Below are 65,408 nucleotides of genomic sequence, written 5' to 3' on the forward strand. Positions count from 1 at the left end.
GAAGCTATACAGGGAAATTAGATTATTAGTGCACTGCATATTCTTAAAAAGCATTGTTGTACACTTCATTATACATATGCAGAAAGAGTCAAAACCGAGATGTGACTCAGAGACTTCCTATCACATATTTGTTATGTAGTTGTACTAAAATTTAGTATGGCTATTCCAATATACTGCAAAACAATTTCCTGACAATTATACTTATGCAAAATCAGATTAAGTGATCACAGACCAGAGTATTTTAATTCCACTTCTTACCAAATCCCTGCTTGTACCTACAAAAAGTGCAGTACCTCCTTCTTTAGACTCTTGCTGAGCTGTGTGTCATTGTTGTGAAAACACTTGTGCATTTGTCACGTTTCTTATTCTCTTCCTTTGGCATCAAACACTGTCCCATGCTGGAGATGAAAAAACTCCAGGCAGTTCATGGTACATAGCGTGGCTCAGTAACAACACGATCGTCGGATCAGGGGAACTTCCTCCAGTAAAAACAAGCACAGAAAGTCACACACACAGAATGACATTTTTATCTTATTAATACCTAGAAGAATGATTGTGAACATTTTTTTCCAAGCTCATCATTCTGAAAGTTTCAGGTTTAAGAAGTTTGAAATAAAGTACACAAAATGGATTTCCTCCAAGGATGAGATTCTTCAAGTTATATCTCCCTCTTTCAGTGATCTTCTTTTTTTGTCCACCTTTTGACTATCATTCTCATAAAGCTGCTACCCTTTGACTGGAATGCACCACAGATCATTTTAATACCATAACCAACTAAGTAGCTGAGGACTTTGACAAGACAGGGACCATGACATCTGGTTACCTAGATACAACGTAGGGGGATTTCTTTTGTTTTGGTGGTTTGTCCTAGGAATTTTATTAATCTCTTTATACTGGAACACTTAATGCAACTTATGCTTATAAAAATATTTCACAAGTATTAAGGGAATGAAAGAAGAAAGTATTTCAGTAGGTAAATTCCTCCAAAAGCAGTTTCTGCAGAGGCTACATAGTCATTACAAGTGTCTCATGCATTTATTGAGCTGCTGTTATACTGGATCAGCTGGAGGGAAGAAAGGTTAATACAGTCCATTTGTTGGGCACCCCTTTTGCCTTTGCTAGTACACCTGTAAGACTTCAGGAGGTTTATTTAAAGCACACAGTGTGGGTCACATTATTCCTATTGAAGCTGGTGGGAATTCCTCCCACCACCTTCAGTAGGAACAGATATGAGCCAGTGCTTGTGCAAAAAAAAAAAAAAAAGAAAAAAAAAGAAAAAAAAAGAAAAAAAAAGAAAAAAAAAGAAAAAAAAAGAAAAGAAAAAAAAAATATACCCTCCCAACAGAGCCCAGCTTTTAATTTAGGAACACACTGTAAGAGGGAAGTTATTTTGTGCATTTATGACAGCACAAACATGAATAAAATTTAATATTTATTAGAATTTCTTCCAGTAACAGCATTCAACATCTTAACAAAGCAAGTTGTGAAGTCTTAAAAAAATCTAGGATTACAAAAAAAGTTAAAATAAGTCGTTTCTTATATTTAATGGCAACAAACAGGGAACCTTCTATTTAAAAACAAACTTGTCATATAAACAGCATTATTTTAAGAAAATGTGATTAAGATGATATGTAATTTCCAGAATGGACACACAATGTACGAATACCAATCAGAATGAAACAGAGGGGTGGAACACACTATCCCCTTAAAATCTCAAAACAGGCTGTTTGAAGGAAGGGGAGGGAGGAGGATCTTTCTAGTGAAATAACTTAGAAGATACCACACAATGGACAAAAACAAGAGTACAGAAGACATTACGTGACACCCTCATTACAACACCCCCTCAACTCTGGTTATACAGTAAAGTTAGTAAAGTGCATCTTTAAAGACTTGTCTAGTGAAATAGCTTTTCCAAATATAAAACACAACACGTGCAGTAACAGTTAAATCATAGTGTAAGTTTTCAGAAACTAATTTTTAACCTTTCATTCACTCAAGAAGAAAAGTTTTAACTGCAGTAGTGTTCACATTATTCTTCGATGCATCCTCATGTGCTTTTGTTACTTGGCAAATCTTTAAATACGGAGCATGGCAAAATTATGCAGTTTAAGCAAGTGCTTCTCTCAATTCAATACAATTCTTCAACAGCAGAGTGGCCACATGCAGCACAACCATGTCAAATTTTGGGGAGCTTTGGTGCACTAATGATGGGGTTGGTCTCCTGTAAATACCTCCGTCCTGCACTCTTGTAGTCGTAGGTGCAAGTGTGAGTCTCTGCATAGCGGTGTGTTGCACAGAAGTTGTTTCCACATCTGAAGAATCAAGAATATTACAAGTTACAAGCTTTTAATGCTCTGACGTGTTGGGAGCCATTTTGCTTAATCATGTCTTAGATGACAGAACTGTTTGAATTGTTACCATCCTTGACTGATAACATTAACTGGTGAGGTACACAGAATGACATTTTTCACACAATGTTCTAGTTTTGACCCAACGGTCTCTTCAGCTGGGAAGCTAAGCAAGATCAGTACTCCAGGAATCAGCTAGTAAGGAGTCAAATACACTTATAAATTAAGAATGATGAGCTTTGTTTTACTTTCTTTCTTTTTTAAGGACCTCACACAATATTACTTGGTAGAATTCAGAAGACAAAACCATGGACAATAATTCCCTCAGGTGAAATCCATATAATGCATTTCAATTCAAAACCACAGCATCACTCAGACAATCAAAACAGTTATTTTCAGCTCAATTCTGCCTGGCATAAACTCAAATTAGCATTTAAGATTAATAAATACAGATTTAGTCAGCTGTTAAGACATCAGACAAACTACAGGGAACATAACTTCCTGGACGTCTTCAATAGGGTTCATCTACCCAGTATCAGCTGCAACTTTGATGAGTTAGGATCAGGATTTTTGCTTCAAACTTGACAGTTCTGCAGCTAAGAGTCTTACCAGGAAAGAAGCATACTTTGGATGTTGTAAATGATCTGAAAAAGTGCTTTATCTGGAGACCCATACATGTGTCCTGTTGCCTGATTATTTGATAGAGATGCTTCTTGACAGTAAAGCACTGACACCACTCAAAATCAGAATTCTGTTGAAATGGATTAAGCGTTACCCATCAAACTCACTGTTACACTATAATCCTCTATTTATTTATCTATCTGGGTTCATAATGAACTCTGCAGCTGAGGCTTTGTGTGCCTGGAAGTAAATTTGCTTTTCTTTGGTTCTTGGTCCCATAGTCACAACTTTTCTCATATGACTGTATTCTCTATTTGGTTTACCCTGCTTTCTAGTAAAAGGTCCTATGGTTGCTCCTCTTGACATCAAAACAAATGCTATTCGTGGAAATAAGCCATTACCTCCTTAATTTTTAACCTTAAGTAAGCTGCTTAATTACTTTTAGAAGAGCTTGCAGCTATTTGCTCATCAGGAAAGTGAGCAGTGTCCAAAACTGTTTCAAAATCAGAGACTGAAGAGTCAGTAAGGAGACAATTCCTCACCCTGAAATTCTCTATAGGATTCCCCAGTGGCAGAAGTTCTTTTTCATTTTGCTACTGTTAGCATGAACCAAGATCAGCTCCAAATGCAGCCCTCACAGTGCAGCAGTTCCCAACACTGACTAGCCCATAGGAAACAATACTAAGAAAAAAAAATCTTGTAGGGGAAAAATACTCTTGGGGAAAACTAAGACTAACAGAGGGAGCTGGTTTTTTTCCTGTGGGTTTTGTTGTCGTTGTTGGGGTTTTTCGTCTGTCTGGAGGTTAGTTTTGTTCATCTGGGGATTTTTGGTCTAGAAGTAATGATTTGGGGGACCAGCATTCTGGTGTTCTGTGTTTGAGATGCTCTAAATGCTCAATTGAATACAAATTTGTATAAATTCACAAACTGTGAAGATGTGCTGCAATAGGGAGAAATCAGAGGGACATTTCTGAGAAACTACACCAAATCTGCTTTTTCCTCAAGTTGTTAAAGGTATCATTATTGATGAGAAACTTTGCAGAATGTGTATCTGTAACAAGTTCTTCTCCCACCAGTATAAAGTGTCACTGTTTTTTGTTATCTTGTTAATTTCCTGGTATCTTCCATTCTGTTGCCTTCTATTTCTTGAATGTTCTTCCTGGAAGAACATACATCTCAAGAACAGAAGAGGGGCAACAATCCTGAGTTCTAATTCCTGCAGTTTTACTGAACTGAGAATTTTGGCAGCTTTTTTGAAGGCTGCCTTTCAATTTGCTATGCTTAAGGAATATCATGCAACAAAGAATACTTTTTGGTTAACTCAGCTATCAATTTTAAGTAACAACTGGTTATATACTCCACCCACCTGCACTCATAGCTGGTTGCCAATCCAGTTTTCTTGCCACAAAGAAAGCAGTGCTTTGAAATTTTCTTTTTTGCTTGAATTAGGCCATTCACAGGTGGAAGATGGGTTGCTTCACCTGCTTTCAGAAATAGAAAGACAGCAAAGACATTTTAACTTATTCACAAACTAGTTAAATGTTACCTTTTGAAATGCAGATTTATTTAGCATTTCTTAAGACACTTCAGAGGTGGGAACCCCAAAGCCTAAAAGGAGAGGGGAAAAATAAACCTTGAAAGCCAAAACAGGAAACACACTTCAAGCCTATGAACACCTCTGGAAGAGGCATCACAATGTGCAGAACTGTTACTTTGAACACCCATTAGAAGTTCACGTAAGCAAGAAGTTACAGAACAAATCAAGAAACACATCTCTTAAAGGTCTTCCCAGGTGTGAAACGAGCACAGAGTGTCACTGGGAAAGCACTGTGCACAATGGCTTTACAAAGAATCAACTGGGCACTCCAGTGCCTAGAATCCAATATATTCAGTATACTAGTTTGCCAAATAAGTACTGCAACATTTTTAAATCTTGCTGGTACTCCATAATTGCAAGAAAGGTACAGAATTAGACTACAGGCCTCTACAGCTATATGGTTACATCAGGCACTTTGCAGATGCTTGTAAAATTTCTACACTTAAAAATTTACTTTATTTTTACTTTTTGCCATATAATTCTTGGCTGTTGCTTTATTAACTGGAGATCGTGTAAAGAAAAGGCTTCTCCTTTCTTCTTGTCCTCCTTGCCCTCTGTGGAAGTTATTTCTTTCTCCACCACTTGCTTAAGTATATTTCCCACATCTGGATCTGGATCAGTCAAGTGAGCAATGCATCCTCTCAAAAATTCTTTCACTGTTTCTACTGCTATATTGGCAGGATGTTCCCAAAAAGTTATCTTAATGAATTTTCAAGTATTTTTTGTCCAGCACACCTTTAATCCCAACAGTAATTTCTTAGTTGAAATGCAGCAGACTACACTCAATAGTAGCACCAGGCAGTCACTACACATGACAGCCATCACTACCAACCATTCCCACCCCATTCCTATTCAGCATTGAAATTTCCAGGCAACATTTCCAGGCTAACAATTTCTTCATCTAAAAGCACACAATTTCAGAAGCATCAGTTAGCCCAGTTTGTGAAAGAGACAGAGCTTGAGGACAGTTGCCCTGTGGACCTACTTGAACAGGAAAAACAATACACCTGTCTTCCCATTTACATCCCTACAGCAACTACAGTGAAAAGCGATCTGTTCTTTGGCCAGTTATGACAGATCATTACCACATCTCTCTCAAGAGCCTGCATGATATGACCCCACTAACTCATATCTGGCATCTTTCGGAAAATACACTTTTGTTCAACAAGAGATTCACCAGAGGAGTGTCTTCTTCACAGTCCTATCCAAAGTGACTCAGGTGTTAGCAGGCTTCCCCATATGCAGACAAGGCTCTCAGGGTAGCACCTCTGGAGCAGCAAAGGACAGACCTGTTCACTGACTGACTGCCAAGGCCAAGCTGCACCCACAGCTGTGAAACAACGGCACAACCCACTCTTTTAGCAGCTTTTGCTCCAACATTACAATTACACAATTTTTTCTGTTGTAGCTGCTATTTGAACATCTACTGTCTAGCTAATTTTCTACACCTGGATCTGCAATACATACCTACCTCTTCCTAAGGTCATACAGAAAGAAAAGAAAAAATGCTCACTTTAAGTCAAAGATACATACAAGAAATATTAAATGTGTTGAAAAATCTTAGCTCATTGTCTTAAGAGCTTTAAAAGCATTAATTTAGACAATTCCTTTCCTCCCAATAGAATTAATCACATAAGCAGTTAATCTATGCATAACACTTTCTTTTTCAGTAGATGTCAAACATTAAGAACTCCACAGTCACCAAGGCTAGGGTGGAAAGAATGACAAGCACAAAAACCAGTAAAATATCTGCACTATATGAATGTTCTGCAGCATCCATACCCTTATTGCTTCCTCCCCACTTTTTTTGACAATGCTACTGATAAATTTGGCTCTGATTTTAATAGACTCCGAAGTATTCAGAGAACTGATAATTTGAAAACTTCAGCACAGAAGCTCCCATTTAGACCTACAGATGATGTGCAGGATTCACTAAGTACTAAAAAAGCTAAGGAAGAGCTGCAGTTATGGTCCATCTAAGATCTGGATCCCATCTGCTTATTTAAAAATTGCTTAAAATATTAAAAGACTAACCAAGCTATAGAAGCATAATACAGCAAGAACTCTAGAAGCCAAATGCCTTACAAAGATAAATTATTTTTGTCCTCTCTATGCGTGATGTATCAGGAAAGATTAAAGACTCATCTTTAATTATTATATGTTACTTACCTACTCTTTTCCCTACAGCTGCCATACTTCCATTCATTCCAAGCCCATGCGCAGACTAAAAAAAAAAAAAAATGTCCACAAGGAAATTACTAGCAGATGAAAATTAAATGGCAAAGTAGGTAGTCTGGTATCAGCTTATTTGATATCAATGTTTTATCAATCTACCCACAAAGAGTCCAAGACAACTTCTGCAAACATAGTTTCAATTCTGTAACATAAAGCCTTACCCTCAACGGCTATTTAATAAATCTCCCCACACTTCAAAATACACCGACAACAAAGTGCATTAGAGAGCAGAAGCTTGGCACACGTGGTGCCAGTCACTGGGCTCACTTTGGAATAAATGGCAATTAGTGAGCAGCAGAAGCCAGATGATGCTTCTAACACACACACACTCATAACTCTATCACTACTGTAACTCATCATTTCAGTTGTGAACTGAACCACCACTTTAATCTTAATGAAAAATTACTTCTAGGACCTGCTTAGATAAACAGGCTGTTTAGATACCATCAGCCATTCAGAAAACAGTTTAAGACAATCAGGGATTTAAATATACCTCCCACAGTCCATCTGCCTCTCCTGACAAGACACAAACACACACACACAATAGTTTTGTAACATCAGTATCACAAAACCCGGAAAACTTTGATTTCTTTGGATATGTGAATACTCACTAGAATATATTCAGCAGCTTCATTTGGAGGAGCAGTTTTCCTAAAGCTTTCTTCCTGAAAATGCTGCAGGCTTGTAGGTAGTGCAATACCAGAAGTCCGAAACCTGTCAGTCCCACAGGAACTCTGTAAACTTTCCCTGTTTGTGCTTCGGGCCAGCGAAGCCAGAAAGCCTAAGTTACTTACAGAACTTGCAGGCTCTTTGGATGCCTTGCTAGCCACATCTGTGATGTCCCTAGGCTCTGCTTTAGAAATTACATCAGGTCTTTTGCCAAGTGACTCTACTTTCACACTACAAAATCTAGTGGTCCTAGGAAAAGAGGAGTCTGCTATACTACGTACTTCCAACGACCGGAGCACATTAGGGGAGGCCGCAGATCTCAAGTTACCAGCCTCAAAGCACCTGGGCTGTGCTTGTGGTTTCAGAGTACTGTGATGTGCCACTTGTGCTGAATAGCGGAGGGGAGACAAAAGCAGATTCTTCTGAGGACTTAATTCATGAGTACTGAGAAGACCAGTCTCCATTGCTGCAGTGCTCAGCACTTTGCCAATAGGTTTTCTATGCTGCTCTACAACCTTAGAATCTTTGTCTCCGTCAGGCAGTTCAAGCTCTGGGTTCACCTTTCCTATGTCATATATCTCACTACACTGTTCAGCAGCGCTTCCTTCTGTTAAAAAAGCGTAAGCATCTGCTTCAGGTAGATGTTCTTCTTCTCTTCCATACAGTTCCACGTTTGTTAGATTTGGAAACAAAACAGCATCCTCCTCACTCGCTGAGGTCGTATTTTCAGGTGCTTTTTCTGAATTTGCAGGCAGGGATGAAACAGGAGTCAGAATACTATTTGTAGATAGCTTTGCATTTTCTAGTTCAACACGAGATATTTTCGGTGGTAACCTGATGCTATTGACTGGCTGAGACCAAGAACTGCTCTGCCAAGTGTCATCTTCCTTAAGGAAGTGATTAGCTGTGGCTGGCATTGTTCTACCAGCAGTGGCCAAAGTAGCCAGTGCTGAAAGTGCATTTTGGGGAGATTCTGACTGATGCAAACTCCCAGGAGGAGGTAGGCACGACTGTCCGATGTGGGGCAGCACTCTGAGAAAGCGGTGACGGGCAGCAGCCACTGAGCCACTCGATGGCCGAGGAGTCATCGGAGGGCGAGGCTTCACCTTGACAGTTTTCTTAGGCTATTAAAAAAAAAAAGCCCAAGCAAAATCAAAAATCACAGATCCAACAACAATTAGTATTTGAATTCCAGTTGCACTCAAAAGACTTGACTAAAAATATATTTTGAGGAATTCAGAAAGTGTAAGGCCAGATCGTTCTTCCTACTCCCTCATATGTTACTAGCCATCAAGACTTCACCCCAACATCTGAGTAATAAAATAAAATATTATAATTAGGAAATGTTTTCAATAAATAGGTGATATATCAGAGAAACAGAAAAAGGAAGCCAGAATGCCATCAAAGCTATCCAGAGGAGCTTCAGGTCTCAAACAGAACAAAAAATGTAAGGAAGTAGAATCTCTTCATTTTACATCCAGGTAACCTAGTCACATGTGAGCACCAGTTTAATGTTTTATTTTCAAGATAATATCATTCCCCTATTTCATTTTATAGGCTTTTCAGTTAAGTATATCTAATGAAATTTTTTTTTAAGAGAAACATTGACTTTTATCAGAGCAGTACTGCAAAACAATGCCACTTAAAGTATTGGAAGAAAAAAACACAAACAAAAAAACCACAGAACCCACCAACCTACCCAAAAAAATCTACCATTGCAAATAAATCCAGGACTAGTAATTCTTTGAATGAAGACAGGTAGGTCCAAGGAATGCCAATGCCCCTCAGCAGAATGTTTACACAGCAGTATTTACATAAACAATAGCTGAGAAATCATCTACCCATGACAACTTGACTTCTCAATATGGCAGAGTATCTGATCTACTTTTTAGAAAAGGCAGCAAAAGGAAAGCCCATGCTATTTTATGATAGAAAAATTGAAAAAAAATTTCACCTTTTTACTCAGATTCATGTTCTCCATCTTTGCCTTGAGCAGTTTCATTTTGTTCATAGTAATTGAATTCTCAATAATCTGTTGGCCAGAAGGTGATGCCTCTGTCTCGTCTTCATCATCAGCATATAAATTATAAACTGAACCACCACTGAAAATAAAAGAAATTTTGTATTCACCCTCTAATGAAGTAATTTAATTACATTTTCAATGTAGAGTATTCTCACAACTAGGAAGTCATATCCGTAGTTGATCTGTTGACAAAACATTATGTAAAACTGTATGCCAAGATATTTCAAATCCATTTATCCACATAAGCATCCCTTATTAGGGCAAAGTGAGGTCGCTGAAATCTGTACATAGCCACGCTTCTGGGAAGTTGTTATAGCATATACAGTTGGTTCACACTCACTATATATTTTCCCCACAGAGGGGATATCCAGTTCCACAAATGTCTCCTGAAGATATGGCCAAAGCTGTTAAGTGTGTGACTCAGACAACAAGCTGATCAGTTTTCCAATTAACCAGACACTGGCATGGAAGGAAAAGTCCAAATTTCTATCCATCCTGAGGGGTGTTCTCACCATAAATGGAAATGGAGGGGTCACCCATGTGGATGTGATATTCTATTTCTCCTTTTCAAAATAAAAAAACAAAAAAGAAAAGAAAAAAAAAAAAAAAGAAAAAAAAGATCAGTTTAGGTTTCCAAAGATTCCAAAGAGTCTCACATTTGGAAAAAAAATAAATAGATTAGAATTGCTAGTCCCAAGCCAAAATATTTTCAGTCAGTAATCACTGGAAGTTTATAGCATGACATTTCCTTCTTCCATTCTGCATTCTAACAGAAGGCTAAACCTCAAGGTTTTAAAAATCAGCATCTAACTTGTTTCTCCTATGAAGCAATGAAGCATTGATCAGTAACACATTCAACATTTGACAGTGAAATGAAAGAACCATTAGGACTGTCCAATTCATTACAAACTGATGCATTTTCAACACTGTAGGTAGTACATTTTAAAGAGTATTTTAGTTCTTCCATTACATTGTCAGCATCTAGAAATCATGACAATCAGGCAATTCCCCTAATTCCCCTGTATTCATACAAATGTCTTAGTAGAATTAGCTTAAGTTTCTACTCTCCAAAAGAGACCAAGGAAGAACTAAAAGTCATGTGGAAGTCAGTACCAAAAAGAAAATATCACTAATTAGAGCTGGCATCTTACCTGATTCTTAGAAATACTCTGCTGCCTTTAGAGCCAGCATTTTTTGCACTGACTCTCCAAATCCAGTTCCTAAAATGTAACAAAATTCCAAAGGCAGCACGGCTGGGTGACAGTGTGAAGAGCAAGAAAGCAGCAAATTCAAACCAAGAGTCAGCGAAATAGACCAGACCTTTCTTACCAAAACTTAAGCAATTCCATATGGGAACAGTCAGCATATATATTACATATACATATTTCTCCTGGTAAAAAGCCGACGCTAAAAACATAATTTCAAAATTTTATCTTTACAAAGTTTACATCACCAAGTCAAAAGAATTTGTTGAACGTCCCTTCCTGCTAGGTAAGGACAGAACGCAAAACAGTATGTGTCATGTTTGGTTGGTTTTTGATTTTTTTTTTTTAATGCAAAAATAATTGCTATCTTTTTGTTCCATTTTCTGACAAATAGGGGCCAAAAACACACACCAAAAAAAAAAAAGAGCGACAAAAGGATTTTTTGTTTGCTTTAATGTGATTGTAAGATTATAGAAGTTTTGATATCAATGATATTTTCAGCCCATTTTACAATGAGTAAATTTTATATTTACTTTGTCTATAGGTATCAATATTCCTGAGCTCTTCCTTGTAAAATGCACGTCTCAAAAATCATTAGTTTGCTGAAACCCTTTTGGCACCAGTGTCTGCCAGTCCTCCACCACAGCTTCAATGCTCTTCTAACCCAGAGAAAATGATCACTGTATGCATTTACACTTTTGTTAAGTTTTAACCAGTAACTTGAGCACAGATAAAACAAAATTATCTGGAGAACTATAAAAACCAAGACCAAAACCAACGTCTCATTTCTAAATTTCAGTCAAATTCTGCTCCAGGTATCAGCAATATGAAAAAGGATGATAAACATGCGCTTCAAAATGCTTAGTCACCAATACACCCACACATATGAACACACCTGTCAGTATGGAAAACTAGTAGTTTTCAGTAGTATTCAGTGACCCACAGCTTTACTCTGTAAAGATCAAACAAAAAGGTCTGATTTGCTTCCATTCTCTCCTCCCTTTGCTACTTTTTCAATTTCCCAGTCTCTCCCAGCCATGGTAACAAACTCAAGAATTATGATTTCCTTCCCCTCCAAATTCCTATCTGCTTTACTAGAAAAGCTAGTAAGTGAATTCCCATAGAAAGCACAGAAAAACAGAAACAACTCAAGCTGCATGTTCTCAACTCAGGTGGCTTCCAACCCGACTGGTTCACTTGACCAGCACCAGCACATTTCTTAAGCCCAATGTATTTGACTTTCCTACGTACAGCTGTGCTTTGAAAGGCTTACCCAGGTACCTTGCAAGAGCCAAATGAGTGTGGTTTATTCCTCCCATTTGCAATGTTTAGCTAATCTCAGTAGTAAAATTACTAGTAAATCTGTACATTAGGATTACCCCATGGAAAAGGGCAAAAATTTTCAGACCACTGTCAATACTAGTTTTAAAGGGAAAAAAAAAATCAACACACACACTAAAATTTGAACATGTATGTAGGCAGATATCAGAGAGTCCATTCTACTGAAAAAGGAAATTTCAAGCTCCTTATGACAACTCCTTGCACTAACTCACAGTATAGCATCCACAGTCCCAGCTTTGTGAATGGGCTTCATTGTTCACTGGAGCCAGAGGTTAAATAGGAACAAAGTGGTAACAGCAAGAACAAGAACAACACCAGTCTGCTCATCTTTCCAGAAGAGTATCTGGCCCAGTTCAGCAGGCAGGTTCTCAGTTCTTTACCAATTATGGTTTTTTAAACCTATTTCAAATCATACCATATGTGGCTATTTACTGAGAGAGTACAGGGGCTGAAAGACAAAATCACAGATCTAAAAGATTTCTATCTTTTCCTTGTATATTAAACACTAGGTCTTTCTACTCTGTATAACAATGTGGGAATTCAGCTTTGGTATTTCTTTCCGTCAGTGTTTTTTAAGTATGGATGTCTGATAAAAATTTTTAAGAGTAGTATCACTCTGAATACAAACAGTAAAAACCCAGCACAAAGCTCTTGCCTTCCCTTTGCAAACAGAAACAAGAATAGTCACTTAAAGCAGCTTGAGCTTAAGCCTTGGAGAAAACACAGCTAGTTCCCAGAAAAGGGACTCCTTTCCTCACAGCTGTACAAATATTAAGTTCTTGAGAGGATAAAACTACCTACTCAAAAGCTGCAGTATAAAGATAGAATACAATAGTTTTTAATAGGTATCCATTTTGATAGTTTGAGGAAAAAGACTACCAAACTGTTTATTACAATTACAATGTAGTAGGTAAAGTGATACACCTGTCCTTCTGATGATAAGATCACTGGATTCTGACAGCAAGTGACACAAGCTTGGTACCTCAACAGAGGCTAACCTGAGGCTTAATTACATCCAAAATCTGGCAGTATTGGCAATTACTATTTTCCTGACTAATCATTTAGTCAAGTCACACCCACAGGAAAAAAAAAATTATTATGCAAATAGGGAAATGTTTACAAAACTAAACAAATGCATTAAGATGTTAGAGAAAGTGCTTAACGGAAGTTTCTAATATCCAATAAAATATTGATTTGACTCTCCTGCAGCATGCTCCTTTTCAGAAAGGGCTGGAATGTTGAGAATTGCCTGAAGGATGAAGTCATTTTTATCTCACTATATTAATGCACACAGTGATAAGAGAACCATCAGCACAACCACTGACCACAAAGCACTACTGTGCTGTTAGACAGTTACAACAATTTAAGAGCCCTTAGGGAATAATTCTTTCACTATGCCAGATACTCTTCTGATAAAACCAACAAATGCAGCTGAAAATTACACAGCAACCCACTTTTGAAGAATAATACAAAGATTGAAACCAACTTTACCTCAAAGATTCAGACAGTGGTGTTAAAGTGCCATCACCCCGGTCAACCACACGGAAGAAATTCAAGCGATCTCCTTCGCGATACACTAAGAAGGTAACTTGTTTGTTGGACGGCCCCTTCTCCCACATCTTGTCTCTAGCAGGGTCCATGTATTCAGCCATTTCCCTGATAGGATCTTTCACAGGAACTAAAAAGATAAAAAAACCCAAAATAAACCCAAAATATTATTATTGTTCTTTTGATCACCTCTGAGAGCTCAGCTCAGTTTATAACAGGAATTCCCAACCTAGAAGATAGGCTGAGGTTTTTTTTCCCAATTTTTCCCAAGAAAATTATTAAGGGATTTCTTTATTTTCACTCCTATACAGATGATCCATGTAACCAAGTTTATCGTCTGACTGTAGCACTGCCTGATTCTTATTGACCATATTTTTAAAATTATTTGTATAATGACATTCCAGGAGAATTTTTTCTTCAAGTGAAGAGTTGCTGATTTTATGACTTGACAATTCTGTACATACAAATATACTTAATTTAAGAGTAAACAAATTGCCCTTGATATTCTAAGAGAAGACGGGAAAAAAAATCCCATCTTGTTTAAAAAAACCCATTCTGTTTAAGTATTTTTCCAACTAATTTGGAACTGAAGTCTCATTGTCCAAAATGCTTACCTAAGAGAAGCTCTTTACAGTTATAAGACATTGCATGAAAACTACTATCTTTAACTTCCTTAACACCTACCTCTTCTGGTGTTAACAGGTCCACCTCGCATAGCCAGAACCAATTTCAGAGTGCAGCCTTCTGAAATGCTGTAAATAACAACAAATAATTTTTTATAGCATTTTCTGTTGTTCATGCTAAAAATTATTTAGAAACATTAATTAGAAACATAATTTTATTCTATACTTACTTATAATCGTCCAAACAATAGTCATCCTTCAGTTCCATATTATTCCAAATTAAGTGCTGCTGAGAGACAGGAATACCTAAACAAAAGAAACAAACAAATGATTTAAGGCTTGGCAAGAAGACTTCTGGGGAGTTTTGATTTTTGAAGAGTGTAGGGCTGATTGACTGAAACTGGATCACAAGAGAAAGAGCAGAAGCAGGACAAGGACAGGCACTTGAGCAGTCTTCAGCCATGACATCCAACCTCCATATAGTTATTAAAACCAACAATATTCAGAAGGCTCTAGCTCACACACAAAGCTCAACCTTTTGGCTTAGCACAGTGTGTAGAAGTGTCGAATTGCATCAGGTTTACTGAATACTTGCTTTTTCCAGTCATCAGATAAGGGAAGTTTTTTCCTGTTATCTGAACTTCAGAACTTTATGTCTACTGATGGGAAAAACAGGATAAAACTCTACCTACAGAACTGCTGAATAATTTAACCACAGACTGGTATTGTGTATTACTCACAGTACAGACATAATCACATTAAGTTGACTGGTGCCAGCTCTGTTACAGTGGCGAGAAGTGCAAATCTGTTCTTATCCCTGCTTGGTTTGGGACCTCAAAGTTGACATGCACAGTTTAGTACCATAGCAGTTAATTAAACTTCATTCTACAAACACTTTTGTGTTTGGTTCGTTCTGGGTGATTTTTCAAGCCATCAGAATGTTATTACTAACACCCAGTAATATTCACTTTCAACTCAAGTTCTGGGATGATTTGGCTATTTTTGTTAAAAGAAAGTAAGAATACTGAATATTTGTTCTTATCAAAAATCTGTGTTCTATACAAATAGAATCCAAATTCTACACAATTTTTACCTGCATAGTCAACTCAGTTAGATACAGATGTAATAAACATTAAAGATAATAAGTAAAAACTGGTATCAATTCTGACATTTTTACTTCACACATTTTTACTGGAATGCTACCACGTTCTGAATTTTGGATAGAATAAAAATGAACACAGTTGCAAAAGGATGGGACATCTCAGATCACCAAAAAAAAAAAAAGAAAAAAAATATCTTCCTCCCAGCATCACAAGAAAGTTGTTCAATTTGTCTAGTGAAATCCAGGTAATTAAGATTTCACTGTGCATTCATGAGAAATGTTAATTAAAATTTATATCTATAAAGACAAAGAATTACTTTTTCAAGAAGTTCTAAACATTATTTCTTCTACTAAGAAACAAAATCTATAAATGTATTTCCCTAAAGGTTACATTAAAATAATCTTATCCTATATTATTATTCATTACAGTTCTCAGATACTAAAAGGAAAGTGGCAGTGCTACACAGTAAGACTTCCCTAAATACATCTATCTGGCAGGAGGGGAACACAAAGATCAGAGTCTTTCAGATAGTTCCCAAAAATATTAAGCTTTTGAAGGCTTGTGAGAATGCTCAGCGAGCTGCGGCAGGGATCAGAAAAGTAGTCCCTTGCTAGGCAGAGGAAGGGTACAAAGCTCCCAATACATATCAATGGCAAAGAAGAAGAGGGGATCAAAGTCCAAGCACAATTAACAGGCAAGCAGGAGACACCACTGTGCAGAAGGGGGAGTGCATTTTGGAGGAACTATCATTGTTTTTCTTTAGGCTTTACAGAAGATGACAATTTCCTCTTCTCACCACAGCTCATATCCAGATCTTCCCTGTTCTCAGCAACCAACACAACTTTACTCCCACTGACTGCATTTAACAGGACTCTTATACCCTCTGAAGTCCACAGGACATTTGTAAGAAGAATATGTTCATACAGCAAACTAACATAATTGCTACTACACTGTCAGCTATTTAGTAGCTGGTTACTGGTTATGTTTCAAGTCAGCAGTGTAAGCAAAAGAACAAGCTGGCAATAGCCAGTGAGTCTCCATTAAAGTTTTTTGTGTTGTTTTGCACTCTTCTGATTACAAACAATCTGATTACTGTCTGCATTTGTTATGGTTTCAGCAGTCTCCAAGGAGCAATTTCCAATTACTTTGATAAACTGAGAGAGTATTTGTTAAAAAGGCTGGCTTGCAGCTGGCAGTACTGGAGTGAAACATGGTTTTGCTCATTCAACAATGACAATGTATTTTTGATTAAATGAACAGATGAAAAGAGGATATTCTGCTGTAATTGGAAACAGACACATCTTTATTACTTATTCCCTTTTATACTGCCTTCTTGGAATTCTGTATTTATACACTGAGGAAATAGTACGTGCTTTATAGCTTCAGAGGCAGCAAAATATTCATCAGCTGTCCCTTTTCTGGATTAGAGTAAGAATTTCTTGAGGAGACATTTGCACATGAGATCATCATGTACAACTGCCAACAATTACGAGAACTGTGAGATACCCATCCACTATATCCTCTCCCTAAGTAGCACATGATGGTATCACTGGCCTGCCCCAAATCAGTACTGAGAGGTAAGCAAGGCAATAAGCTACATCTGAATGCTCAAATGGAAATGAAATGGCCAGCTGATGCTACAGGAGGACAGAAGAGTCTGCAGACTAGCTATTGAAATGGCTGCAGGTGCACTGACAATGTGACCTACTAAAACAGGGGAAGGAGAGGAGAGAAGCAGCTACCCTAGCCTGTCTCTGAATCAGCATATCACATATGGCTTTAAGCTTCCCTCCCTTACTCTTCTTTTTGGCATGCTAAGTAGGTTCACCACAGAAACTGATATTGCCAAGTCTGACACAGGATAAAAAAAATAAAAGTCCCTGTAGATTTCAGAAAAAAACTTTGATTTTATGTTGTGGGTATAAAGTTCCTATGTTTAAAAATGCCACATATATTTCACTGTCAAAATTCAAACCGCACTTATCTTTCATTCAATGTTGAAACAGATGAAGCCTCTGTTTACAGGGAGGCTGGGCTGACAATCTTATTTCCCCAACAAACTGGCTACATTAGTAAGAGGTGCAAAAGCCCACAACTTACAGTGGCAGGACCATTTCCCTAACTGTTAAACCCCCCAGCTTTCACTTGAATGACAGTAACTATGGCAGCATAAACAGAGTCAGTACTGACCTACTCTTTGTCAAAGGGACTAAGAAGAGACTAAAAACAGCAAATCACCAGTAACTGAATGCAGGCCAACAAAATTTCCTGACAAAGGTGACCTTACTTTACAGCTTCCAGGTGCTGCTCTGGGCAGTCATTCGCTATGAGCAGTCTTGCACTCACAGAAATGTTTCCCCAGCTCAGACAAGGCACAAGCTTAAAAATGCTTCATGAACTTCTCTATCAGCACAGTACACAGGTAAATCATAAAGCAAACAGAAGATGTAGGGAAAAAGTAGGAAACAGAAAAAAGCAGGATTGCTTCCATTAAAAATTCATGACACTTGTGCAATCCACTTACTTCAGTCCTGGCAGAAGCACAGCTATTTTCTCTAATGCAAATAGTAACAAATGTCATTATGACATACTCTGAATTCACAGAATATTGAAAGAAATTACAGCATCTATATGAAGTCTGCTTGACATTCTTCTAGTTCCTTTTATTTAATGTGAAGCTGCTGTACACAGGCAGCAAAATAATGACAGCAAAAAGACAAAAGAAAAATAACAACTCACATGACGGAGTACACACATACACAACAAAATTACTGCTGCATCTGTTGTTCCCTGCTGAACACAAGGGAACACCTACTGAACACTGAAATCAAGATGTGCTCTGAAAGCTAGTTCTCTTTTTCCCCTTTACAATAATACAAGAAAAAGAGAACATCTAAATTTTCATCTAACAAGGTCAATGTTTCAACGTACATAGATCATAAAATTCATAAAATTCAGTTGCAAGTACTCACCTAACAAGCCATGACCAAGTTGGTTTTTATTTTAAAGCTAACTACATAAATGAATGCCCTAACACTCCATACCAAAGAATTCAAATTAATTCCTGCAAGCTAACAATAATACCACCACTACCACTACCAAATCCAAAGCCCACCTTCTCCCTTGAGACTCAATCCTATCTTTCCCAACAAACATGCTTACAGGTATTATCTATGGTTAACAGATTAATTAACCACTACTACAAATAGGCTACCTGAATGCTCTGTCTACAAAATACTGTAATAATTGGTGTTTCCAAATGAACACTAAACTCTGCCCAGCCCAGCAGCTACAAGGACTTGTACAATGCAGAAAGCAAAGAGAACTTAGTTTAAAAACCCATTACTTCCTCTTTCAATGAAATGTTGATTTTTTCAAGAACTACCCCTGTTAAAACTCAGTCTTTCAGGCACCTTGAAATTCAGACACCATCCTGTCCATGTCCATCAACACTGATTAACAAGTAAAACCAATGGAGTAGGTAGCACTGCTTGCAGCACTGTGTGTGTATTCCAGCTTTTATGCCACCAGCAGAGACAGAGAGTTATTCTTCCCAGGTGAACCCTTTTAAAGGGCTCAGTCAGTAAGACTAAGCGATTTACCCTTGGGGCTCCAAAGTCAACACTGTAACAAATCTGCTTACTTCACATAGGACATACTTGAGGACAAATGCCTGGATCTGATAAGCTATAACACAATCACACATCACATCAGATATGCTATAACTTCAATTTATGAGTAGAAGACATGCACTGAAATTTCAGATGCGTTAGAACCCATAAGTTTTATGTATATTCTTTTCTGGCTAAAACCATTGAAAACACATAGCTGGAAACATGGAGCTCTTTCCTGATAAGGTACCAAGGTCTAGTACAGCTGTCTAAACAAAGCCTTTCCATATCAGATCAGTAGCAGGCATCAAAAATGACAAACACTATCTGAAGTAGACAAAATTCCAAACATGCCATCCATATTATGCTTTTTTATTATGGTGAAAGCAGTCTACAGCTACTGATTTTCCAGTTGTTGACAAAGATCAAGTTGTCTTGTTTTAAGACAACTTGATTTTCTTATCAGCCTCTTACAATTTGAGGCATTGGTAATATTTCAACAATTTGTTAACTTCTGACACAATTCTAGATTTTTTCCTTGGAGCTTTCAAGTCTCAGCTCATTTTTTCAAAATGTCTCTTTTTTTTTTTTTTTCTTTTGCTTATATACTATCACCCCCATCATCCAAATGCAGAAAATATGCATAACTAGGGACCTCATGTAGCCTTCCAGCACTCTAGGAAGCATTCTCCAACCAGAAGTGCAGCTTAAATAAGAGAGATTCACATCCCACTGTTGGAACACTGACACAATACAATAATAAAAAGTGAAAACCAGCAGCAGAAACAGGAACAGATGTAAGCTTTCTCCTTCCCATGCTAAATCACAACAAAATTACTTTAGAATTTTTGCTCCATCTGGGTGATTTACTGCTCAAACTTGTACACTATAATAGGAAGTTTGTCACTGAAAAAATGTTAATTATTATTTTACATGCAATAGCAACCCCAAATGCAACATAAAATTAATTTGTCATTGTGTATCTGTTTTGTCCACACATAACTGATCAATTTGTTTTCACTCTGCCTCCTACAAATCATTAATCAGAACAGTACAAATATTTCAACTCTGCTATGAAGTATCAAAGTATTTCAACTGACTGCTGACAATTCAATGATAAGCACCAGTAAACTCATCTTCTATGTTTAATGAAATTTACTTATTATTAATTCTATACAGCAGGCAGCCAAGCCATAATTACTCTACCATCCTATGAACAACAACATGCAAAGGAAATTCCAGATAAGCACAATTATAACTTCATTACTGAGCAGTTCTTCTATTAAGAAACGAGGATACTGTTGTAAGCTGTAGGTATAACTGAGTATGGCTATTCACAGTCTCACATTTTGGACTACAAAGAATTCAATCCCTCTTCCTACACATCCCACTGATCTCTTAAAGCACCACTGAAACTGCCCAGATAGCCTGCCTTCTTCTGTTCTCTACTGCCTATCCTACCTTTTAATTCACTGCTAGTCAGTGCTCTACCCATGGATCCTACACCTATATTCAGTTATAGGTAGGAAAATCCCTTTCCTTTTCTTGTTTCACCTCGAGCCTCCGGGAGCATCTTGACACATTCTCTGACTTGTGATTAATCACAGCCTTGTCCACAGCAAACCAAAGCCCACCCCCAGAGCTGCACTGCTGTACCTACACGGACGTGAGATCCGGTCATCTGCACAGCGGAGCTTCTGCTGTGTGCATCCTACCAGTAAACAGTCCCCTCTGTTGTTGCAATGCTTGTGTGTTTTAAGACTTGTGCCAGCTGTCTGGGTTTTTTTCCATCCACCAGAGCAGATTTCCATAAGAGGAGGAGAGTATCTTAGATTCCAGTCAACAGTATTATATTACTCCCAAAGGATGGGTTCCACATAGACAGAAGGATGAAAAACACATACAGCTATGCTAGGGAAGGAGAGGATCCCTTTTCTTAAAATTAGCAACGCTGATACTCTCAGCTTCTACAGCTGTACAGTTCTTTAACCCCTCCAAAGTGAAAAAGAAGATAGAGGATGCAATACTTAGACTATAAATACATAAATATTTCAAATCACATTCTCTCATGCAAGAGAGGAAAAGAGGTAAGAGGGACTAACCTACACTTACTCTTCTTGCATAAGCATCAGGACTGGCCTCATAACTTAAAGGAGATTTTCACTTTGCAAAATGTGTGAAGTTTATCACTCTAAGACAAAGCATTGCTCAGCCAGATGTCTACCAGCAAAAGATCACTCACCTAAACAAAATTCAAATAAGTAACTTAAAGCTGCCTTTGGGATTTGCCTGCACTGCAGTTGCTCTTGTGACTGCAGTATCATAAAAAAACCATAAACTGACTAACCTAATCAGCAACAAACATAGCAGCAAATCTGAAGTATGCTCAGTTACAATATACATATATTGCATGGCTCAAATTTATAACCCTGCTAGTTAACAACCTGAGTCACAGAATCCACAAACTTTTTACAATTAACCTTAATAATTGTACATAAAAAACCCCCAACCATCCCACCAGAAGAGCAAACATACTAATTGCAGTGAAGTCTAAACCATGTAATCATAGAAAACAGAAAGAACAGAAAAAAAACTCAACTTCAATTAAACCTAAGCACCTAGTTTTTATATATATTGCTAAACATGACATTTAAGTTTTCTGGTTTGATTTTAGCAATTATGTTTTTTAAAACAGGACTTCTTCTAAAGTGATAAAGTTTACACTGAAATAAGAGAGAATAGTACCTTCCAGTCTTTGAATTTTAGCTTTCACAGAAATAACTGTTTCAAAGGGGGAAACTCGCAGTTCAAAGCAGGTTCCTGTAAGCGTTTCAATGAAGAGCTCCATAGTTTCATAGAAAGGAAGTTTGTAGTGAAATGGTCCCATATTATCTTTATTAAAAAAAGGAGGCTCTTTCTTGTTGGCCATTAGAACGGATTTACAACTTCCTTGTAAGAAGATCTGTCAGGAAACTACATTCCACTTCTAGCCAAGGCAGCTTTGAAGACACGTGTAGTGCATTGCTGTTCATCTTTAGGATTTTTCACCTATAAAGCAAACAAATATAGTTCTGACAAGATCTAAACGTAACTACTAAAGAGAATTTGAATTCAATTGTGTAAAATGGATGTTAAGAAACACGAAGTTATTACCTAGGTAAGGCAAGATAATCTCAAATTATATTACCAACGTTGTAATTTTAGGGCTCTAGTTCCAATCAGCATTCCAGACGCAACCTACTACCTTTGTTATTTTTGTTTCCACAAGCGACACGACAACCAGACGCCCAATGCCTCCTGACGAGCTGAGCCCTCCGCAGTGTCAGAGCTAGAGCAGAACTCCAGAAAGGCGTAAGAACAGGGACTGCTCCGGCCTTGGGAAAGGCAGTTGGAGGCGGCAGCTCAGCCGTGCTCCCGCCAGCGGCGTCCATCACCGCAGCGGAGCAGGGGCCGGACCCCGGCAGCCGAGCGGAGCGCCCGCGAACAAAGGACGGCGAGCAGCTGCCTCGTCCCCGCCGCGCCTCGGGGCGGCCTCGCACCCCGGGCTGGCCGCGGGCCCCGCCGCCGCTGCCCCGGCCCCGCTTCCTCCCGGGACGCGCGCCTCGCCTGCGGGAGCGGGCCCGGGGCGCTTCGAGCACGGCCCCCTGCCCCGCCGCCCTCGGCGCCGCCGCCGCAGGGTCCCCGCAGCAGCGGCGCTCCAGAGGGCCCGGAACCCGCCGAGCGAAGGTGGGTCTCACCTCACCTGCCACCGCCGGGCCCGCTCGGGGGGAGACACGGTTCCTCTCCCCCCGCGCCGCCCCGCCCGCCACAGCTGCCGGAGCCGGCGGGGCCCGGCGGGACGCTCAGACCGGGAGCGCAGCCGGAGCCGCCGGGAGCAGGACTGGGAGGAGCCGCCCGGCAGCCCCCGCGCTGCACCGCCCTGTGACAGCTCCTCCCGCGGGCCAATGGGACGGCCGCTCTCACGAACCGCAGCCAATCAGCGCCTTCAGGGGGCGGGGCTCGCGGCGCCTCAGGGGCGGGCGCCCGCCGGGCCGCTTGTTGTGGTCGTTAAGACGCGGGTTGGCAGCGCGTGCGCAGGGAAGGACCCGGATACGCTTCCCCATCGCCGGGAGTGCTGAAGGCCAGGCTGGACGGGGATTCGGGCAGCCCGCGCCGCTGGGAGGTGTCCCTGCTCAGGGCCGGGAGGGAACGGGATGGACCTTCGGGTCCCTTCCGCCCCAAACCGCTCCGTGAGTCTGTGCAACGCCCCCAGCGCTGCCGGTGGACACGTGATAGCGGCGGCGGCCGCGCTGCCTCATGGGACACGGAGTGCGGCGGGGCCGGCGGAGCGGCCAGGCCAGGTCAGGGCTCAGGTGGCGGCCTTTGCTCAGGGCCGACCCGCAGAGTCAGCAGCGAGCCCTTGCGCTCCGGCCGAGCGGCCCTCAGGCATTGCCGCTGTGTCGGGGCCCAGCGCGGGCAGCCGCCTGCTGTTCCCGGCCAGGACACCAACATGCCCCCCTGGCAGGGCCAGGCACTGCTCTGCATTTCATCTTTACTGAAGGCCACCGCTCGACTGTGCTCCCAGTTCAGCGGGAGGTGGGCCAGGCCAAGCTCCAGAAGCAGCAGGCCCGCGGATGATCACAGACTAGAGAAAACAAGCTCATCCTATTAGCAGGTGCTAATTACATTAACCACTTTACTTTCCATTTAGGTTTTAAAATACACAAGACCTACCCTGACTCACTGTTAGGTTTCAGGCCCAGTTAACACGATGACTTTTGAGAAGCATGTAGCAGGTATGGGAACCTGTCAGAGCTTCTGGGTGCTGTAATAATGAGCCTTCAGCTCTGCCCTTCTGGAAATAGGCAGCTGTGGTTTATCAAATTTGCAGAAAAACCCAAAAATACAAACCTGAAAAGCAACATACAAAAAACCCCAAAATCACCAGAAAACCAACACAACCCAAAACCAAACTGTCTAGCCAAAACCCAGTTCAAAATACCACCTCTCAGACCAAGCCCTCCTGGAAGTGAAGTGCCTAGACCTCATTTTAATATGCAAAGGAAACAAGAAAATGCACACTCTTCCTCTGCCAGTTTAGAAAGACTAGGTAGGAACAAAGTGCAAGTTTCTATGATGTAGATCAGAACCTATGAAGAGCTTTTCTCTGCTGAGCTTTCACATGAAAGTTCAAAAAAAACACTAAGGCGGGACCTTTTTTTTCCTGCTTCAAGAGCTTTTAGCCCTCAGGGTTCTTAGCTTGTGAACAGCCCTCTCTGCAATGTTAACAGAAGTTATTAATGTGAAGGGCCAAGAAGAAAGACGCAGAAAAGAAACAGAAGAATTCACCATCTTCTTCTTTGTCATCATATCTTTGAAGCCCTTCTAAGCACAGAAGAAAGGAGTAAAGAAGCAGACCAAATCACATATGAGGCATATGCAGCAGATGTAATGCCTATAAATAAAGTTCAAGTGCTCTCACTGCAGACACTCATTTGCAAATAGCCCCCACACTCTTTTTCAAGCTGCTACTCTCAGCTTCCCCCCCACTAAACGTGAATCATTGCCAGGCCCACCTATGGTGCAAATCAATACATCATGTTTCTCCTTTATCCCTTCCAACCTTTCCTTCTGCTTTACCCTCATTAGTGCTAGATGTTTCAGTCGTAGTATTTACTGTGCCTGATAAAGGAAATTCAACTTGAGAAACAAGAGACTGAAGCAGATGTCTCAGAATGAGGACTGCAGTGCAAGTGGGAGTTGATCTCAAAGAAGTCCTCTGAGCGCATGCTTTAAATTCACAGCAGAACAGTCTTAAAGAGTCCGAGATGAAGTAGTCACTATCGTAAAAGCAGTGAATCTAGTCAGAATTGCAGGCAGCCACTTGTATTATAAAATAAACATTTGATCCTCCTGCATGTATGCCTTTGCTCTGCTTGTATGCAAGCAGGAGAGCAAGAGTCTGCCATTGGCTATCAAGTATGGTTAATGGCATCTGTTTCAGAAGGGAATCTATATAAATACAGGAAGCAAAGTTAGACCAAATACATTCCATGGTTAAAGGGATTCCAGAGCAGCAACCTCCTGTATACAGCTTACACTGTGTTATGGAGGAGAAGGGAAAGCAGACCATTAGGCACAAAAGAGTCTTTCCATAAATTACGTGCAAAGGCTTGTCAGCCTGGAAGTGACCAAGCGTGCTCTGTTCAGATGGACTTTGTGAAAACACTTATTTGCAAAACTCTGGCAGCTCCATGCAGGTGAAAAATCTCATTTAATGGCCTACAGCTTGAACAGAAGACACTGTTAGGCTTCTGTTGTCTTCATGGACCACTTGGTGCTCATTTGTAACATATTCTACTCTCCCTGGTGAAGAAGCATTAGCTGTTGTTATTTTTACAACCCACATTAGCTGCCTATATGACATACCTCATTAGAGCTGGTGTCAAGTCCTGCTCTGAGATTTCCTAACTGCTTCATTCTGTATGAGAAGCTGTACCTGGTACTGAACCCAGCCTTACCCTCCCACTGGCTCAGTAGGTGGCAGCTGACCCAGACAAGGCACAGTAATGGTTTTGGTAGCTTTCAAGTCATAATGCACATGCTCGAAGCAAGAAGTAAAGAGGAAAGTAAGACATGCAGACAGATCAAGTTTAACAGACTCCATTTACTATTTATCAATTATTTTATCTATAGATCTGTTCAATAAAACAAACTATACTTTATATAATAGATTACTTCATTGCAGGTATTGCACAGGCTGTATTCATCTCGGCACCATGGAAACACGATAGCAGGAGGTTACTGTATTTTTTAAAAAATATATAATTTAGCAGAATTAGACTAGCACAAGAGAATACTAACCATTTTTAATGGGTAATCTCATTTAAATATCCATGTCCATCTCATTCCAGTTCTACTGAATTAGAGAATCCAGAGTATTAGTACTGGACAGGCCTAAGGATGGCTGCTTCTCTGCAACACATCCCCTCGACTACTGGCCTCCAAAGGCATTCAGCGGGTCATCAAATGTGCTCAGGATCTTGCTTTCAGATTTTGGTTCTGAGGCTGCTTGGGAAGATCTGGTTTTAGGAGTTGGTATCTTGACTTGGCTGCTAGAGAAGATATCATCTAAAGAGGGGAACAAAAAAATAGATTTTAATGAGAAGTGACTACTAAACAGAAGCAACATTGTACACAAGAGACTCCAGCAGCAGTCACACAGCAGTGACTGCCAAGGACATTCTGTGATAAACAAATGCTTTCTTGCTACTTGCAATTCTGGATGCATTTGTAAGGACATATGTGGGAGCTGTTAAGATTTTTTTTTTCTTCTTAGTAGACAGAATAATACTTGTATTTTATAACATGTTCAGGCTCTCATAAGCATTTGTAAAGTACTAATAAATAAAATCTCTACAATAAATTCTATCATGCAAGTGCCAGAAAACATCCCTCTTATCTAGAACATTAGTGTCTGAGGAACCTGAGAGATCCAAGAGCTGTGAGGGTGTTGCTAAAGAAAATCCAAAGAGGAAAAAATGGTAGTTGCTAGCAACTACTGCGGTGATATTCACTAACCATGAGTCTAATCTACAGCACAGTAACAACATAATATAAATCCCCTGAGAACAGACCATTGCTAGATGCAAGAAGGCTGACAGCTATAACCACTATCCTGATAATATTCAAAAAGTCTGTCTATAGTCTCGAATCAAGGTCTTGCACCACCTTCCTCAATACAAGTATATCTGTTGTGAATAACTAGGATCACAAAGAGGAAAAATATCACAGTGCCATTAAGGCAGAGGACAGCAATACATAGAAATTAAATCATCCAACACAGATAGCCTGTGTCAGCTGCAGAGCCCACAGGTTTGCTGTGGCTAGAACTGCTTGCATTTAGGACTGTGCTCATGAAAGAGATGAAGCTGCTACCATACACACGCTGAGGGGTTACTGTGAGATTTCCTGAGTGTACACAACAGTGTATTTTGTACTCTAAACTAAGAAATTTAGGATACTCGGATTATGCAGTTGAAGTATAAACCCAAAAAATTACAAGCCTTAGATACGAGGATCACTAGTGATTCACAAGGCCAGTGTAAATAGCACATAACTGGTCTTAAATCCCTATTAAGAAAATATGGGTTTTATATAGAGGTTAATATAGCCACTGAGTCTAGCTGGTCAGAGCATGGTTCTAATAACACCAAAATTGTGGGTTTGATCCCCATATGGGCCATTCGTGTAAGAGTCAGACTTGATGATCCTGGTGGGTCCCTTCCAACTCAGAATATTCTGTGGATTACTAGTCCAGAGTATAAAAACTAGTATTTCAATCTTCAGCACACAGCTTAACCTTGAGCGGAGGCCAAGCACAATGTGGTCTATCAAAATGTGTTTCTCTGTCTCTTCTCACTACTTCCAATTCAGCATGTGTCTGCTACTATGCTGATCATAGGGATTACACAGGAATAATCCAGGACCACATTTCAGCACAGGAGCAGTTTAGAAAGGCAGCAAAACAGAGTAATCCCCTACTGGCATCACTCCAAAGCAAGAAGCTATTACATGGATTAGCTTTACAGCAGAGGGTAAGTACAGAAACTGCCATAAGCAGTACAGGTATCACTCCTATTTTTTATAAAGAGGCTTAAAGAATACAAAAATTCTACCCAGGGAAAAAAGTATTTGTCAAAGTGCAAGAAAGCTCAGTGACCATTTTGAAGATAGGCAGAGGTGACATCAGCTATAAGGTGATTAAGGATTCTAGTGACTGAAAGGTGTGGTAGGACAAAAGTAAACAGCCTGCAGCCTTCACCCCCTCTCAAACTGCAGCTGAAATTTACTGTTTCATTTGCAGCAGAAAGGTTCTCCTAAGACAACAACATACAGCTCTGTGAAAGCGCTAGCACAATCACTTAAGCCAGCCCTTAATGTGAAACGTAGGCAAGTGCCAGTTCCACAACTCTACGGTGGAACATCCTCCTCTTCAGGCATCTCCCTGCACTCCTGTTGGTGTTCTGGAGCTCCATGGGCACTAAGGAGCTGCATACCTATGGCTGTACCACTGAACAGTCACCACTCTACAGGAAGATGAAGTCCATCAGATGCGGGTGTTTTAGGTGCAATAGGCATCAAGATAAGCTGTGACATCAAACACAAAGCTCTACCACCAAAGTTGATGTCAAAAGTGGAAGTACAAACAACAGGTTCTGTTGTGGCTCATTTTCAAGTGGCACTCTACAACTGTTTTTTTTTCAACATTCAGTTCAGATTTTTCTGTTGAATATTTGGAAGGGGTAACTGCTTGGCAAATTCTTTCACTTACTATAGACTACATGAAAAAATGTAAATTATTAAAACAAGATTTTTTAAAAAAACATCCAATATGTATTTCAAATACCTTCCTAACAAACCTTTAAGTCTTGTTTTTTTATATCAATCAAGAAGATTTTGAAATTTCAAGATGCTCATTCTCCAGCAAATTTCAAGATGCTCATTCTCCAGCAAATTTTCTAGCACGTCTACTTCAGCCATCAGGCTAGAGTGCTTAGCAGAAGTCCAAGTGAAACAGCGATATGTCAGGTTCAATTTGACTAAGTCAGAGGGAATGAAGACTTGACAAGAACCAAAGTTAGAGAAGAAATTTCGTCTTAGGAAAGAAACACAGGCAATCTCAAAGAGCCTGAGAACAGACAGAGCTGAGAATCACATTACGTTCAGTATCTGCTGATGGAGAAGAAAGGAGCATGCTTTGTGCATCATTTCACATTACTACTTGTTGTTTTTTCAACAAATTTTACATAGCAAACATTTAGTTTCAGGTGTAGTATCTGTAAATTGTCCTGGGTACCTGAATGTAAACAAAAGCTTATGGGCTCCAAGGTAGTTAGCACAACAGTGAAGGTGGGATGGACAGAGATGCTCGTTTGTTTGTAACAGTGACTCATCTGAAAATGCAATACAAAAAGCTGTGCAAATAGAAATATGGAATCTGTCTCGGAGCCATAACAATGTGAGATGAGTCTTTTAGAAACTTGTCTGGAGTAATTCCCTACAGGAATTTAACTTTTTCTCAGAACAATTTTATACTCTCTGCTAAACTACTTTAATGCCATGCCCTAGTTCTACAAATTTAGAAAGTTCTCATCCAAGGTTAAAATCCAAAGATGACCAGAGATTCCAGAGAAGTTGAAAAGTAAAAGAAAGCAGAAGGTCCTAAAACATCTTAGATGAATTCAATTCAGGACAATAGTACAAGACTAGTAGCAAGATTTTGCTTATACATACACTTACCCATATCATCATCAAATATGGATTTTTGTTCCACCTTCTTCTTGGTCTTCTTTTCTTTTGGTTTTGCAGTTAGATCGGCAAAAATATCAATGTTGTCATCAAACAGGTTTGTCTCTGGCATTTTCTCTTTCATTTTGGTCACTGGCTTAACTGCCTCAGTAGCAAATATATCATCCTTGAAGAAAAATAAAGATCTCATCAATCCACAACACACTTCAAGAGAACAGTTAAACTATCTGTACACAGCAGCTGAGATTTTGGAAGACTTGGGTTTCCTGGGCTTATCAGACAAAGGTTCGACTCAGCAATATGAGAGACCTTTGCCAACCTAACTAGCAAGAAGTTTGGGACCCTTTTCCTCATGGGAGACTTGGCGGAAGTGCCTTAGTAGTAGATTGTACACAGGTCAAGTACAGCACACAGAGGCCTGTATCAAGTGCCCAGCCCACCAATTTTATTCCTTTTCTTAAAGTGTTATTTAGTTGCTGGGAATTGAACAGACAGTTAAAAATAAGAACCAAATACCTTATTCTGAAAAAGGTATGCTGTCACAGCACATTGAGTGCATGCCAGCTCTGTGTTAAGACTCCACCTTTTAAAGTACTACTGCTAGTTAGGGGCTGAACAACTAAAGAGTTTCTATATCCCAGCAGTGAAACAGGATTGAGAGTTTACTTCACTCCCTTATCCTGCACACCCCATCCTATTCAGCAGCCTCCATTAAGTCTAAATTAGAAGGGTCTACATATGGATCTGGGGAACAAAAAAAAACGTGGCAGGTTCAGCCATTACCTCAAAGATATCTTGGGCAGTAGAGTCAACTGCTTGGTGGACAGCAGATTTTAACTCCTTTTTTCCAGTTTTTTGAGAGGTGAAGAGAGAATCATCCTCTTCCTCCAAAAAAGGTATAGGGCTGCTTTTTGTTGAAGACTTTTGTTGTACAGGCTGGAAGAGATCACTGCTGTCCTGATCATGCAAATCAGGCTTTTTCTCCCTGCCCTTTATGGGTTTGTTAGCCATACTGTCTGGCATTCCCTCCTTCAGCTTTGGTTGTGCAGCTGGTCTGGATGTTGAGCTACTTGCAAAAAGGTCTTCAGATTCAAACAGATCATCCCCATTTTCTGTGGATTCTGGAGGAAGGAGTTTGTTTGTCCCAGCAGATAAAACACTGCTGTGAGCTGGTAGTGACAAGCTAGAGAGAAAGCCATTTTCCTTGGACTCTGCTTCAGCAGCAAGAGGCTCCTTTATGCTCTCTGCTGCTGACATCTGTTTTGGTAGAGAGAATTGTGACTCTTTAGCAGTGTCCATGTCCTCACTCACTTCAGCCTCTTGGGCAGCCAGACGGCGCGCCATTCTGCTAGGGGGTCTGCGCTTCCCTGGAACCCTGATCCTGGTCTGCAAGGAAGGAGGAAAAGCAAAGCAGGGTCATACATAAAGAAAAAGCCCCAGAGGACATTCAAGCTTGGCGTAGCTTGGAGAAAGATTTAGAAATATAACCCAGGATTTCTGATTTGCTGCCCTTAGTCATTCCACAGTGGTGGAATTGGTGTACAAAAGCAACAGCACTAGCAAATAGAGTCACAACAGGTCAGCAAACCACTCTAGCCCCTTGGCTTTAGGTAATACCTTAGTCAGCCTGTTATTTTGCTAATCTAGGGGCTTTTACAGTGCAGTTCAAGCCATGAATAATTGTATTTTCCACGAAATTTTGTTTTATGTGTAGCCTATTGCAGTTAATTGCCACTCTTAAGGAAGCCCCCTGCAAGTTTCCATTACAGCCTCTCCCCTGTCCCACATGGACAGGAGTATTTACATGGGTAGGAAATGGATCACTACAACTTCTTCTTCCCTTTTGTTAATTGCTTCATGCACTGCTCTTTCAAAGGGCAGGCAGAATGCTGGGCAGGTTGCTTTGTTCCAGCCATTAAAAAAAAAAGTGCATTTAACTGTATATATTTACACTCAAACTTGAAAGGTTGAAGAAGCAATGATATCCCAAAATTACAGCATCTAACCTGAGCCACAAAAAGCATTCACTGTATAGTTACCAAGATGCTTCTCAGACTACTTCTGTAAAAAAAGAAGTATCATCACTACACTAAAATGAACATTCAAGGTTGATAATATGCAGCTGCAGGCAGTCTATTCTTTGCAGGCCTATCTGTTTAAAAGTATCAAAATGGAGAGCTTTGTCTGTTGCAACACGCTGCTATTCGAAACAACTGTGCCTACATAGTGATGCACCAGGCTGATGTACAAGCTTCAAGCCCATCTGTCACTAAGGGGTCATGTCAGCCCGGGTTGTTGGTGGCTGCTGCATCTTTCCAAGTCATCTCTGCTACTCATCTAGTAATGAACAGCCTCACGAGCATTATAGGAAGAAAGAATCAAAGTTAAGATTTTAAGTTAAGTTATCTTAAACTGCTGCTCTCAGGAAACCCCACAGACTTATAAAATCATAGGCACCTAGATGAAATCTTAACTACATGGCTGACACTTCCATTTTTTTAAAGAACCACTAAGTCTTTAATTAGAATATGCCTTTTGCAGTCCATAAAGTAGAAAGTGTGAGTGAAAGACAAGTGAGTCAGGAGGCAGAGATTTGCCACGTTAAAAGCCGTAACACTTCTTTTTGTTTTCCTTTGTGTGAAAACAAAAGTTTTCCTTGAAAAAGAATTGAGAGTTACAGTTCAGGACAGCATGACATTTTTATCCACAGAGGAATTAAAGGTCAACTTACAACAGTGATGTGTTCCGGATAGCTTGTCAAAGCAGCTGCCCGTAACCTGTTTTGTAGTTAGCCTAGCAAGATGTCTTTTTATTATTTTTTTGGGTTGGTGTCTCCTGGGATAGGACAAGACGTTATGCTAACATACCTTCAACAAAGAGGAAAACGCAGTATTTGGAAAAGGTACTCATGTACTTTAAAAGGCACCAGGTATATGCATAAGCCCCACGCTGAGCTAAGTATAGGTGCTAAGCTAGACTTTCTCTTCAGTGATCCACGGAAGTGAGAAGGGATTAGACTTTCACACTCCCATTTAGATTCAGATAAACCACATTGTTAGCAGAACTTGCATACCAAAACAAACTCCTGCATGAGGACAGAGTTTTTAATCCCCCTTCTTCTTATCCTAAATACCAAGGTTACCTTATTGGCGTTGTGCAAGGTGTCTGCTTGCATTGGCTGATCAAAGCTTACACCCAGCTCTTCATTGCTTCCTGTGGCAGAGAAGGCTTCACTGGTCTGCACCTCCTTGGGCTCATGTAATGGAGTGTCCAGCACTGGTAAGGGGGACTTGAGATTGGAAACCTTAGGCATTGCACCAGGTAGTAAGGCTGAAGGGTTAATAGCTAAGTTAGCCTACAAAAACATACAGAGAGAGAGAGATCACACTACTGCTCCAGAGCAGGCGTGGCCCCAGAGAAGCAGCAAGAACTAGTGTATCTTGGTAATCAAGGTAAACTAAAGCACTACTTCTAAAGTACCTGATTTTTCTCAGACCTAAGAACTTCTGTGTCTCCCACAAGCTCTGTCTCACTAAAGCTGTGGAGTAGTCAACACTATTATTCTGTGTAAGAGCTTCAAGAACAGCAGGGTCAAGTTATGCCAGACCAAAAACCTTTGTAGCTCAATATTCTCTCTGAGGAGTCAATGATTCTGACTTTGAATAGTACTGTGATATAGACAGTTATTAGTCGTTTTGTGTCAGAAGAGGGACATAACCATAATCCTCCTCCCCAAGAGTCTCTAAACATACTTAATAGTGCTAAGAAAAACAGCAGTTCTAAGTGGAGCCCACCCTCTGCCCCCCCAACATGAGTAAATAGTGCTGCTTAGAGTCAGGACTGAAACGGAAGGAGGAAATAATATTAAACATGCAATATAGAAAAAGCAATCAAAAATATGCCATCTGAAAAAAAAATAATGTTGCAAGAATAAGGTAAGGAAGCAATAAGATTCTGGTTCAGGGAAAGCTATCAGTGAGGCAAGGAAAATTTTTTTTTTTTTTTGAAAGTTAAAGTGCCAGTAAAGTTAATTACTTGTAGCTTTCCAATCCGAGATGAAGGCTCTTTGGTTTTAATGGGAACAGGACCTGTAGATTTCTGCACAAAATTACATTGGATTAAACAAGTTGAAAAGTTGTTATCAACCAGACCATAGTTTAATTTTAATACATGTATAGAAAGCAGCTAATTGCTTACCAATTTCTTCTGAAGATAACAAGGTATCATCACATTCTACCACTAGAGCTATAGTCACTAAGTTTTCAGTTTTAACTTCCCACATGCCATGGCCCCATCTTCATTATATTTCATTCACCTGTCCTTCTACTCAATATTACACTTTGCCACAGTAACTGAACAACATCCATTTTCTCCAGGTCATTGCCACCACTAGGACAGTTAGAACAGCTGCCCTCAGGCAGGACAGCTACCTTCTCTCTCCTTACTTATTTTGTCCCCTAAAAAAATCCTCTGAAGCCATATGGCAAATGCAATAATTTAACTTTTCTCTTTGTGACTGGCTGTAGCAGGACTACAGACTTCAGTGAGGTCCATGTGGAAGCCAAGAGAGCTTCAAAATTGTTCCACTCGCACTTCAAGAAAAACAGCTGCAGAGAAGTGAGTGTTCCTCTAAAAAACCCAGGCCAGTAGTGCTAGAAAGAAGACTAGGCTAAAAGAGCAAGAGCAGCTGTTTGGTCTGAAGACTTGGCTTAATTCTAGGACTCAAGGAATGAATCAAATCAGCTGAAGTGCAGTTCCCAGGGCTTGCTCTCCATAAGTTTGTAGTCTGCATAGTTCTGTGACCTAGGTAATACTTCTGCTCTGACTGGGCAGCCAGAGCTCCTTCAGCTAGGCTGAAGTAACTGAGACTTTGCAGGAGTTACGACACTAGTTTGAATGGCTTGAGAGCATGACAGAGGAATCCTAGTATCTGAGGAGGTTGTTCTCTACTTAATTGCATGTGGTGTTCAGTTTAACCTCAGACAGGTTGAAACCATTCCTATAGTAGGCTGTCAGTAGTGACAAAAAACAGGAAGATGAGCCTGGTTTTAGACTTCAAGGAACACTTTACAAAAAGGGAAGACATGCTAATTACGAGCCCTACAGGTGTGCTCTGTGTTATTCAGCCCTGGGGAGAAAAAGCAACTCCCACTCCGTACAACAAAAAGCTAATCTTGTACACATAAAAATTCATCAAGCAGCTCTGGTGAGACACAGACCAGAACTCTGGTCCAGACCATCTCTCCCAGAGACTCTTGATTCTGCAAGATTAAGGACAGGAGTCTTGTTTACTCACCATAGAGACTCCAAGATTGGAGTCTCAACTGACACAGATTTGTGCTGCATGCCCTGATCTCCTTTCTGAGAAAGGCTACCTTTGAAGACCACAATCACCCCAACAGAGACTGGCACTTCAGAGAAGAAGAAACAACTCATTTTCAGTACAAATGGACCTAGGGTGTAGCTCTTCACTGTGTGTGTACAATGAATAAAACATCAATAACATTTAAACTTCTTCCTACTAACAGTGCACCTGGTGATAAGCAGAGAAGTTTGGACACATATTGCTGCTTTGTAGTTAGCCTAGCAATTGTAATGCCAGGCATTACTTTTCTTCTTTCCAAGACACTTAAAACAGGATTATACATCTCCTTTTCCTTTGCATGCTGTTCAAGGCACAAGATTTAAGTACTTGCCTCTGTAGTTGCTGCCTTTGGAGTCTCATCTTGCTTGGCACTTAAAGCATTTTCTAAGTTACTGCTCACTGAGGAAGAGCCAACACTGGTCTGAAGAGTTTTCTTCTCAGCCATTTTCTGAAAGCATTATGGGCACAAGTCAACATGAATGGGGTAAAAAGCATGGTGCGCAGATCCAAAAAAAACCCAAACAACCCAAACCCCCAAAAGAACACAAGCAAAAATCTTTGAAATCTTGCTTTTAACTGAACAGAAGACTGGCTACATCTTTTGATCCTGCTGTGCACAGTTGTATTTTGTTTGCATGGCCAGATTTTGGTAGAGGAGGTGGGGAGCTACAGGGGTGGATTTTATGAGAAACTGGTAGAAGCTTTCTCCATATCTAGCAGTGCCAATCCCTGGTGGCACCAAAGATGGATGTGCTGCTGGCCTAGGCTGAGCCAATCAGGAACAGTGGTAACCCCTCTGTTATAACATATTTAAGGAAAAAAAAAAAAAAAGGTATTGCACAGATGTAATTGCAGCCAGAAAAGAAGGGGGTGAGAACACTTTCCCTACACTTCTTTCCCATCTCTTTTATTCAAGCCATTTTCAGTAGAGAAACAGGTACCGGAATGTTTGTTTTAGCAGTACTGAAGAGATCATCCTCATCATCATCCCCAAAAAGCCCTCCTCCAGGTGATGGCTTCAGGATACGGTTTGCAGACTAATGAAACATAAGATAAAGAAAAGATGTGTCACAGACCCAAAGCAAATCTCTTTAAGCCCATGATGCCAGAATATAACTGACATTTGGCCCTCCCTGGAAATCAGTGACTTCTAAGCTGTGTCCAAACAAGGAACATCAGTACACTGAACACTTCGAAGACTGTTTTTAAACAGGAGGTTCAGAGGAGGGCTTTGAATTCACCATTGACTTCTTGGGGCTGGCAAAGAGGTCAACATCTGGGTCATTGTCCTTCTGAAGTTTGTGACTGAAGAGAAGCTCTTCATCTTGAAAGACCCCAGTGCTTCTGGGCCCAGTACTTTTCTCAGGAACCTGGAAGGAGGAGAAAGGTCCACACGGTGAGAAACTCCCTCTGTGACGAGGTTATCTGCCTCATGGTAAGGCAGGTTACGATTCCCCTGAGGCTACACTACAGCTCTGTACTGGTAACAAAAATACAACTTTAACTGCTGGTTATGTTTTATTTTGACCAAATTTGCATAACTTACAATGTAAATATTTGTATTTACAGTTCAATTTAATGAAAAGGCATTCACCACAATATCTGTGTCTGCTGATCTAAGATCCAGCTGCTACTATTTACTTGTAAAGCTTCCTTCAAAAGGAAAATAAAAGGTTTTCAGTATATTATCATGACTGTACAGTGAGGTTTATATTCCAGTAAGACTTTTATGCCTCAAAATTTTCAGCCAAGGATGCAGGACATCATAGTGAAAGGAAGAGAATCTCTTGGTTATCTTCCTAAGTGACATTTTCAAAGAAGAATAAAAAAATAGATTTTTTTTTTTTTTTACAAAAGGCCTGTAAAGCTAATATTGTTGCTAGACTCCCTGTTCTTCTCCTGTGTAAGCAAGCAAACACCCACAGGGAAGAACAGAACATACTGCCTTTGGCAAGAACTTGTGCTTTCAAGTTTGCTGCTGTGGGGAGGATTGCAGTTACCCTCATCACCCTCTAAGTCCTCCATTTCCTGGCAAAGTAATGAGCATCAGCTCCAGCACCAAAAACAATGCCTGTGTATGATCGTGGGCGTTGCAGGCACCCAGGTGCGAAGGCAAAGGCCCCACTCAAATGTCCAGGTAAAGCCCATAGCTGTGTTTCACCACTCATCTATCTCTATTAAAACAACTCAAATTAAAGGATGCCTCTTCAGAGCATGACTGGATGTCCAGTACCATGACATCAGACACAAAATCCAGGCAGCAAGAGTGCTCTTCATTAGAGTAAAGCCTGATTCTATCCATTCCTATTTAAGTCTCCAGGAACCCCAAAGGGCTGCCGAAATTTCATTTCCAGTACACCACTTTTCATCCATACACCCTCTCCTATGATTTTTACTACTGTAATTTATTACATTCTCAGTCTCTCTCTGCACCAGCTTTACTTTCGTATTAAAAGCCAGGTCACATTTTTAGAGTACTAGAACTGCTGTTTATTACCAGATACATGAAAACCTAATGCACATCTAGAATTATCCACACACAAAACATATTCAATTGAAATAAGCCAGAAAAGTAGTTGCACCTTTCAGATTCGCCTATCAAAAAGGTTAAGTTCATAAAGTACCATTCTGATTTTTGCATTTCAGCACCTTAATCACTTTGTGACTACGATATGCTGACAGATGAGAACTTTGAAGGAAAGATTTGAATGGATTTCTATTTTGCCAAATTCACAAGGCAGATGCTCCCCACAAAAAACCAAACACAGTATTCATTCACAAGTAGTAAACAAGGGCCCAAGCTAACAATCCATTTTAAGTCAGAAGCTGCTCTAAACAGTGATTTTTCTCCAAGAGTCATCTATTTCATTGAGTTCCAAGGGCTTTTGAGTAAAGCATACATAGCTTTTAGGACTGGCAGCTTACTTTACATGGTCACATTAAGATGACAAAACCTTGTGGTACACTGTAGTATATAGCATATAGCTTTTGACATTACTTTAAACTTACAGAAAAAAAATTCAGTACATTTGCATCAAGTAGAAACAAGAATATCGCCACAGATTCAAGGATATTGCTGCTGAAAATTCCAAGTGCACCTCTTGATGGTACACGTTGTATCAAAAAAGCCAGACTAATAATATGATAGCTGGAATTTTTTTTTAAAAACGCAGACACATACCTCAAAAACAGAAGTAAACATAGGATTAAGATAATTATAGCTGAACCTAAGTCTGAAGACATATACCAAGCAAGCAAACTGTGACAATGTAAAAAAAAAAAAAAAAAGGGATAAACCACAAGGCTTAAAACTCCACATCCTTTACTTCCTAGTGTCTTTGACCTTGAGGAGTAACTGAAGAGTCAGTTCTGTAAAGCAAAGATCAAGTAGCTGCACAGAAACATCTGTATAGAAATGTAAACAAAACCTTGTCTAGAAAAGCAGAGATGAAAATACCAATTCCCAGCGTTCAAGAACATCCTTACACTCACCACACCAAGTCCTTTCTGTGCATTTTTTATGCCATCATCATCTTCCAGTCTCTCCTCTTCTTCCTCCTCAAATAAGCTTAACACTTTCTTAGCTTGGTTTTTCACATCTTTCTCCAGAGCTGGTGGTGATGTTGCAAACAAATCTGAATTGTCAGCTGGCTCTGAAGATATTACTGTAAAAGGCTCCACCAAAGGAAAAAAAAAGTAACACATCAGCCTGTTATTTAGTTCAGGTTTGCCCAAAAACCCTGCTAAGCTTTCTTGGTTAAATACTACCAGTGGTGAGAGTTCTGCAATCATTACCAAGCAGGCAACTGTAGTCAACTATTTTTTCCCAAGCAGACAGAATATCAATATGCAGGTTAGCAAGAGACAGTTGAAAAGAAAAGAACACACCTTTCAGTTCTGAAAGGAAGACAAATTTCCTCCTGTACCCTACCTCGTGGCACTATTGATAAGCCACTTCCTGTGTGAGGTTTTCTCCCCATCTCTATGTCAGGTTGCATGTGTGCCACTAGACTGCACTAATCAGCTTTGCCACTATCTCTGAGCGACCTAGCTCATACCACTTGGGATACTTTAGAGTGAAAAGCACTACCAGAACCTTAAATGTGCTCAGGAAAAGTGTGAAGAGTAAGAACTACAATGGAAATTCATCAGCTGGTAATTCCTCAACAATCACTCAGTAAGACTATGCCCAAGATCAGTTCTGCTGAAGCCTCTGCAATAACACACTCAATACTCATCAATACTGTTCTGTAACAGTATTGCCCAGCAGAAATTCACAATCCTGAAGGCCACAATAACACTCATCACTTTATAAATCATCACACATTATGGTGAAACAAAGTTACTGAGCTTGAAGAAAAATCTATATATTAATATAGGTTGTGTTTTAAGGGAAAGCTTTGTTCATGTAAATGAAGATTACAAAACCCACTCTGAAGGGAAAACAGAAACAGATTCTGCCTACCTCCTTCCCCCCAAAAAAACCCAATTCCTCTCAAGGACATCAGTTAGGAAACAACTTTTAAATGTCATTTTATCAATTTGCTGTTTGACTGACAAGTGATTTTGCTAAATGGAGACAGAGGAACTCTTTCCTCCAATCCAGAAAAATAATTCCATGCTAGAGCAGCACTGTTTGATTGTGGTTTTTTTTAACTTAATCTTTACCAAACTTCAGATTAATGTAAGAAAATCCCTCACTTTTTCCTTAATTTGCTGCCCTGCAACATCTGTTCCCCGAGGCACAGGAGCTGGTCTAGGCTTTTCTGAATACCACAATGTATCTTCTACCTGGTTAGACTTCACTGTTTCATCTGGCAGATCTTCCTTTTCCTCCTTTTCTTCTTCATTAAAGGTAGGTGGTGCTTGTGCTGGTTTTACTTTCTCCTGCAAAATCAGGACTATGTTGGTGACACAGAATTGGTGGTTATATATAAAAAGTGTATGTTGCTATGGGATAGCAGAGTCTCAGTTTGCCTACTGCAGAGGTCTAGGACACTGGCAACATACTTGACTTCTCCTGTTTTCCTCCCATGGGACATTCTGGACTGTTACTTTTAATTTCCAGTATTATGAGTTTTTGAATCTGGCTGAAGAGTAACAGGAAGCACATGTACAGGAATCCCCACTACAGATACAGCTCTATTAAACCCTTGCATCTCATACTCTCAATTTCAAAGCACAGCCAGACAGGCAGTACATCACAGGCTAAGCTTATAAGACAGAGGATGGCATGAGCACACAATAGGGGGGGCCGGTAAGGAGCCTGTTCACACATCTCAGTCATCTTGGGTAGGGTAACATGAAAGGTTAACCTTGGCTACCGAGTCAGCAGTAAGCTGTGTGTTCCTTTTAGTGTTATTTAATGTTGAGAGCTTTCAGAACATCCTTAGAAGGGCTTTTAGCATAAACCAAATGAATACAGGGTAAGTGGTCAAGAAAATTTTTAAGTCTCTATTAGGCTAATAGTAGTAAGAGTGTACATGTAAGAGTTCAGTCTTCCCTGTTCCCATTCCCAGTTTGTTAGAGTTACCAATGAGTAAAATGAGACTTATATTCAGTACCTAACAGCTATGATAGACTGTAAAATGATTACGTGTTCCATGTTAGTTTTAAAAGAATGGGGAGTTACCACTGCAGCCTTAGCAGCTGAAGGAAGTAGCATTGATTGGGAGCTGAAGAATGGTTCTCCATTAATATCATCATCTTCAAATAACAATGATGGCTTCTGTGGCTTTCTTTGGCTGCAGTGAGAGAGGGAAGAAAGTGGAAAATTCAGTGGCCATGCACTACATCTGTTTAAAAGCATCACTTAGGACCACCATTTGCAGCAAGTGTTCCCAGATACAGCACTTGGCTTCCTTACTGCCCCAATAATTCTAACACACTCTTTCTTTCAAAGCTTTCCGCACAAGTAGAAATAAAAAAAGGTCAAGAGGATTTTATTTCACTGGGCTAGAAATGGAAAGGTTTACACCACCAGTTCAGTGGTGTAAAGGAGAGTGACCCACCACAGCTACAAAGGAGCCCAGCACTGCCCCTTCCTACTCACACACCCCTACTTCCTCCTCAGCAATAGTACCAGGGACCAACACTTGCAATATATCCCAGGGTCCATCTGGTTTGGAAGGGCTGCTGGGCTGTTGTGAATGAATGCCTCCCCACTCCCCTCCCAGGACTGTCACCTCTCTTTAGTGATTGCAAATAAATCCTCCTCATCCTCTTCCTCAAAGAGGCTTGTTGTCTTCACATCTTTAGCCTGACTGACAGTGCTTGCTGCTTTTGCAGGGTCTTCTTTTCGGCCATCCTCAGAAGGAAGTTTAGCTGGCTTGGAGACATTCCAATGTTCCTTAAAAAGAAGGAACAAGTTTTCTTTTGTCTTGGTCAAAGCCGCTTTGCGATCTTTTTTAGAAGGAACCCTTTGTCATCTTGGCAGTCCTTTCATCTCTCTACTAGTTTACTTAGCTGCCTACATTTTAGCCACTGTAATCTGACATTGCTCAGGCTTTGCAAAGGGCCTGGTCACCTTTTGGCACACAATCTTAATCCAGCAAAATACAGAATACAGTACACACATTTTGTTACAGCTGCTCTTGTCAACTGAGGTCAGTGTCAACTGCAGTGTAACAAAGAGTAGGGTCACTCAGTAGAACCTGATTAGAGCCACTTAAATAGTTAGCAAGTTTGATGTACAGGAAAACACAAGAAAAAAGAGAAAAAACCCACCACATACACACCCAAGACACCTTTACTAGAGTGCTCAATGCTGCACTTACTGCCTTCACAGCAGTTCTCCCCCAGGCACCCACCTCCTCCCTCATCTACCATTTATTCAAGCCTACACAAGACAAGATACTTTTGCTTGTTTGTTTTGCTATTCCCAGCATTTCAAGCGGTTTTCCCCAGTTTCCCACCTTTGTTTGTCCTCTTTGTCATGCCTGTAGTCCCTTTCACAAAGTTTGAACTTGGTTTATTCTCAATTAAGATAAAAATGCATCTAAAGATATTACTGTTGCCTACTAAACAAGCAATTACAGGACAAGTAATAAAGTCTATGCAAGAGAGTAATTTTGAGAGGTAGAAGGACTAAGAAGAGTCTGGATCCTATTATTATGAGCTAATTCAGAGGTTTGCAGACAAGTTTTTAATTTTTAATTTACTTTAGTGTCTCTGACTTTCATTTAAGATGGAGGACAATACCTAGCCCATCCCTGGAAGAGGGCTGCTCTCTGGGAAGCCTAATTATTTATGTATCATTTTCCCACCCCATGATTTTAAAAAGCAAAACGGCTAAACAAAGGGAAAAAAACCACCAAAACTTAAGCAAATAAAAGTTCCAATAAACAAAACCACATACAAAAGAAACCCACATCAAAACAAAGAAAACCTCAACACATATCTATCTAGAACTGCTAAACTTTCCTTATAGAATTTAAAGCAGTAAAAACAAACTTATTTTTCCCTTTTAGTGTTTTTAAATCAGATTTGTTGGCAACAGTCTTCATTTGCTTTCAAACCTTCCATAAATTACATTGAAAATTCTGATTTTCTTTTCCACATGACTTCTATTACCCAGATCCTGTGAAAATTTGGATCAAGGATCAGACTCCTTAGCTGCAAACAAGTCAAGGGATTGGGGTAGGCATGGCATGTGGACACAGCAGAGTTGGTCTGTGCTTCCCTTCTCAAAAGCTTTATAAAGCATAAAGCCCAGTAACCACTTTCAACCAAATCTCATTCCTTAGTACCTCCTCATCACTGCTGAACAATAAGCTGGAAGCTTTCTTGAGAGACCCTGACTGTTTTGCTCTTTCTTCTGGGGTCTTTTCCTGGTGCTTCTTGGCAGGTCCCACACCAAAGAGATCCTTTAAACAAAATAAAATATAGTAATATAAAAAAAATCAAAAGCCAAAGCCACAATGAAAAGCTCATTGAGAAATCATCAGCACATAAGATACTGTTGTCATCCACTTCTCATGTAATTAGGATACAGAAATGGTGGTTTTTGAAGATAAATTCAAGTTTGACACCATATTCTGTTACAAGGAATCCTACACATACAGCATTTGATAGAACAGAAGCCTGTTAGCACATAGCCTGGCTCTGGCTCACAGATTCTCCACAAGACGTGACCAGCAGCCAAAAACCACCACTCAGTAATTCTGTAGCACTGCAGCCAACACAATGGGGCACTGTCTCTAACCTGTATAATGAAATGGAGAATCAATCCTATTCTGAAGACAGGCATTAAGTGAGCTTACCCAAGCTTTACCACTGGGTTAAAAGATTAAAAAAGCACACCCTTATTCAAATTTTTTAAGGTTTCTTGCACAAACTTGCGCTCTGACCTCTGTTTCCATACTAGCAGTCATGATTCTTACCCACTGAAGAGTGAGAAAAAAGGAATTCAACAGCCATGACAAGAGAAACAAGAAGTCATCCGTGTGACAGATACCACAGGTTTAGGATAAAACAGCTCCTTGAAGCTCGTATTTGTTCTACTGCTCAGTGTTCTCTAGTCCTATCAATCAGAGGGATAATATCCTTCATGTTTAGATCCAGAGGTGAAATGCACTGAATGTAAACTACTTAAAAGACCTTAAGAACTTGCAAGACTCCCCACTCCCACTCTTCTCCACAGTGCTTTCCACATGCTCAGAACTGCTGCAGAATGCAAGAGCAATTTAGTGCTCCATTTGCAAGGCCAGTGTTGTAAATTTCTGAATATTTCCTGCTGCATTTGCAACAGCCAGTGCAGGTGGGTTCCCCCACACAGGCAGTATCAGGAAGTGGTACCTACCTCTTCATCATCATCAAACAAGGAAAGTGGAGCTTTTGTCATGGACTTGCTGGTGGGGAGAGATGTAGCTTTGGACTTCACAGGTTTACTTGATGAAAACAAATCCTGTGCAAACCAAAGAAATGTCACTTTGCAAAGCAAGGCCATATGTTTAAGAACTCTAAAGGGGACATTCATGTTTTTCCTTATGAAAAAAGATGCTTAGAATGTCTATGAAGTAGTGGATGCCTGATCTGATATACCAATCCCTTCCAACTGCACAGGGATTTTCCTCATCTTTGCAGGTTAATTGCTAGCTGAAAGCCAAAATGAAACATATGTAGTCTTTAATGATTCTTACTCTTAATTTGCTGCTCCTTCCTGTCTTCAGGCTTTTAATTTATGCCTGTGTGTACCACTAATGTTTAACTCCCTGAAGACAGGGAAAACAATCAGCTTTCCCTCCTGGAGCAAGAAGGAAATTTCAGAACAGCTGGGAGTATGAGCATGGATTTCCCAATCCTAAAAAACGCATAAAGAGTCCCCAGATACGAGTGGACTGAAGTCAAGATGACTGAGATGCCAAGGATTTCTGTAGGGATTTCTCAAAGAAATACTCACCTCAGCATCCTCCTCATCAGAGAAAAGGCCCCTCTGTTTTCTTGGAGGTGTTTCAGACAACGGCTTGAAGTCCTCACCTGAAGACGGTTGACTCTTTAGGACAAAAAAAGACTGCATCAGCACCCGTTTAGATTCAGTGAGGGCTGGCACACCTATGACACATTTTTTTGCAGTAGCTGGGGCGGGGTGGGGTAGGACGCAGAAGTTATTTTATACCACCTCAGGTCATTGCTGGGGACAGGCGGAAGGGAGTCTCTTCCAGGGAGAAGCACTCTCTCTGAGTCAGCTCAGCATGGCAGAGGCAGCAGAAAGCAGAATCATTTGCCTCTTTTTTTGTACCTTCTGTCATCAGTATTGCTGCTGTTGCTGTTTGCTTTCTTAACTCTTTGCTGTTTCAAATAAATTGGTTTTATCTCAATCCCTGATCTTTACCTTTTGTGCCACAAATTCCCCTTTTTAGCCCTCCCCAGGGAGAGAGGGATGATTGCAGTGGGGGCACTAAACTGGGAAGTACCTTTCCTAAAGCATGACAGATCCCTGCTAAGAGGTATGCTGACAGCAAAATCCCAGCAGCTGAAGGGACAGAACACAAGCTTGTCACCCGTGGGCTGAAGTCCAAAACTCATGTGCTCTGCTCAAGTGACTTGCAGGTCTGACCACAGGCCTCCTCTCTGCCACACCATCCTTCTCAGCAGAAGAATGTTTGCAGCAACTCATGCCAGGCCTCAGAAGCTAAAGGAAAATGTTTCTTTTAATGAGCTGTGTTTCACAAAGGACAAGGGCAGTTTGTGCCAGCTATCATTTCCTGCATTATCACAGCACAGCCCCAGCCTGCCACCAGCTATATTGCCATTAAACTTAGAATGATCCCAGACCCAAGCACTACTGTCATAAAGCTGGGAATATAAAATAGCCCTGTCTTCCTGACTGAGCAGGAGGGGTGCTGCTGAATCAGTTCTCATCCTCTTCCCTAAGAAAGCCCAGTGCTGTGAGATCCCTCTCACTGCTCCTGCTTCACTGACCATGGATACTCTTGCACTGCAACAGAAACAGAAGCTGGCTTTGGCCCCTGTGCTCAGGGGCTTCTCATAGGACAATGTGGAGAAGGTGCTACAGCAATTTGCGTTAGACATCCCCAGCACTGCACTTCTCAGTCCAGAGGGGAGAAGAGTCACTGCAGCTAATTATGTTCAAATACTCAATGGACAGAAGGTATACAATGAGTATATACAGTATCTACTATGGAAACAAAGAGCATTACTACTTTCCTGAAGGTACTGTTCTGAAAGTGGAGTGGGTATTGGGAGGTTCTCCTAACTCTCTGACATACGTATGTGTGGTATGCGTGTGCTCACTATCATGTCCAGAGCTTTCTACAACTTAGAGGAGTTTTCAGCTGAAAAACAGTTTTCTAAACACCCCAAGTTTTGTAAATGCAACTGTGACACCCACTCTCCTCTCCCATAATACACACAAGCTATGGGTTACCAGTTAAGCTGCTGTCAGTGGCTGGTGTAAGAGCAGACAGTTTCTGCAGCACAGAACTATGACATTAAAGGTTTCTAACTCAGGCTGGTTTCATTTCAGCCATGAAATTCATAAACATTTTTTATTATCAGAGGCTTTTCATTTTGCTCTCATTTCAGTCCTGCCTCAATAAGATTCTTTCAATCACTGCCCACACTAATAAAAACCTCAAATAAACCCCAAGTTTAAAACGCAAGAGGCATTTAAGGACCACAGAAACACTAAGTTATGGAAGACCCTATGAACCTAGTCCTATTTCATAAATATGTCACCTTCATAGTGTTGTATATGGAAAGACTGCTTCAAATGCATTAGAATCTTTTCCTAAAACCTCAGCCAAACAATTCACTTATATGCCATTACCTTTTTTTCCACAACTGCCTCCCTATGGCTTTCTGTTTCTTTAGTTGTGCCAGCAACCACAGAAGGAATGACAGGTTTCTCCTTGAATAAATCACCTTCTTCATCATCATCAAATAGGTCAGCTGTAGACTTGACTACATAAAGAGACAAACCCAACAGGGAATGAGGAATACAGAACAAGAGAAGATAAGAGTCTCAAAAGATACCATACTGTTTAACAATGACCAACATCAGGAGTCTTTGAGAGAAAAAGCCAGACAAGCTCCCAAAATGAAACACTACTTGCCTGAAAGCATTGGTGACAGAATATGCAGTGAAGCCCTGAGCCAGCTGGCACCTCTAAAGACAGTGTTTTGTATTGGCTTAGCACAGGCCTAGACCCTGCTAATAGGGAATGCTGGGCACAAAGGTTCAAGGCTGTGTGAATAAAGCCTGTACCAATTCCCTGATTCAAGTCTAGATACTGCTCTAGTGGTAGGAGCAGCATCCTTAGAGAGAAGTCAGGGAGAGCATGTACAAACAAACCAGCCCCATGTCACTCTGATGAAAAGAAATACCAATGACAAAAAAACCCTCTACAACAGAACACCAAAAATCAACCAAAACCACAACCCCTCAAAACCCAAGCAGAAGTCGCAGTGATGAAGGTTTGAATTTTATAACCCATTGGTTCCTACCAGTTTGAATTTTGATGACCTTCAGTGTTTAATCTTTCACCACAAATGTTTAGAGATACCTGGATCTGGAGGCTTTTTAGTTGCTTCCACAAAGAAGTCGTCATCATCATCATTATCAAACAGACCAACTTTCCCAGGTTGTTTAGGAGTTTTTTCTGTGCTCCGTGCTGCAGATTTCTTGTCTTTTTCCCCAATTACAGTGGAACTAAACACATCACTTCCTCCTGCAGGTCAGATGGGGGCAGAATAAAAATCAAAATAACATTTCCAGAGTCAGCAAAAAGCTGAATTTGTGCCATAGTAAGTGACATCAGGTACAGTTTCCATCTCAGCAACTTTTAAGGTGCTCCTGCAACAGTGCCACATCAAAAGCATTAGCTAGACACATTCTGATAAAGCCAAGTCAGAGACAGCCCCTCGCTCTCACTGCAGCCACTTCTTCCTCAAACCTGCTCATCTTCCTAGGAACAGCAGCCAGGCTCTGTGTTGAAGCTAGAAGACTCAGTAGTCCCCACCCTGCTGCCCCTATGCACTTCCCAAACCAGAGTCCTACTCTACTAACTAGTACACCACAGCACTGTGGCCCAGTGAAGTGGCAATGTGCTTGGGGAGAGGGAAGGACAGGTGTCTGAGCCCTTCCCAGGAGGCACACTGGCCATGCAAGCCCAGCAGCCGCCTGGGCTACGAGGCTGGCTTTGGCCGCGAGTCCCTGCACGCACCAGCGATGGCAGGGATTGATTAGAGCCAGCCAGAGCAACTGTTCCTTCTGCCTCTGTGAGGAAATGTCCAGCCTCAGTGCTGGGTGCATGACCATCTGCAAACACTCTGAATGGTCTCAGCCTGTCTTCTGGCTTCTCATGCGTAGATGCTTGGAAATGAGACAGAGATAGAGAATACTTGAATGAAAGTTTGGCAGAAAGTAGAACTACTGCTATTTGGTTAAGTCAGCAGGCTGCATAAATTTTGATCAGCAGCAGGTTCTTATTAAAAAAAAAGTGTATGATGCAATTATAAAGTGCCTCAGGACTGACAGGAATACAGCCACAAAATGTGGTTATTTATTAAAGATTACTGAGTCCCTAAACAAACTGTTCACTGGAATAGCAAAGGAGCCTCAGTCTTGGCTTTTCTCTGGTGACATAAGCCTGTCTACAAGTTTTTGAGAGGGAGGAACTAAAGACTAAACTCACTGCTTATACAACAGTACCTCCAAGAAGAAAGGATAAAAAAATCCCACACATCAATCTGTTGCTTTAAACTCTGCTACTGAGTTTTACAATTATGTAGAAGTCCCATTGTTGACATATATCTTTGATCCTGAAGTAAAAAGTCTGCATTTGTGTACTTCCTACTCTAAAAATTTTGCTGACTGAGGCCTCAGTTAACTGCAGCCAGTCTTAAAATAGACCTTTATTAACAAAGGCCAAAACTTAAAATTCAGGTACCTCATTCAAGTGAAAAGCCTGCACACTGACAGAAATCTTTGTCAGTAAATTCAAAAACAACTGGTGATGGGTTTCTTTTCATTGATCAGCTTGGATTCTGATAAGAAACAGAGATCTTAGTACAATTCTTTGTAACTTTTAGCTCCAAGTTATAGATCTGGTTCTTCCCCATGTATGCAGATCCTCCTAATCAAAACCAGAAAAACAAGACTGGTCTTAACATTGGAACTTGATGTTTAAACTGTTCTTCTGCTAACCCAGGGCAATATGATAAAATGTGAAAGATCAAAATGCAGCTCCTTCTCAGGCTACAGGTGGAAGCTGTGACTGCATGTACAGCAAAATTAAGCTGCATAACGTCAGTTGAAGTGACACACATTCTTAAAAGTTCAGAGCACAACACTTGAAGCTGACAGTTGCTAATATCTGCCATCAGTGACACCTACCTTCAAGACTCTTCCAGAATCTTTGATTACCCATAAAATATGCTGCAGTTCAGGCTTAGCATGGTAGAAGCATCTGTATTTGTCATTAAGCATATGATCAAGCAATGCAATGCTGCTGAATTTGGATAGTTTTTTCTTTAAAAACCTCGATAGTAGGTTTTAAAGAAAAGACCATTTTGTGCACGAAGCAATTGGCTATTGAATAAATCATACCTGGAAACAGAAATACTGCACCTGCAGGAACTTTCTTTAAGGACTTTGTAGAGGATGCTGAAATCATAGGAAGTACAATACAAATGGATGCACTTATTTTATGCTGTCAAAGCCTTCAGAACTTTACCACAGAAAGAGGAATCCAAGAAGTTGTCTGAGCTGCTTTTTATTTCTTAACAGCTCAGAACTCTTTATACATTCTTCTTGAATTTCTAGGCTTTTGAAAATATATGTAACAGTCTATTTTTTTTCAATTTAAACTCCACAGAACAGCTCTACTACACTGAAGCTTATGAACACATTACAAGTTTTCATACAGCATTATTTACAAAAGTTCACATTCCCACACTCAAAACCGCTCCAATACAATACATTCGAAACAAAATGGCTTAGTCTCCCAACACATATCTAAAAATTAATCAAATACAGTGCTTCAGTAAAAGCTCTGCAATACAGAATGTGTGCTCAGAGTCCTTAAGGATATGCACGCAGTGGGAAACTCATGTGGATTAATCTGCAAGACGAAATATCGGCTTCCCTCAAACCCATAACTGGATCCTGCAAAATACACTTGAGAAGCAGGAACCCAGCACATGCAGAGAGCTCTACCAACAGTAGTAAGGACATCCTTTCAGCTCTTGGAGAGCAGCTGTGTGTAACACATCATAGCCAACAAACACATGTAAAATTCAACACAGCTGCTCTCTATTAACACTGGGGAGAAGAGACTTGCTCTGCAATTGCCACACCAGGCTTTCTAGTTTGGGAACAGTCTAGCTGCTAGCACTAATAAATCACAGCACAGGCAAGACTACAGGAGGCAACTGTTGGTTCTTACCTTCAGTTACTGGGGCTCGCTCCTCTCTCTCTTTTGATTCTTCTCCTTTTGGTGCTTCAGCAAAAAGATCACTCTGCTCATAGATGAAAATGCAAAGGGGGTGCAAGTGGTGAAATTTGTTTTTGTAGGAAATGACAGAGGCTGATTTTTCCATATTGAATGTTCACTTCTAAGCCAACACAGAGGAGGTAATCACCACTCCCTTCTCAAAAAGATGTCTGCAAATACAGACTTAAACCTAGGTACTCAAGTGTTAACTTGAGTGCATACATTCAGAAATGCAGCACTCTTCTAAAATTTAATTTACTGATGACTAGTCTGTCTGTTGAAGAGAAGGAATGACCTTTTATTTGCACATCTTCAAGGACTTCACTAATTAATCTACAGCTCTTTAGGTTCTGATTATACCCTTCTAAGCTTTCCTACTGAAGTTTATACAGTAAGGTTTGAGGGAAAAATTCAGGTCAGGGCAAGCATAAAAATACTCATGTGGATAAAACATACGTGCAGGGAAATACATTACAGCTCACAAACACTGCAGGACAGTCCCACAGTTGTTCCTGTGTTCAGGTTGCAGTGCCCTGTACCAATCTCCAAAACCACAGATTTCCAGGAAACCTCCAGATTTTTTGAGTACTGACCACTTAATTTGGTCAGTTATTATTTGCCTGTTGTCCTGCTGTGTCTGCCTGCTGCTATAGCACAGCCTCCTCCAATGCACAAGTAAAGTGAAGCTAAGTCACCCTTCAGAGATGTTTAACTTTAGATAACAGAAAACCAAGCCCAGGTATATGCAGGCAGGCAACAATCACAGACAAATCTGCTTGGCTGTCCTGTGTCTACACAGATGAGGAAAGTAGTCTGAGCATTATATCACCAAGAGGTAACCAGTGATGGCTTCATTCAAATTTGCATTGACACAAAGCTGCCTTGCACTATCAAATTATGTTTCTTAATATCTGCAGCATTCTTACCTCTTCATCATCAAAGAGGCCTGTTCCACCACTGAAGAGGCCACCCCTTGAACCAAATGGTGTGAAGTCCTCATCAGTCAGTTTAGGAGGCTTGAAGATGTCATCATCTTCATCTAGGAAGTACAAGAGACAGGAGTTTTGGTAAGAGTGATCAAGTTTCAGGACAGGGAAATAGAGACAACCAAAATAAAAACTGCTTTGGTTCCGTCTGCTCTCATAAACATGACACAGAGAGAAGCTGCTGAAGACAGACTGGGTTGTGTGGGTGCTGCAGAAGGCCACATAAAGGAAGAACTCTCACTAAGTGTGTTTCCAGCCTTGTTTACATGCACATCACAACCTAGATTTGTTTACACATCACCTTTGAAGGATGTTCACTGATATCCCACCCAGCTTCTATAGCAAAAGCGACGATTTCTTAAGTGTCATCTTACAATCCAGCCCAAAATTCAAAAGCAAGAGAGGAGGATATCCTACCATCCGATGGAACTCTAACTTCCTTCTTCTCTTTTGGGGTTTTCCTTGTTTTGGTCTCTGATGACAGGGCTTTAAGAAGAAAGTTTCAATGAAAAACTAGTCCACCTTTACTTACAGTCTGAGATAAATTTATGGCAAAAAGAACCTAAAAAAATAACAAACCAAGCTGACCTCTGTGCTTCCATATGAATCAGCCTGATGAATCAATTCTATGAAATACAGTTTCTAAAATTAGCACTTAAAATTGTAATAGAATAATTCTGTCAGGCACTAGGAGTTCAACACAATTGTCTACATGCAGACTAGTGTCACCTGAGACATCAGAAAGCAACACAGCTTTACACAGGTTCCACACCTTTGCAGAACCTCCAAGCATCTCAAATGGCTCCAGAATTATTATTGTCTTCATTCAGCTACCAAAAGCAAAGGCAGAGTTTTATCTCCTCTGGCCTTATAAGGTTACTTCAATGACTGGAAGATTTCCCTCTAACTGAACAGGTTAAGTTGGTAGGTTTTATACTTTTGCTATCAACAGACCTAGTCTCATTGTTTGACCTGTTCAAGAACACACACACAGCTCTTGTCTGTTCATCTTCCCAATATTACAGGTCAACAGCAGCCTCACAAGCACTTGCCAACTCAACTTCAGCTAGCTATTTTCCACTGCTGCTTTGCTGCAAGACTAAATACTTGAGACCTTTCTTTCTTTGAAAGCAACACAAAAGTAAATGCATTATTTAGCCTAAAATATCATAAGTGACAGTAGCAAGGAAAACCTCCTCAAAACACTATATTTAAGCCACAAAGAAAACAAACAATCCATACCACATGAAAACACCAATCTACTGCTTGAGGTATTTTCTACTGTAGAGCTCACAGAAAGACCACAGTGACCAGTGGCTTCCAAAAACTTACTTGAAACAGGAGAAAGTACATGTGGTCAAACATGCAGAGGGAGAATCAGATTGGAAAGAAAACATTTCCAATATTGTGTGTTTTGAGAGTGACCTGTCTCACCTGAAAGCAATATGTTTCCCACTATAACTCTCAGTGGATTCCAATTCAGTCCTCTGAGTTATGGGCAAATAATTACTCACAGCACAAAATAGTGCCTGCAATTCCTCTTTGCTTTTACCGAATCCATGTTCAAATAATAGACCTGTGTAACTTAATGTATTGTTACCCACAATCTCCTGTCCTGCGCTTTCACAAGTCCCCCATTCCTGCACAAAGACTTTTCAAAACTTGAGAGATAACTCACATGAACACTCTTCATCCTGTCTGACTGGCACTTCTCCTTTGATTCGAGCTGCCAGCTCATCTGCAAATGATGTTGGCCTCTTCTTTTTCTGAGTAGCAGGGACAAATAACAGCAGACCCAGTTAGTAACCTGATGCAATTACAATTATAAATACTGTATTCTATAACCTTACTTGTACAGTATCTTGTCTAGACTTTCCCTGAAGCCCGCAGAAGAAGCAATACAGCTTTTCTAGTTCTGATGAATACATAGTTTTTAATGTCACCTTGCTTTGTAAGCAGGAGAAACAAAAGGCTTTTACCTCACAAAAATGCAACAATCCATTTCTTAATAGTCTTGAAAGACAGCTTTGATACCTTCTTAAGGTGCGAGAATCCCTGAGTTTAAAGGGGTAACGCCTAAACAATCATGTTAAAAGACTACTCAGGATTTTTGGAGGCACTTCCTACAGGATTCCATTCCAGGTACTCAAGAGCTAACACTACAATCCCTCTAAGGGCAGAATTTTCATATAGGAAGTCAGATCTCCCACTCCAGGAAAGCAGCAATTACTCACAGGCTTTGTGTTTTCATCTAAGTCTCCATCCTCATCCTCCTCTTTATCAGAGTCAAAAAGATCACAGCCATCATCATCATCTTCATCACTCATCTGGGCTATCCTCTAAAAAACAATTAATATCCTGTTCACATACAAAACAAGCACAAAACCACATCTGCTTAGATAAAACATTCAAATCATACTTTCAGAAAGGATGGGAACTGACAGCCAATTTGGAGTTCTTCACAGCTTTTGAAAGGTAAGGAAGGAGTGCTTCTAGCTCCAAGTGAGTTGCTGCATTCTCTAGCACACCCCAACCCTGTGCTGTGTTACTGAATGCTGCAACTGAGGACACAAAGGCTCCCCTCACAAGGCGTGTACCACTACCATACACAAACTAAAGACCTGGTATTTAGTCTTAACACAGGAATACTGTATTAAGTGTTCCTTAGTGTTCCTTGATCAACTAGTAAAAAATTGTGTAATCTTGCTCTGTCTTTAGGGTGCACAGCAGAATGAGAGACACTACATGCTCACATCCTGGTTTCAGTCACATCAATAAAAGGGTGAAAAAGATGAAGTGAACTGGATGAGAGCTGAGGGTTGGCACAGGCAAGCACCCAGAACTGAACTAAATCACCAACAACCCAAAGATACTTGCTAATCTTAAAATATATCAGGCATACAAAGCTACTCTATGAAGGTCAGCTTAAAGTAACATCTGAGCGTTTTTGCAACACTGTTTTATTTATAAGTAGATTAAATAAAGGCTGCTTTTTGCAACATAGCTCTTTTTACATTAAATCATGCCAGACTGAGGATCCCCACCTAAAAGTCTTTTGCAGTGGCACATCTAAATATGGATAACATTCCTCTTCTAAAACCAATTACTAAAGTCAGGCTTGAATTTTTCCATCTCAACATTTCTCTTCCCTTCTCATTCATCATCCAAATGGACATACTGTTCAAATATCTAATACTGTTCACATCTTTGATTCCATGTAATACTCAAACTGTGTTATTCCTTGCTTCCTGCACAGGAAGATTAGATTTTAAATAATAAACCAAATATACCCACAGAAGCCTAGTTTTCATGGGGTAGATTCTTTGAACTCTCATGCCTCCTGAGAAAAATATTATTCCTGAGAAAGTTATTCCTGAGAAAAATACCTATCAGGCAATGCCATCCCACATAGTCTCTGTATCTAATGACAGCTTGCAAGCATGTCTTTAAGCCCAACACAGGTTCATTTTCAGAACACGGTGCCATCTGCCCAGGACCTTCCCATAAAAAGGTATAAAAACCAGGCCTCACAAAGTTGCTAATAATTAACTGCCTAGAACTCTCATCTCCTCTTTCATGCATGCTCACTGTGTCACAAATGTGAAGTCTCTCAGGTATGTACCAGAGTGTTTAACTGTACCGTTTTTTGGTCATCTTCACTAGGGTTTCCAAATTCATCATCTGATTCCTGTAACATAAGAGATCCAGAGACAAGTATCACACATTACTTCGTCCAGTGGTTAAGGGAGAGCGCTCAGAAACTCTGAGCTTGCTGAAGTTTGGACATTCAGATCTCCTCACCATGATCTGACCAAGAAATTGTTCCCCCACTGTTGACCATCTTTAGGACAGGAGCTCACTAGAAAGTCATTAATGCAGCAAAGACAGCAGGCTCCTTTGTGACCGCATCCAAGTAACTCAAAAGGGATTTCACTTTAAGTGAGCAAACACACAAAAAGCAAACACCTCAGGAGAAAGGGATTGCTTCCATAGCACAGCTACAAAGCAGAGACATCCCAGCCAAAGCAGGCAAAACATATTAGAAACTGATACTCCAATGAAGCAGATTTATGAAGCAAAGCTTGGAGGTGCATTACTTAAAGTCTTAAACTTGTTCCTGTCAGTCTCCATCCCATTCTTTGCAACTGTAATTTACAACAGATTTGTTCTCCATAAATGCAACTCTTGATAAGAATCTGATTTGCTTCACAAAATTAAATTAGAGTGGAATAAAGCACTTCAGTTTAAAGTATTCTACTTTAATAACAGCTAGAGTCAATACCACATAAATGTTCCTCTGGAAAGCTGCAGAGGAAACCACTGCATAAGAACAATAACAAGTATATTTATCCCAACCAACACAGGGAAAAAACATCGTGCAGTATTACCTTGAGAGCCAGCTTTAAAAAGCAAGGTAGTTAATGGCCTCACATGCAAGGAATATTTGTGCAAAGCAGGTACTTGCCACTTACCTCCTCATCCTTCTCTTCACTGTCAATTACACTTCCACGATCACTATCTACTGATCCTTCTAATTTAATGGAAACAAAAAAGTTAACATCAGATATAGAACAATGTAGTCACCATTTAAGCCACCTAAAGACTCTGTGAAGAAAACTAAAATTCAGGTGGGTAGAGAGTGGTTTGAAAGAACTTTGCAAGCTGAGGAAATTTTACCATTTTGCATTTCTAATACACAAAGCACAAGTAACTGAGAAGTTACTGCTTTGTATACTGGAAATGTGGTTGTTACAGCATGATCAACATTTTTCCCCAGCTAATTACACCCTGCATCTAACCATGCAAGAACAGTACGCAGGATAACCAAAGCAGGGATTTAAAACAGTCAAAAATCTTGGATTAGGACCTAATTACTTGCATAGAAATAAAAGGTTATGCCAGCACATACCTTCACTAGAGAGATCTCCAAGGCCTACATCATCCTGTTCCATAAACTGCTGAGACCCAATCAAGTAAGGTAAAGGTCTGTCAATATAGAGATCCTGGAAAGAGACAACATCAGGTCTTTCTGACATCTCTGAACAGCCCTACATGGCTGACAAAGACAGAAGTCTTACATCCCTTGTTTTAACTCAAGGAAGATACAAGCTTGTTAAGAGTCCCACCAAATCCATGCTTCAAGTCAACATACGACTGGGTGGGCTAGCTGAGTTTATTTCCCTCAACACCATCAAACAAAGTGGATACTTCTCTTTGTGTAGTCCCAACTTGTTTTCTGCATGCCATGTAACACAAGAATATCCTTGCAAAGACCTACAGGCATGAGTCTTATCCCAAAACCTGGACCTTGGATTTTTGATTACTGGGATGGTAGAAACAACCCATAAAGATATGGTTTGAAGCTAAAAAGCAAGAAATTTGTACGTCCCACTCCCACACAGAACTGAGGCTTCCCCTTCGAAGTCCACTCCATTAAACTAACTTCCTTTAGGACGCCATACCTTAATGCTAACCTAACTGCAAGACAGGCAGGTTACAAAAGGAGTAGCTCAGCAGAGAGGACTTCTTCAGATGCAGTCATCAAACCCTCTTTTTAGGTAACAGTTTGGGTAACATCAATTTTACACTTAGGCAGTAATACAGCTGACAGAAGCAAAGAGCAAGTCCAAGAAAGCAAAACAAACCCAGAAAGAACAGGTTCCCGTACCTTTGGCTCAAGTATGAGTTCCACTCTTTCGTTACTTTCTTCCTCTTCTGAGTCAGAGTTCCCTGCTTTGATGTCTAGTTGTTCAAATGCACTGTCCAGAACCTGCAACCCATAATTCACTGCTTCTTGAATTTTAGGGATTAGATCAGCTTCTTTCTGTTCCCGCGTCTTTTCCTTTAGTAACAGAAAAAAACACATGCTCATTGCATTTTACTTAAGATTCAATCTTACCACAACACACATACAAAATGTTAATTTCAAATCAGCACAATGAAAGATTTTTCACTATGTGCATTACAAGGACAATCAGATTTTTTTTTTTTTTTTTTGCTTGACTTAATTCATTTTCATCACTCCAGAAACAGAGATGTTCTAAACATCCACACCAGCACAGTATTGTTTTACTTGTGCTCCTAAGCTATTATGGGGACATTTATGGTATAATACATGTAGATTGTAATATACATACATACATACATACACACATATATATATATAACTCTCTGAGTACTCATTCCTAAGAATTATTTCAGTCAGATTCTGCTTTCCCAATTTACTACCTGTGAATCCAGTAAGGTTGCCCAAGGCCTTCTAGATGAAAAACCACTTGAATGCATAACCACTTGAAAAATCAATGCATAAGTCTTGTCTGCTGTATACAGTACTGAGCTTGGGGAGGCCCTAACAGATGATCACACACTGTAGCAGCCTCCAATATCACTGTCAACTTTACGACTGGGTGACATACACTATGCAACAGAGAGACTTCAAGGAGAAAACAAGGAGTTTGGTTTGTAAGCTGTAAATGTAAGCAAAGCAAGTTTGAAAACGAGAAGGTAGACAATGGCTGCAAACATACTGACAGCACTCAAGGCAGCTGAAGTTAACTACCTGCTCTGTTTTGTCTCCAACATCAGCTTTGGGAATAGGCTCTTCCAATTCTTCATCATATACTCTCTGAAAAGTCAACAAAATTTATTCATGTAAGAACATTGTATTACTACAAGAGCTAAGCCATGGGTACCACCAGAAAGTATGCTGTTAACATGCAATTAATTACACATTAGTTCATTACACATTAAAAAAAGGAAGCCATGGATGATGTCAAGTACCTTCATGCATTGGTACTGAAGGTACCATCAGGCAGCCTCTCAATGCAACTGATGTAATTCAAGTCTGCTAACAGACTAACATGAACATGATAAAAATGCACTGTTTTAACCTTCCCAACTTAAAGCTATTCTAGACACCTTCAGACTGAAACCTAGAGTTTACTTAGAGGCTGTCTACTTTCCTTTAGTTTTCTATTATTTAGTAGCTTTCCTTCCATACTCACAGAGAGGGTTCACAACAACCCTCAACCTTCAGTTTGTTCTGATGATCCCTCACACCCAGCACTCTTTTATAGGAACAGTTACAAGGAGAAAAAGGGAATAAAAGATCTCCATGAAACCTGCAAACCTAAATCCAAATCTCAAACACAGGTGCAGTTATCCCCTGGGAAGAGACAGACCTCTCATTAACTAAAATGAGAATCAGAAATGAAGACCTATTTCTGTGCACCTTAATTTGGGAACAAACAGCTGTAAGGACATAAGATTTAAAACATTTGGAACAAACTGTTCTCAGCAGAATCATTATGCTGAACAGCCAAGCTAGGTCAGAAAAGACACTGCAGCACTGAAAAAAACCACTACCACCAAAACCCCCCAGAATATAAATCCAGTTTTCCATCTTTTCCTCTGCCACCAACCTTCCAATAATAATGGCATGATGAGACACCTATGGCCCGAAATACTACTGATCAAAACAAAACACTTGATAAAACTCACAGTGCAAAAAACTCTCCGAAATCTGAAATGCTAATGAAGCTCTCCATCTTTAATTAGACACATACTTCCATACTTCTAGTGATACAATGCTGCAATAGGCTTTCAAGTCTAGCTTTATCTTTCAGAATAGAGATACCTATAAAGTGACAACGTTAACCAGAAAATATGCTTGTCGTGACCATGTGAAGGGAACAACTACCTGCAGGCCCACACCTTAGTACCAAATGCTTTTTAAGTAAAATAACACCATTAAGCAAATTTACAGCACTGTATAATTCCTCATATTTAGACAGGTAAGTGCAGACAAATGCTACATTCCTGCAACTTGTGAAGATAAACGAAGACATTCCAGAATTCCCAACTCATTCATAGTTCTAAAACCAAAACTCTGAGCTCCTGGTCACATATTAGCAAGGAAGGAAGGTATTGCTGAAAAGGCAGAGGGAGCCAGCCAGTATTGGACAGTGCATCACTCGCAAGGGAATTAGGATATCTTTTAACAAAACACAATTAAAAGAAATTTCATCCCTAAATCAGCATCAGAATTGCCAGAAAGCTAAATCACTCCTACATTAAGACACAATGACAACGTTTGAAGCACAAGTTTGAAGTTGTACTAGAACACACTCACATTCTCTATGAACTGCGTGTTGGACAACATAAGAAAGTCATTGAAGACATTATGAAGGCGGCAGTCTGTAGCTTTTGTTTCACTAATCAATCCATCCACCTGTTTTTTGATTTCGTGTGTTCTGGAAATGGTTTGCTGTGAGAATTCTTGTAGAAAACGCAGAAGCTGTTGACAACAACAAAGGAAAGCAACAGTCAGCATCCAACTCTTTTTCCTTTAGGCACCGTTTGTAAGACAGGCAGAAGTGGATCATACACTTCAACTGAGGACCAAAACACACGCACATTACACTGCAAGGCTCCCACGCGCGCACACAGGACCAAGTCTCAGCCACTTGGTTCTGCATCTCCGTTCGAGCCAAGCCCTCATTTCAGCTTTCCTGCCCGGACCGCAGGCTTACAGCAACGAGAGAGCCGCCGGGCCCGGGGGCCGCGCTCTCCCGCGCCAGGCCCGTCTGGAGACCCCCGGCCACCCCCGGCCAGCGGGCGGCAGCACCGCCCCGCACACGGCCCCGAGCCCCGGGAGGCCGCGGCCCGCGCACCCCTCCGGTGCCGGGCTCAGGCCCGGTCCCGGCCGCACCGCTCACCCCGGCGTCCGAGGCCAAGGACCAGCTGTGGCTGCTCTTACGGATCTCGTCCAGCGACCAGGGCCGCTCCCACACCGGCGCCGGCTCCGCCACGTCCCCGTTCATCTGCGGGAGAAGGACGGTGAGCAGCGGGGCCGCCGCCGGTGCCGCTCCCGGCCCGGCCCGGTCCCGCCGCTCACCCTGGGCCGGCGCCGCCGCCGCCCGCGGTCAGCTGAGCGCCGTCACGTGACCCGCCCGCCCGCGCGCACCGCAGGGCCGGCAGGGGGCGCCAGGGGCCGCGCGGGCGGTTGGGCGGAGCCACCGGGCCCGGCCCGGCCCGGCCCGGCCCATCCCATCCCATCCCATCCCATCCCATCCCATCCCATCCCATCCCATCCCATCCCATCCCATCCCATCCCATCCCATCCCATCCCATCCCATCCCATCCCACCGCGTCCCGTCCCGTCCCATCCCATCCCATCCCACCGCATCCCCTCCCCTCCCCTCCCATCCCATCCCCCCGCATCCCCTCCCGTTCCGTCCCCTCTATCCCGTCCCCTCTATCCCGTCCCGTCCCCGCAGCTGTGTCCAGGCTCTGACCCCCATCGGGAGGGCCAGGCCGGCCGTGCCCCGTAAGGACAGGAGCGGGGGCTCAGCCGAGCTCGCCGGAGGCTGTGCCGCACAGCGTTCTGCAGTGGGGCGCTGCGCCGGGCTCTGCTGGTGCCTAGGTTTACGAGTGAAAAGGGACCCTTTCCTCCTATTTTTCTTACTGAAGTGAGTGCAAGGCTTACCCTGAGCCAAGTAAAATCTCCTTAGTTTTAAAACTACGAGCCTTAATAAACCCGTGCCAGAATTCCAGGATCTGCTAGAAGAAAACACACTAACATGAACAAATATACTGTGCAAATTGCCAAACTGGAATTCAATTATCCCTAGGCCTTTTGAGGTTAAACACCTGCTACTAGCCTCCCCTTTTCTTGCTATTTTTTCCCCCAATGGATCAAAAAGCTTTGTCATACCGCTGTATTTCATATGATCTTTATTACAAGTGAATTCATTAGAAAGGAAATTACAATAAAATAACCTGTTCTTCCAGGTGGTGACTAAATAATCCATTGGCATAATCAGACCTTTATATTTGCACATGGAGTTTATTTATTTCTTGATCTTGACTACACTGATACCACTCATGAGGAACCTGATTGATCTTACTTGGATTCTCAAGTAAGAAAAAACATGCAACATCTCCAAGTTCTTATATATTGATCTAATGGATACATTCAGATGCTGGAAATACATTGCTAGGTAAGGGACACAGAAACTTCTAAAAGCAAAGTATCATAATACTCCTTTCAACTCTATTTTTCTGTGATTCTGTGACAAAGACACCATTACTGAACTGGCTCAGACTTTCCAACCTAGTAGAATTTGAAGAATTTAAATTTTAATATACTGGTAATAAAACAGGAACTAACAAAGGTCAAGTAAAAAAATACTAGCCTAGCTGAGTTTCACATAAATATAAACATAAATAAAAATTATTCTCAAAGCCCTTTAGTATTTTTGCTGTAGTTTCTTCCTCTGCAACATTCCATCAACCAGAAAAGCTTGCCTTTAGTTACTTTCCATATTCACTGACATGGGAATCCCCTTGGTTGATAATGCAAAACTCTACTTTCACAGAAATTTATGCATTATAAAACATGAGATCTGTGTGCTCTTTGTGCACTGGTGCCTCAAAATGTCAGGTCTTAGCATTGGGCAGCTTCAGGTCTGGGGGTACAGCAGATCAGTTTCCATAAAAACCCAGCATGAGAGCTGCACAGAACCTGAATGGCTCCTAGAGGAAGCTGGTTATTTGTGATACACCAGTCTCTGAGCCAAGAGGACTATGAATGGCACAAAATTCTGCTTTCTAGGATTCATGTCCTAGATATTACAGACAGGGTTACAAAAAGCAATTAATCCTAAAATTCCTTTTAGAGAGAAATTTACACAGGTTCCATTTAAAGTTTAGAGAAAAGCAGCAAGAAAAATCACTGAGGGGATCTTGCTGTTCCCTTCAGAACTCTCTAAATGATTATGTGACATAAAGGTATCAAAATCCACATATATCATCAGGGACTAATCTGCAGATTAAGAACATGTAAGACCAAACAGGGCTGAGGTCTGTGACACCCATGAAGCCATGCCTTTGCACTTGGTTAAACTCACAAATATTTACAAAGTAAAGAGAATACCACAGTGAGCTTTCCCAATAGCTAACAGAAAGTAAACATGTTTTTATAACCATAGAACAGGATGCAAACATAAAAAAAGTCAAATTGCAATTAAAAGTTAAGCTTCTGCATTCCATGGAAAAGAACCCCAATACAATTTGTGCATTGTTCTTCATTTCCCTGGCCACTCTTCGCTCTCCTGCTCAATAGTGCTGTATGTCTTTGTCTAGAGGCAGAGAGATATGGTTGTTCAGCCCTGAAATTTCCAGAATTCCTCATTCTACAAGAGATAGTCCCAGCACCTGCATTACCTGCAGGCTACAAAAAGTCTTGGGGGTGACAAGCAATGTCAGGACTTGAAGATGCCTCGGACTCTGGTGCACAGTGTAGAAAGGAATATCTGTAGCTAGAAGTAAGTACATGTGCTGTCACTGGACCAGCATAGGAGTCTGAAATCTCCAGGGGAACTTCCCCCTCTGCTTGTTGCTCATTGCCGGTTAATACATGACAGAACTGCTTGCCTATTAGTGTATTTATTCATTTCAGGGAATTAAAAATCAGGGTTCCTATAAATAATTAATTATAACTCCTAAGAAATAAGCAACTATGATTACCCATGCCACCTAAAAATACCTTGCTATATTGATTCAAGTTATTTACTGCAATAAGCTGTGCAAGCAGTAAAAAAATAAAATAGCCAGTCTGATAAATTCAGTTCAGGTAAGTAGAAATTGAGGGAGAAAAGCTAAACCCACAGCACAACAGCTAACCCTATAAATGAACCTCGACTCAGACACATGACTTCATTGATTCGTGGTGTGATCCTTCTTTGATCTGGAAGTTCATGTCTGGTAGTAAAATGGGCTAGGAGAACAGGCATTGTTACTCTGGAGATCCTTGGTGAGGTGTAGGAATACCTACTATGTCAGGAATAGGGAAACTTGACTTCTGTGCTGTCTCTGGCTTCTGAATTCCTCTAGGTCATATCATAAGCTCTGAAACTTGAAATCTCTGACACACTTAAGGGAGTCACCCAAAATCACGCAACAAATCAGCATCAGAATGAAGAAATTTTAAAAAATTTCAGTCCCATGGTTTTCTACTTTAGTCTTTGTAAAGCTTTGAAACTTATAGGACTGATGAAGTAGTGCTACCCTCCCGCTTTTGTAAACACATCAAGAAATTGAAGTTCTCGTATTAATTGAGGTATCATAGTTGATGAAGCTAGATAGAGCCAGGATGGCTGTGAGCTTATGTTCCAGGTTAGACCCAGGAAAGCCTTTCACCAAGTATGTGCTTGAGAGCAAAGAGTGGCTCCACTGCAGACAATGGGACTATCCAGAGGGCTCAAACTAGGATATACGTTAGTGCTTTGCTTGACCCAAGCCCTAAGATCTAGTTTGAAGGCTGCAGAAGTTAATGGGAGTTTTCCAGCTTTCTTCAAGTAGCTTCAAACCTATTTTAGCTAAAGATTGTGTTTCCAACATATTTGAGGTCTAGTTATCTGCATGACTTAATGTGCAAATATTTATCTGCATGATGTATGTAAGTTCCATAGAATCGGGAGTGAACTTTGCAAAAAAACTTCTTCTGTCACTGAGTATTAATCTACCACAAGGACGCCAGCTTTTTTGATGGAAAGTAAGAACACCAAATCATAGAACGGTTTGGGTTTACAGGCACCTTTAAGATCATCTAGTTCCAACCTCTGGCCTTTGGCAGGGGCACCTTCTGCTAGGACAGGCTGTTCAAAGCTCCATCCAGCCAGGCCTTAAACACTTCCAGGGATGGGGCATCCACAAGTTCTCTAGGCAACCTGCGCCAGTGTCTGAGCACGCTCACAGTAAAGAATTTCTTCAGAATAACAGTTCTAAACATGACCTCTTTCACTTTAGAACCACAACCCCTTGTCCTGTCACTGCCCTCCTCATCTTTCCTATAATTCCCTGTTAAGAACTCTGTCGGCTCTACTGAAATTAGTCTCTATTAAAAAGCCACAAAAGGACTGGCACAAAATTTCCTGTTCAGCCCAGGGTGACCTGGTGGTAGCAAAGCCTGCACACAGCAAGTGAAAGGATGGGAATGACTTTACAGTGGTACAAGACAGAGGATGGTGCACATAACCCATAGTTTCTACATTTGTATGAAAGCCTCATATCAAGAGATACACAATCATCACTGATAGAGTTTGCAAATGGTACCTAATGTGCCAAATAATAAATAAGTCTGGTCATCTTAATGGTGAAATAAGCTGTGCCTACTTAGTTCAGCTTTAGATAATTTTTGGGGTTTTTTTTTCATTTGGAAGGAATAGGATTTTTTTAGCAGCTCTGTAAAGCATAAAATTTGTATTAACAACAGCGCCCCTGAGCAGAATTTAGGGATGGAAAGCAAGTGTCTTCTATCTGGAGCAATATGGTGCAGCTGAAGACAGCTGATGAGGAACCTGGACACATATACAGGAAAGGCATTATGTCAAACATCTGAGGTTGCTCCCACAACACTTATGTGCTTTTATATTCTGTTGTTTTGTATTTTAATTTCTTTTGCTCCTGCTGAGTTCTTTGGGTCAAATTAGTTATTATTAGTATACAGCAATACATAGTGCATAGGAAAAATGATTTTTCTTGCCATCACTGAAAAGCATATAACTCTGTATTTAATTTACTCTAAAAAAAAAAAGTCCCAAACGATTCAGCTTATTTTTTCAGTCTCTAAACTTTATAATCATAGGGGAAATTTCCTGTAGCTGATAAGTCTCCCACAGGAATGAGTGTCAAATTGCTTGGCAGCATCTGTAATGAAGTATTTTAAATGTAGGTAGGGCCACAGGTGGATAGTTCTTTCTAAAAAGAGGTTGTAGGAACAAGAGAAAGCAGAGTACTTGATTAGCACTCTGAAGTTTATCACTTCTTGGGAAAGTGCACATTTAAAAATGATCCAATACTCTATTATAATTATTCAGGTCAAAGCCAGAATGGTTCCACAGGAGTAAAAGCAGGGTTTTGATTTGACAGGAATTTTTCATTTTGATGGAGAAGAAAGGGATCCAGCTTCAGCTAAGGTCTCAGTGTTCAGAGGTTTTGATCCTGGTAGTGGCCAAGCACCTTTGTTACCTTTCAGGGCACACCACAGCACTAACAGTGAGAATGCAAAGATCTGGCAGAAGCTCCATTTGCTACCAACACCTAATGCACTACTCAGCATGTTCCAGCCCTCTGATAGCAGGCAGGATTTTGCATGCATTTCTGCCCCACCTAAAAATCCACGAGCTGGATAATGCTCTCTACAGCCTAGCTATCAATGTTTATTTTCCATCAGAAAGGCATTTTTTCTAATGATAGTTCTTCCAAGGAATACAAAGTCCTGGACTCAGCAATTTAGCCAGGTCAGTGCTCTACAAAACCAAACATCTTTCTCATTGCCAGCGGGAAAAATTTCAGAGGTTTCTTTGGATATTACAAAATAAGGGCATTTGCATTGAGCAGGCTTTTCCCCCTCCACCTAGACTTGAATTGCACAACCAAAAGGCAGCATAAAATATTTGCTCTCTGATTCCACATAAAGAACTGCAGCTTTCTCAGGAAACCTAGAGCTCTTTGGAAGGCAAGCATTCCACAATGGTAAGTCAAAGGTTTAGATTGGTTTGGGTTTTTTGTAACGGGGATACAGATAGGTATTTGCTTTAAAATTGCAAAAGGAGGGCATTTAAGAGAACCATCTAATTACACATTTTAAAATGTGGCTATATTGTATTCCATACCTGTAAGATGCAAAGACAGGAAGGCACCTCTGTGAAGATGACTGTCAATTTTGTTCTTTGCATTGGAATTCTTTTCAAGAAACTGTACAGTCTTTCCTTGCTGTTATCCTTTCCTCAGAAATGTTTGTGAAAATATTCAGAGTTTTGCAAACATTTAGGACCATGCTTTTAAAACTTCTAAATGCAAAGCACAGTCTAAAATCTTGTC

At 40.6% G+C, this 65,408-nt stretch overlaps 3 protein-coding genes across 11 annotated transcripts in view; 1 reads left to right on the top strand and 2 right to left on the bottom strand.

Annotated features, from left to right (window-relative positions):
- Positions 1 to 1,453: 1,453 nt before the first annotated feature.
- On the bottom strand, positions 1,454 to 22,799 carry ZFAND4 (zinc finger AN1-type containing 4). Of its 5 annotated transcripts, none has more exons than XM_084210636.1 (10): positions 22,667 to 22,799; positions 21,670 to 21,972; positions 14,441 to 14,516; positions 14,272 to 14,339; positions 13,531 to 13,717; positions 9,425 to 9,572; positions 7,413 to 8,594; positions 6,736 to 6,790; positions 4,336 to 4,450; positions 1,454 to 2,312 (listed from the first exon to the last, which is right to left on the bottom strand). In XM_084210636.1, exons 2-10 carry the CDS (start codon positions 21,851 to 21,853, stop codon positions 2,177 to 2,179), a joined length of 2,151 nt encoding a protein of 716 aa, XP_084066762.1. In that variant the 5' UTR covers positions 21,854 to 21,972; positions 22,667 to 22,799; the 3' UTR covers positions 1,454 to 2,176. The 5 variants fall into 5 exon arrangements, 3 of the variants coding, with proteins under 3 accessions (XP_084066762.1, XP_084066760.1, XP_084066761.1); XM_084210634.1 differs by having other exon boundaries at positions 4,336 to 4,453; XM_084210635.1 differs by having other exon boundaries at positions 4,336 to 4,453; positions 22,662 to 22,794.
- Positions 22,800 to 25,573: 2,774 nt separating this feature from the next.
- On the bottom strand, positions 25,574 to 59,442 carry LOC311156255 (WASH complex subunit 2-like). Of its 5 annotated transcripts, none has more exons than XM_084210088.1 (31): positions 59,419 to 59,442; positions 59,240 to 59,344; positions 58,654 to 58,818; positions 57,082 to 57,147; positions 56,191 to 56,364; positions 55,432 to 55,525; positions 54,995 to 55,053; positions 54,163 to 54,210; positions 52,757 to 52,861; positions 52,201 to 52,288; positions 50,940 to 51,008; positions 50,463 to 50,575; positions 49,489 to 49,561; positions 48,651 to 48,707; positions 46,606 to 46,770; positions 45,870 to 46,003; positions 43,980 to 44,072; positions 43,380 to 43,484; positions 42,328 to 42,444; positions 40,765 to 40,928; positions 40,212 to 40,323; positions 39,371 to 39,466; positions 38,072 to 38,254; positions 35,821 to 35,949; positions 35,521 to 35,616; positions 34,911 to 35,027; positions 33,250 to 33,312; positions 32,357 to 32,569; positions 29,998 to 30,600; positions 29,206 to 29,380; positions 25,574 to 26,034 (listed from the first exon to the last, which is right to left on the bottom strand). In XM_084210088.1, the coding sequence occupies exons 2-31, from the start codon at positions 59,342 to 59,344 to the stop codon at positions 25,898 to 25,900; spliced, it is 3,918 nt and encodes a 1,305-aa protein (XP_084066214.1). In that variant the 5' UTR covers positions 59,419 to 59,442; the 3' UTR covers positions 25,574 to 25,897. The 5 variants fall into 5 exon arrangements, with proteins under 5 accessions (XP_084066214.1, XP_084066212.1, XP_084066215.1 ...); XM_084210086.1 differs by having other exon boundaries at positions 54,145 to 54,210; XM_084210089.1 differs by lacking the exon at positions 48,651 to 48,707 and having other exon boundaries at positions 54,145 to 54,210.
- Positions 59,443 to 64,954: 5,512 nt separating this feature from the next.
- LOC311156159 (beta-microseminoprotein-like) overlaps positions 64,955 to 65,408 on the top strand; it is a gene marked incomplete at its 5' end in the record, with an annotated part of 4,122 nt that continues 3,668 nt past the window's right edge. Inside the window, one exon of the mRNA XM_084209902.1 lies at positions 64,955 to 65,060. Coding sequence (XP_084066028.1) covers positions 65,058 to 65,060 — 3 coding nt within the window. The remainder of the gene's footprint in view (positions 65,061 to 65,408) is intronic.

This window comes from Fringilla coelebs (genome assembly GCF_963513975.1).
Source record: "Fringilla coelebs genome assembly, chromosome: 8".
NCBI lineage: Eukaryota > Metazoa > Chordata > Aves > Passeriformes > Fringillidae > Fringilla > Fringilla coelebs.

Excerpts from the sequence above, each read along its gene's own strand:
- LOC311156255 (XM_084210086.1), bottom strand. The coding sequence starts at position 59,344 with ATGAACGGGGACGTGGCGGAGCCGGCGCCGGTGTGGGAGCGGCCCTGG. Across the intron at positions 46,004-46,605 it reads TAAAAAGCCTCCAGATCCAG|TCAAGTCTACAGCTGACCTA; the intron begins GTATCTCTAAAC and ends CTCTTTATGTAG. Across the intron at positions 39,467-40,211 it reads CAGCTGCTAAGGCTGCAGTG|GAGAAAGTAAAACCAGCACA; the intron begins GTAACTCCCCAT and ends CTGATTTTGCAG.
- ZFAND4 (XM_084210634.1), bottom strand. The coding sequence starts at position 21,853 with ATGGCCAACAAGAAAGAGCCTCCTTTTTTTAATAAAGATAATATGGGA. Across the intron at positions 6,791-7,412 it reads AAGCTGCTGAATATATTCTA|TCTGCGCATGGGCTTGGAAT; the intron begins GTGAGTATTCAC and ends TTTTTTTTTTAG. Across the intron at positions 4,454-6,735 it reads AGCTGTAGGGAAAAGAGTAG|CAGGTGAAGCAACCCATCTT; the intron begins GTAAGTAACATA and ends TATTTCTGAAAG.